We start from the raw sequence: 72,089 nt of genomic DNA, 5'->3' as shown, positions 1-72,089 counted from the left end.
TTTCACTCTTGGCGTAGTCCCAGAGAACTCCATATATCATAGGAATGTTTACACACCCATGTTTAGTTCTGCTTCAAAGAATTGGAATAAACCTAGTTATCCAACAACAGATGAATGAATAATGAAAAATTTGCATCTATAAGAAATAGAATACCACTGATCACTAAAGAAAATGAAGTAAAAAGTTCAAAGGAAAATGATGAACTTAGGAAGTAAATATTTAGCAAGATCACATGACATAATCTAACTATGTTGCCTAGCTTTATGTCAACTTGAAACAACAGAATCACTGGAAAGGAGGGAGCCTCAATTGAGATAATGCCTAAATAAGATCAGTCTATAGGCAAACCTGTAGGGTATTTTCTTAATTAATTATTGAGGTGAAAGGGCCAACTCACAGACATAGGCATATATATTTATATACATATGAGGATTTACAGAGCTGGAAAGAAGGATGGAATTTTATAAGCTCCAGGAAAATTAATGCAACGGGAAATTCTCATGCTAATTGAAGTAAGTCAGGTTAAGATACATATTGTATATTTTCTTTCATATGCAGAATCTGTATTAATGAAAGTTGATCAGGATCCAGTTGAGATGATGGAAAAGGAGTAAAAGGAGGGCAGGTGGAAGGAAGCAAAAGGAGTAGAGGGAGACAAAGATCACAGTTTTCTTTATGTGTAGATTGTAGTGAAAATAATTTAAGCTTATCCCCAACTAGCCTACAAATAAATGGGACTCAGACTATGGTTATTTTATTTGGCTGTGACAATTACTTGGGGTGACCCCTGATTTAACTTCTAACTGCAGGCCTGGCTACCTCCCTAGAGCTGTACCCCAGACACTTGCTGTTTCTTCTGGCCATGTGCTCATGGTTTCTCTCTCCTCAAGGCAACTTCCTCCTCCTCTTTCTTCTTCTTTCCTCCTTGTATCTCCTCCTCCAACCAGGTCACTGCTAACCCACCTACCTTTAATCCCTCCAGTAATTGGCTGTACACAATTGTATTTACCCAATAGTTTTAAATCAAGGAACAAGGCTTGCACAACAAAAGCTTATAAACAGGAGAAGTTCCTTGTAGGCCTAGACCTTCAGGTATAGAATTTAGCATTACAATGTATAGCAATAGACCAAACTTCAACAGCAGATTCTAGGTTTAATGAATATATTTTGCAGATCTGTGATATAAGCATGAAAGGAGAAGAGGGACTAGTTCAAAGGAGGAAGAAGACTGGCCAGAAGAGAGGGCCCAGGAAGGTGCTACAGGTGAGTGTGAACCACCTACACTGAGATACATGAATGAACATGCCAGTGTGTTGGGCAAATATTTGCAAGTCACACATCTCTTTATAGTGAATATTCAAAATGTGCAAAGAATTCATACAACTAAATAAAAAACAAATAGCCTGATTTTAAAAATGAGCAGGCGAATATAAGCAACATTTCTCCAAAGAAGGCATTAAAAAAATGGCCAATGGGAACAATGAGTGGTTTGAATAATTGCTCAACATTGTTAATAAATAAGAGAAGGAAAATCAATAACACCAGGCAAGGATGACCTTACATCTGCTGGGATGACTGTGTTCAAAAGTTCAAAAGAGCGCAAGGCAGACATAGTGGTACATCTCTATAATCTTACCACTAGAAAGGGCAAGAAAACAGGATCATGGGTTGAGTTCAGCCAGACTGCATTGTGAGTCACTGTCTCAAAACAAAAGCATCCACAGCAGAAAGAGCAACTATTGGCAAGGATATTTAGGAATGGGAACTCTTATATGTTAGTGAAAATTTAGATTGGTATAGCCATGTTTAAAGAGATTAAATATACAATTACAATTCAATATTCTCTCTCCTGAGTATATAACCAAAGACATGAAATTTCTGCATCATAAAGATATCTGCACATTTATTTCATTGTATCCTTGCCATAAGTCATGACCCAGAAACACCTAAGTGTCCACGTCAATGTATTTTTTAATAAAAATGGAGTGGAGGCAAAAACCTAGGAGAGGTAGTAGGAGAAGATGGAGAAGGAGGAAAGGAAGAGGAAGGGAGAACTGGGAGGGGAGAGACTTTGTGTATGGATGTTATTCAGTCCTGAAAAAGAGACCTTGCAATTTGTTACAACATAGACATTATGCTGGGACTGGACAAATGGCTCAGCAGTCAAGAGTACCAAGTGGGACTTGAATTTGGTCCTTCCCAACCACATCTCACAGCTACCATCTGCCTGTAACTCCAGCTCATCAGAAGGATCTGATGCCTCTAGGCTTCAGAGGCACCTTAATGCCCACATACCCACACACATGTGCATAATTAAAATTTAAAAAGACATTATGAACTGAAGAAAGCCACATGAAGAAAGAAAAACATTATATGATCTCACTGTATAACCCTGATTCAACTGCAGTATACTGTGTAATCCAAAGCTGGCTTCCAACAAGATGTCCTTCTGCTTCAAAATCATACACACGAGGATTATAGGCATGAGCCACCACTCCAGGATATGGCGTTTCTATGTATAGTTGGCTGCTGCCTTGCTTCACAGAAAGAAAAGTATCACTGCATTCTCTAGATGTCCTTTGCAACTAATGGGCACTCCAGGCATGACTAATCTCACCAGCCTCATGAGGCCGGGGTGAATTGTATTACTGGATCATTTATAAGCAAAGCTTACAGCATGTGTTCTGTTAGATTTACAATATGGAATAATCAATATGAAGCCAGATGGGTGAGGACATAGCACAGGTAAGAAATTTTGAAGCAGTTAATCCATCTTGAGATTTGTCAGAGATGTAGGAGCAACAACATGGCGCCTCATGACTGTTGAGCTTGCTGAGCCCCTAAGAGCATGGCTTCTGCTGCCCTTAAAGAGAGCAGATAAAATAATGACAACCTCTTTGTCCTTTGTCTCTGGATCCTTGATGCCTGAACCATTGCATAGCCTTTATGTGGAAATTTGGCATAACCTCCCCAGGGTGAGTAATGCCAGATGCAAGCATCAGTGACTTCGGTAGAATGGATGAGCCAGGAGGAGATGGTGAAGAAAGAGAGACTTAGGCCTAGAAAAAGAGTGCAAATGGAGGTATTTATGTTGAAGGAATAAACTATGATATTGACTATTTCTTCCTTGCTTGTTTTTTCCTTCCTCCTCCTTTCTCTTCTTCCATTTCTTCTTTCTCCCTTTCCTCCTTTCCTATTCTTCCCTGCCCCCTTTCTTCTTCATTGGATATTTCCTTACCTGTGGCAAGCACATTCAACAGAACTGCCTGGGGCCTGTGTTGTATAATATCTTTTCTACACTCACCATATATTTAGGAAATACATATACAACCAGGCAGACCTTAGTCTTAGCTCCCTACTACAATGCAACTATGATCTTCAAATAAAAAGCATGGGACAGGGGCTGGTGAGATGGCTCAGCGGGTAAGAGCAATGACTGCTCTTCCAAAGGTCCTGAGTTCAAATCCCAGCAACAACTACCCATAATGAGATCTGATGCCCTCTTCAGGTTCCTCTGAAGACCTCTAAGATGTACTTATTTATAATAATAAATAAATCTTTGGGACAGAGCGAGCAGGGTTGACCAGGGCGAGCAGAGGTCCTAAATTCAATTCCCAACAACCAGATGAAGGCTTAAAACTATCTGTACAGCTACAGTGTGTACTCATATACATTAAATAAATAAATAAATAAATAAATAAATAAATAAATAAATCTTTAAAAAAAGAAATCTTAGAAGAAGAAGAAGAAGAAGAAGAAGAAGAAGAAGAAGAAGAAGAAGAAGAAGAAGAAGAAGCAGCAGCAGCAGCAGCATGGGATGGGCTGCAGAGAAGGCCCAGTGCACAAGCAAAAGAACCTGAATTTGAGTCTCAGCATACAAATGAGAAGCTGACCATAGCTAGTTGTGTTTGTAACTCAAATGCTGTAGGATCAGAGACAAGAGGACCCATGGGCTTGCAGGCTAGTCTGCATAGCTCCAAGCTCAGGCAAGACCTTATCTCAAAAGTAAGGTGGAAGAGTGACACAGGAATGCACCCAAATTTAACTTCGGCAGACAGATTCCTGCCTTCCAGGAAAGCTGGGGCTACACAAAGAAACACTGTCTCAAACCCCACCCCCAAGTAAGAACAGCTTGAGAAAAAAGACCCATGAAAGTTAAATGCCTGCTCACTGGTGCAGAGCAGAAATCAATAGCCCAGGCTGGGATGAAAGTCTTAGATCCTTCAATAACGTAGGCCATTTCTGAGCTTCATGCCTCAAGATTCTCACTTCAGTAGATGAAATAATAGCGAGCTGAATATTGATAGTATCTGTATTGATACTCTAGTAGAGAAGAAACAGGTGATGAAGAATACATATTTAGCACAATGCCAGGCACAGCTGCTATTTGACTTACTCATTATGATGACTACTGTTGCTGCTATTCTTATTATAACCTAGCCTTTTCTTCTACTTCCTTTATTTAATCAGTTAAGAAAAAATAAATCCTTCAACACAAAAGCTGGTTCCCTATCCTGGGCCCAGACCGTCCCCATCTTGATTGATAATCTATGTGTCTTGGTTCACAGCGTCTTTCTCCTCTAGACTTTGAATGTATGTTGAAGGTAAGTATGTGAAAACACTCATCGTTCATATGATCCTGCAGCATGTCTGCTCCTAGAAACCAAATTTTGGAAACGTACTGAATTGCTAACAGCTTGACGCAGAAATGAGGACTCCACAGGGCTTCAACTAGGCAGTGCTTTCTAAATCTGCTGACAGAAAGGAAGAAAGTAGGTTGGAATGGAGATTGCATAATTTCTGGATCCCACTGACTTGAATTCATTTTGTGCTTGGATAAAACTGGTGTTTCCTCCCAGGAGGTTTTCAGTTTGGCAGGGAAAAAAAATACCTCTGTTTGGTGTGTTAGTCGACACTAGGAACGGCCTTGCAATCTTGGGGAGAAATAACAGAATGTCACTACACTTTCCAGAGGGAAAGAATGTCTGGCCCAAAGCCACAGCTAAGGGGTGTTCCTCAACTATAGGATCAATGACAGCATCTATGAAGGCAGCCTTGGTGCCACTGGAAGGCTAAAGCGATGATACCTCAGTGGTCAGTGTCCACTGCCTGATGTGGCCAACAGATGGAGAGCAGCAGAAAACAGGAAAGCCAGTCCTGAAGTTAGAGGTTGGCTGAAGTCAGAGGTTGGCTGGCCAGTGTTCAAGACACAAAGTTGTCCTCCACAACCTTCCCAGGAAGCCCGCACCTAGGAAGCCCCTCCTTGGAAAGGTCTTGAGGCAATGAAACTTTTATTCTTTTCTTATTCAAGAAAGAAAAATCCAGAAAAGAATTCTGTGCTCTTCAGAAACTTTCCTGATAAAATTTACTCTTTAGAGTAAAAAAAGAAAATAAAAGTTTTGGAATATTGATGTGGGACTTCGTTTGTTTCAGGCTCAGTCTTGTGGAGTACAGTGTTACAGAAGAGTATCCTGCCTACTCAGCCGACTTTGCACAGGAGCCACATCCATATCTATACTCCATTCCTGAGCAGGAGAGCATCCTGCACTTCAGAGGCCACTTCAGAAGCCTCAGCTCTGCTCGTAGCATCATGCTTGTTTTAACTTGCTGAGCATTGCACCAAGGCCAAACATATCACCCTCTTCGTGCTTGTTAAAGCCATCTGTATGAGGCTGTCACGGGCAGCTGGAGTAAAATAATAGTTTCCACATGTATTACTGTCCTCATTTTAGGTAAAAATATGGTTTCAAACTTTTTTTAATATAAAAATATCATAAAAAATTAGAATTAGAATGTAGATCTAATCTACTAATTTAAATTTATTTACCCAAGACTTTATGAGTACTAACATTATCTTAGGAAAAATTATTATAAAACTTAAGACAATTTAAAACTTATAAAATGCCTTTATGTAAAACTGTGAGTATATGTGTAAAAATTTTCAAAGGTTTGTATTATAAATAAGAAAATAATTTAGATGAATTTAATACTACTTATTATGGACCAGGCGGGGACAGATTATCAGCAGAACTTATTTTTAGTTTATATTCAGCTATATTTTCTATCTTGATAATTATAGAAAATATTACTTTATACACAGTAAAAATTGACTCAAATAATATTATATGTATACTTTTATTTTATTTGAGACAGAGTCTCTGGTTGTCAATGCTAGTGTAGCTTGTGTAGATAAGGATGACCTTGAACTGCTAGTTCTCCTGTCTCCACTTCCCAAATGCTTGGATTAATGATAGGCACCGCTATAGCAATAATTTTTAAGAAAACATTTTATGGGGGTTCTGATCTTCCAGAGGTCCTGAGTTCAATTTCCAGCAACCATATAGTGGCTCAAAATCACTGTAATGGGGTCTGATGCTCTCTTCTAGTGTGTCTTAAGATAGCTACAGTATACACACATACATAAAATAAATATCTTTTTTAAATTTTTTAACCCTTTTGTACATCCCACTCTTCATCTCCTTCCCGGTCTGCCCCCTGACTGCTCCCCATCCCATACCTCCTCCCCGACCATACGTGTCCAAAAGGATGTTGCTACCCTAACAGACCTCCTCACTCTCTGGGGCATCAAGTCTCTCAAGTGTAAGGTACATCTTCTCTCACTGAGGCCAGACCCAGAAGTCCTCTGCTGTATATATGTCAGGGGCCTCATATCAGCTGGTTTATGCTGCCTGGTTGGTGGCTCAGTGTCTGAGAGATCTTGGGGGTCCAGGCCAATTGAGACTGCTGGTCTTCCTATGGGGTCACCCACATTCTTAGCTTCTCCCAGCTTTTCCCTAATACAGCTACAGGGGTTCTCGGCTTCTTTCCATTGGATGGGTGCTAGTATCTACATCTGACTCTTTCAGCTGCTTGTTGGGCCTCTCTGAGAGCAGCCAAGCTGTCTGCAAGCATACCACAGCATCAACAGTGTCAGGGTCTGGAGCCACCCTTTGAGCTGGATTCCAATTTGAGCCTGTCCTTGGACCCCCTTTCTCTCATGCTTTTCTCCATTTTTGTCCCTGCAGTTCCTCAAACAGGAACAATTCTGGGTTAGAGTTCTTGACTGTGGGATGGTAACCTCATCTCTCCACTTGATGTTCTGTCCCTCCACTGGAGGTGGACTCTGCTTGTTAACCTTCTTAAGTTCTGTGGATTGTGTCCTGGGTATTCTGTACTTTTTCTGGGCTAATATCCACTTATTAATGAGTGCATACCATGCATGTCCTTTTGAGTCTGAGTTACCTCACTCAGGATGATATTTTCTAGTTCCATCCATTTGCCTTCAAAACTCATGATGTTCTTGTTCTTAACAGCTGAGTAGTATTAAATTCTGTAAATGAACCACATTTTCTGAATCCATTCTTCTGTCATCAGACATCTGGTTTGTTTCCAGCTTCTGGCTATCACAAACAAGGCTATTATGAACATAGTGGAGCATGTGCCCCTGTGGCATGGTGGGGCATCTTTTGGGTATATGCCCATGAGTAGTATAGCTGGGTCTTCAGGTAGGTCTATTTCCAATTTTCTGAGGAACCTCCAGATTGATTTCCAGAGTGGTTGTACCAGTTTGAAATCCCACCTGCAATGGAGGAGTGTTCCTCTTTCTCCACATCCTCATCAGCATGTGCTGTCACCTGAGTTTTTGATCTTCGCTATTCTGGTTGGTGTAAGATGGAATCTCAGGGTTGCTTTGATTTGCATTTTCTTTATCAGTAAGTACTTTGAACATTTCTTTAGGTGCTTCTCAGCCATTCAAGATTCCTCTGTTTAGTTCTATACCTCATATTTTGATTGGGATGTTTAGTTTTTTGGTGGTTAGCTTCTTGACTTCTTTACATATTTTGAATATTAGCCCTGTAGGGTTAGTGAAAAATTTTTTTTCTCAATCTGTAGGTTGCCGGTTTGCCCTATTGACTATGTCCTTTGCCTTACAGAAGCTTTTCAGTTGCATGAGATCCCATTTATCAGTTCTTGATCTTAGAGCCTGAGCCATTGGAGTTCTGTTTAGGAAATTTCCTCCTGTGCCAATGAGCTCAAGGCTCTTTCCTATTTTTTCTTCTATTAGATCCAGTGTATCTGGTTTTATTTTGAGGTCCTTGATCCACTTGGACTTAAGCTTTGTACAAGGTGACAAATATGGATCTATTTTCATTCTTCTACCTACAGACTGCCAGTTAGACCAGCACCATTTATTGAAGGTGCTTTCTTGTTTCCATTGTATATTTTTGGCTTCTTTGTCAAAGATGAAGTGCCCTTAAGTGTGTGGTTTTATTTCTGGGTCTTCAGTTCTATTTCATTGATAAATGTGTCTACCTCTGTACCAATACTATGCAGTTTTTTTTTTTAAATCACTATTGCTTTGTAGTATAGTATGAGGAAAGACAGCTAACAATGTACTCACATACATAAAATAAACAACTTTTTAAAAGAAAGAAAACATTTTAAAATTACTACATATCTCACTACCTAATAATTGTTGAAACATCTTAAAATTTTCATTTGATATATTTTGATCATATTCTTTACTCTCCCAAATCCTCACAGATACTTCCTCTCCTACTCAATCACCCAATTTTATGTTTTTTTTCTCTTTTTCTTAAAAAAAAAAAGTGCACAGAAAAATGTGCAAGGGTGCAGGGTATATACATCTGACTACCTGCGGAGGCCAGAGGAAGATATTGGATCCCTTCAGCTGGAGTGAGAGGTGGTTATCAGTTCCTCAGTGTGGGAGCTGAGAACTGAATTCAGGTCCTCTGTAAGAGATGCAGGTACTCTTAATCACTGAGTCATCTCTCCATCCTCAGACACACAAGTCTGTGCAACACCTTAATGTTTGACTGATCTGCATTGAGCTTAACTGGCTTGTGCTAAATTGTGACACACACCTTTGCCCAACCTTGAAATATGACTATATTTGGAAATGAGATCTTTAAGTTAAGTGAAGTTATTATGGTGGTCCTAATATAGCATTAGTCCTGGTAAGAAACAACATTTGGATATAGACATACATAAGGGGAGAGTCCTGTATGAACAGAAAGAGCCACCCACAGCCAAGAGAACAGGTCGCAGAAAAATCCTAATCTGCTTATATTTTGATCTGAGACTTCTGGCCTCCAGAAGCTCAACCAAGGGATTCCTGTTGGTTAACTCACTCTGTGTACACTTAGTGGTGGCATCCCTGATAAATCAATACAGCTAGGCTTAGCTAGGTTCAGGCTATTCACTAGATGGGATTTATTTAAGTACTTTATCTCAGGGGGAAACCCCTCCAAATGTTGAAATTTCTCCTTCTAATATCTATGGACTATCCATGACAAGGTCCTTCTAATGGCTTATGGAGATGGGGGGGGGGGCATGCTTACCTCTTAAAACCAGAGTATCAGTACTTCCGTCTTATTCTATTGATCATAACAATTCACATTACTGAGCCCAAGGTAGAAACTACTGTTGGAGAACATTCCAAAGCAGTGCATGTCTATAGAGATTGTGTAGTGGGGTAAAGGAACTGGGAATAACAATGTCTTGCATCATAATACTTTAGATAGTTGTGTGTGTGTGTGTGTACTTACATTGTATCCTTGACCCAAGCTATACACTATATCTGTACACTTCCAGTTTAGCACTTAATACTATTTACATTTTAAAATAGGATTCAGTTTTTCATTTTATTGGTTGTGTAACATACAGATTATATCAATCCTTATGAACTGGGATTACAGAGGTATGTTTTCAATTATATAGAATAGTCTTAGTTTCTTTTCTATTACTGTCATAGCCTGACAAAAGCAACTTATGAAGGAAAAGGTTATTGGCTAATGGTTCCAGGGCATAGTCCCTTATACTGAGGAAGTTATGGGAGCAGGAGTCTGAGGCCGCTGGTGACATTGCACCCAGAAACAGAAAGAAGATGAATGCATGTGCTCAGTTTCCTTTCTTCATTTTATTCAGAACAGGATCATAGCCCAGGGAGTGGTGCCACCTACAGTGGGCAGGTCTTTCCATCTCAATTCATTTAATGAAGATAACTTCCCAGGCATGCCCAGAGATGTGGCACCCGTATGATTCTAGATCTCATAGGGTTGACAATTAGAGCTCTCTATCCTAGAGAGTGAGGAACAGAATAAAGAACATCACATTGAAAATGTGATTCTGAATGTCAGTAAAATTAACATAAGTTAATAAGTAACAAAAGTTTAGTTCAAGTGACTATTTCATGGCATTTTCTACAATGCAATTGCTCAGTACATATTTGTTGGATAAAGTCTATGAGAATTTGTTTTGAATGTGAGAACTGTTGCTAAAACAACATGTTCAAGATGTGGGAAATCCCACTTGTTGAAACAAAACACAACATCAACAATAAAAACAATACATACAAAATACTGATGACAGCATTAGCTGTAAAATGTCACAATTTGGAACCCACCATCAGTGCTCTGGTTAAAAACATGTGGAAGTGTTTTTTGGAACTGATGGAAGTTTTTGATACACTTGGATAGAATATTGGCTAAAATGTAGCCAATCTGATGTCTTTTTTCTAAATTGTATAGTCCCAATTTTTCTTCAATGCATAATTATTGTGAAAAATTATCAAGGGACCTTCTTATTTTTTTCAAAATGCAGTATTCCTCATTTCCATAAGATAAGCAAAGCATGAAACCCTCTAGGAAGGGTCTTCTTAAAAACAAAGTAAATGTTGGTTCCAAAGTCATTTTCCAAACCAGGAAACAGAATATTTTTTAGGAAAGCACTGAAGTAGGGAAGTAGTTTTTCCTCACCTCTTGGTTAGTTATTTGAAAAATTCTGTACTAAAAACATTACCAGGCATATATATATTTAAGTTTCCTGTTTACGTGTCTTATGCAATCAGTAATTCACTCACTTAAAAAGCATGTGGAAATGTCAGGACTAAATAGCGGCCATATTTCTTGAATTTGGTGCATGTACATGCTCTAGGGATAACCAAATGTGTGCATAATACCCCTTTGTCTGTTCTAAAATACGTCTCCAACGCTCTGGTATGAATTATATTGTTTAAATGTGTCCTCACTCAATTTCAGGAGAGTTATTCCCAAGCCAGTTCTGAACTGAACACATGTCGCATCTGTTTTCTGTTTGGGAATTTTGAATGCTTGGCACTTTAATTGGGATAGTTTTCTTTGGGATGAAATCATTTCAAATATTCGCTGAATCAAAACATTAGTCTCCTTTTCCAGTTTCCATCATAGATTGTTGGTAGGTTTCCCAGACCTGCTTTCTTGTGTTTCAGGGAGGGGCCCTCCTCCCCGTGGTGTGTAGAAGGAAACAGATGGGAAACAGGCAGTATCTACTTGCTCAGTCTTTCCCCAGAATCTATTCCTTTGGAGATGTCACCTGACCTGAAGGGTCATTTGTTTGTGCTTGTCGATTTTAAACCTTTCGGTTTCATCCTTTTTGTTCATTTGAAATATCTTTTTTTTTTTTTTAATAGTCTTTATTTTTTGTGATAAAGTCTCATGTAGTCCAGGCTAGCTTCAAACTCATTGTCCTGGTCTCACATCATTTGCCATGATAAAATACCCTGGTAATAACTAATATGGGTTAGAAAAAAAATCTTAGTTTTAACTTATAGTTCCAGGTAGAGTCAATTATTTCAGGGGAGTCGAGGCAGCAGGAACCTGAAGCCTCTGGTCATACTATACCCACAGCATGGAGCAATGAATGTGAATGCTTGGAATTTAACAATGAATGTGTGCATGCTTGAAATTTAACACATGATCTCTATTCTTGAAAGAGTCTAGGACCCCAACTTAACCAATGATACTGCCCCTGGTAGATTAGGTCTTCTCACCTCAATGAACCCAAAAATCACAGGCATGTCCACAGGCCAGCCTAATCTGGGAAATCCACCATTAAGACTTCCCCAGATAATTCTATGCCCATCACACTTGCTATACACCCAAGAGTGACCTTTGATTCTGCATCCTGCCTTCACTTCTAGTGTGCCAGCATTATTGGGAAATACTGCACACATGGTTTTTTACAGTGCTGCAGATTATTGTACTAAGGGCTTTTGTGCATGCTAAGCAAGAACTCACTCAACTGAGCTTCACTTCCAACCTATTTTTAAAAAATCTGAATGAGAACAGAAAACAGTTTCCTCACCAGTGAAGGTCTATAAAGCCATTGGGAATCCACACCACCCTTCTCTGTCTGGTACAATTAGAAACTCTTGAAGGCCTAGATATTTGGGAGACATGGTTAAGCGAAACTAATATGTTAGCAAAGAAACATCAGGAAATACAATAGGCATGTTTTCTGGTGACAATCTGAGATTTTAGTTTAAAAATAAAAATCGAAAAGAGTCAGCATTCCCCACTTTGCTTCTCTGTGGGGATTTTTATGACCTTCAGTTTTTTGTCTATTACAGGAAGCTAGAAAATGTTAGTAATATTAATGTTAATAATATTTCTGTGGACATTAAATTAATCATGCTTTTCAGTCCCTGGGTTGTTTTGACATTTTAAACTATTTAGAAGACTGAGGCAAGAGAATCTAGGCAAACACGGACCACACAGGCTCAACAACATTCTGACTCAACAACAACAACAACAAAAATAAAAGCTACCAATTAAGATATGCATGTGCATCCGGAGAGATGCTTCAACAGTTAGGAGCACTTTTGCTCTTCCAGAGAATGCAGATTTAGTTCTCAGAATTAATAACCTGGTACCTTCTGGCCTGCAAGGGTACCAGGAATGCACTTAGTACATGCACGCACATTGGTAAACAAAACACTCATACACATAAAAAAGTCTAAAGAATATTTTGAAATATATTCCATAATGTAAAAATAGAAAATAAAAATGCACATAGAAAATAGATCATATTGATGCCTTCTTAAATATCCTATTTATGCCTCCAAATTGTTTATCTCTTTGTTTATTCCTCTGTATTCTCTAATGTGTGTTCTTATAGTGTGAACAAAACTGTAATTTCTAAAGGACTCCCTTCTACCAAATCCAAAAGACAGAAGGGACAAATGGATATCTGTAGTGCCTGTTGAAGTACTATAGCACATGCTGGCCTCCAGGCCTTCTCTGTGTCACAAGTACCTGATGCACATTTCAGAATCCATGCCTACTGCTGACTCACCTTCCCTGAAGCTTCTCATTCTCTTTATAACTGTGCTATTTCCCTCTGTCTCTGTCTCTGTCTCTCTCTGTCTCTGTCTCTCTGTTATCCCTTGATCTCTTTGTCTTCCACTCTCTGTCCCACTCCCCCACCTCTTCATGGCCAGGACTAGTCTTCTTGCCATGTTCTGTCTACTACTTTCTTTCCATGTTTTGTATTCTTTCAGATGTCTTTAGATGTATTCTCCCTTATATCTGCAACAAAAATCTTACCAATCTTATCTTTAAACATCCCATTGAGCGGAAATATCCAGGAAGGGCATAAATGAGCCACTTTCCAAAGGTTCAAGTCTCTCCTGCCTAAATCAATCAAGATGTTGATTTAAGTCTCCTGATGTATGGATCATTTGTTGCTGCTAGCTTCTGACACCCACCATATCCAACTCTAGAGTCTGACTTCTTCCCTCACAACTCACTAGTCTTGTTATATAACCTGCTTTACATATATATATATATATATATATATATATATATATCTGTGTCAAGAATACCAGACCTACATCATAATTATGAAAGAGTTAGTATTTTGCTGAATTAATAAAGTATAATTTCTTTAACTTTTATTGAGAGTGTATGTTTAGATTGTTATTTAAGGACTAAAGTGGGCATCTTAAAACTTATAGTATGTAGATGACAATGTTTAAAAATCATGCCTTAAAAGATTTATAAAATTGCCAATTCCATGCATCTATTTGTCCCTTTCTTTCCTTTCAAAGGGCACATAGCAATGAGAATCATTGACCAGCTTCACACTTGTGATTGAAGAGAGGAACAAGAAGGACATGTCCTTAGTTGTGTGTTTTCTAGATGCGTCTTTAGCATTTAGGGGAATCATATACACTGGTAGACTGTTACCATCACAATCTTGATCTTTAAAGTGGTTCAAATTCTTATCTACCAATGCTTTTCCTGCCAGAAAAAAAAAAAATCCACTTGGGCCTTTTGAAGCCACAAGTATTTGGAGACAAAGTTGCTTTGACTACATTGAATCTTTACATTGGTTCAAAATTCAAAACGTAGACTAAACTAAAAATCATTAATTAACACCAAACATCAGACTTTGCTCTGACTAACTTGTAAACCGCAAATTTTCAATATTGTCCTCAACAAACAGGAATGGAAGTTCTCCTAAGTTATAGCTGGCTCTGGGTCAAGGAAAGAAAAAAAAAATTCATTCTCTTGGGATATACACTGTAAGAAAGTGCTTGAAGCATGGTCAGTTATAAAAAAACGCATACAGAAGTCAATGAAGTTCTTATTGACCAAGTGTGGTATAGTTTAAACATTAGAATAATGACAGTAGTAGATAAAATAGAAACTTATGAGTCTATGCTAATACAGAGTACAAAGCTCAATGAGGAACTGGGTATCTAGGAATAGGATACATATTCTTCATAAGACACATAAAGAAGAATAGCTTCACACAAAGAAGCCTGCTCATACCACCATCAACAAGCTATCTAATAGAACACATCCAGACGGAGACAAATAAGACCATCTACGAGCTGGTGCCCTGGAAACTGGTACAACTCCTTGGAATACTCCTGTGAAAGACACAGCTGACTATGTCTTGAACTATGAAGAGACATCAGATGAGCTCACATTGAATGATGCTCTATGAGAGCAGAGTAGCAGATGACTTCTGCTTTAGTCACAGAAGTAAAATAGAATTATTATTCAGATTTGCACATCTGGCTTGTTGTGTTCCACAGATAGTAACTGAGGACATGTGTTCTTAGCTCTGGTCTAGATTCTGGAGATTCATCTTCAGCAGAGAGAGGAACAAAGCTTTGTCCTTATGGAACGAATTCCAGGGTAGGTAATCTGATATTCCACTAGTAGAAAAAGAAGGTGATGTTTAAAACTGAGCAATGTCATGAAGAAAATAAAACCAGAACAAGTAAAGACTTAGAAATCTGTTTTCACAGTATCCACACTCTACAGTGTTTTTTCCAATATAGGCTCAGAATTCTGCCACTCATTAAAATAAGAAATGGAATCTGCATATCCACCCTTAAATTTTGTCAGACTTTTGTGACTCATTTCTTCTGTCAGCACTCAGGTGAGTAAAAGTTGTAAGGCTTAAGATGTGTTGGCAAAGACTGCAGGTTCCTCCTAGGTCTCTCTGCTGGGATGATTGCTCTTTGTACAAGGTATGATAAAGTCAGACAATAGAGAGAGGTCATGCACAGCGAGTAGCCAGATGCTGACTGGAGACCAGGACTGATGCCCTGTTTCTGGGGAAGTTTCCAATAAACTCCAAATTCTGGCTGTTTAAGGCTGCAAATACTTAGGGAACCCAGAATCAGACCCAGTCAACATGCAGAGCTGTGAGAGATAATGATAAAACGAGTGTTGTCTTTTAAAGCCACAAAATTTTGGTATGATTAGTACAAGACAACACCATCATCTTCATCAATAGAATGCTCATTAAGAATGTAGATCACGCCGGGCGTGGTGGCGCACGCCTTTAATCCCAGCACTCGGGAGGCAGAGGCAGGCGAATTTCTGAGTTCGAGGCCAGCCTGGTCTACAAAGTGAGTTCCAGGACAGCCAGAGCTATACAGAGAAACCCTGTCTCGAAAAACAAAACAAAACAAAACAAACAAACAAAAAAAGAATGTAGATCACTGAAAAATGAGTGGAGTAGAAAGAGAAATACATGAGATAATGGGGAGCAAGGCCTACTGACCAGCCTCAGTCCAGAACCCATCCTGCCTTTCAGGAGAGGGTCTTCAACAAGTGACTAAGAAATGAATATGTGGTACATATCCAAAAAGGAATATGATTCTGCTATGAAGAAAAAGTACAGAAAATGGATGCACTTGGAAAGGAAATATTAAGCAAGGAGATCTGAAATCAAAATAAACAAAACCCACACATTTTCCCTCATGTGCAGAATCGAGCCAGCAATGCACACATGGATCCATGCAAACAGATGTAAATATGGGTATTCTGTTGTAGTGTTAAGAAAGGAGACCAGAAAAGAACAATGCAGGGTGATGAGCAGAAGCGGCATTCAGTCAAGAGACAATCAGAGAGAATTCGAAACTATTGTCACTGAGGTTTCAGCTCTGTCCAATTTTTTCTTCATGTGTATGGTGGGAACGTTCATTGAAATGTTGTAAATGATGAAAGTCTAGAATCCCAAGTGAAGCTCCTGGCTTCAGAATGGCCAACCCAATTGTGTAGATGCCTGAGTTTGTGACTGGGCAAGGGTTTTTGATTTTGTTTTTGAGTGGCTACTTTAATCTAGCTGTGTGATTTTTAAAAATTCATTAGTTCATTAAAGTAAAGTGGTTTTATTTAATTATTTTTTTTTAAGCAGGGGGCTGTATCATCTGTTGTTCTTACAGAGAATCCAATTTGATTTCCAGCACTTACTCATAATGACTTACATCTGTTTGGACTCCAGTTTCAGAGGACCTGATGCCCAGACCTCCATAGGTACCAAACACACATGTGGTGAACATATATACAGATAGGCAAAACACTCAGACACAAAGTACTAACATGAATAATCTAAAGAAAATCTTGCTACATCATTCCGGCTGGTTATACATTTTAGATTATAGATTATGTGATTTATAATCTCATCAGCCTCACCTTCCAAGTGCTAACACTATAGGTGACCATGCCTGTGTCCTGAAAATCAGACATTATAAAGTTATTAATGAGCACAGGGTGTAGAAAACCTATTTCTCAGTGCTTTTCTGCTCAACTTAAAAAAAAAAAAACTCAGCTTCTGACGTTCTCTCTGGCTCTCTCTCTCTCTCTCTCTCCTCTGCCCACCCCCTCTCTTTCTTCTGTCTCTCTATCTCTCATACACAAGCACACACACACACACTCACATTTTCCTTTCTTAGGAAAAAAGAATCTATATATTCCAAGAATCTTAGATGGTATAAAAACACGGCAACTGCCAGGCATAAATCTCTATTGAACACTCTATAAACAGATTTGTTGTGTCTAAATAGATTTTTATTTCTTAAAGCTGAGCTAAGTTGCTTTTAAGGTCATTTTCTTTGTTAGCACTATACATGCTAGTAAACCATGTTCGGTTTTGTTTTTTGTTTTAACCGAATGTTGCATTAAAATAAAATCAAAGTCAAATGAGGAAAAAAGAGATGACTTCCTCTGCATCCTAGACATACTGTCTCAGGACTAATAAACAGAAAGGGTTGTTTGTGCCTTTTCACCAGCATCCTCTCAGCAGGAACTTGCAAAACAAATGTCAGGGGAAAAGAAGAGATTCTGTTTTTCTATATGTAGAATGTGTGTTCATTATTGAAGCTTAGAACAATGTTTCCACCACATCAGGTTTGGGTGCTTTTACCCAATAAACCATCTTGCCAGTTCAAATAGGACATTTTAAAGAGTGGCTTTCAGGAATGTTAAATTCCTACTGTATAAGCATTGGTTTGAGGCAGGCTACAAATACCAGGAAATGATGGGGTCATGGGAAGTTAGAGGAGCCTCTCACCCATAGTCTGACTGAGCCTCCCACCAGCTGAGATGTAAGAATGCCCACAAAGTTAACAAATATTTGTTGTGAAAGTTGCTACCATAAAATATGATCCACTTGGGCTGGAGAGACGGCTCAGAGGTTGAAAGTAATAGTTGTTCTACCAGGTTCAATTTTTAGCACCCACATGGCAGCTCACAACTGTCTATATAGTTCCAGAGGATTCTCATACAAACATACATGCAGGAAAAACATGAATGAATATAAAAATGAATAAATCTTAAACATAAATAAAAAAGAAAGTCATTGTGTTAAGAAAAAGCAACCAAGAAGGTGGAAAAGTATTTTTTTTTTTAAGATTTACTTACTTATTTTATAAGTAGCTGCCCACAGGCACACCAAAAGAGGACATCAAATCCCATTACAGATGGTTGTGAACTATCAGGTGGTTGCAGAGAATTGAACTCAGGACCTCTGGAAGAGAGTCAGTGCTCTTAACCACTGAGCCATCTCTCCAGCCCTGAAAAATGTTGTTAATCATCAAAGCTGGATGTGTGTAGAGGCTTACCACTTTGTTATCCATATTAAAGATATTATCCACTCATATTATCCATCTATATCTCTAGGTGGGAATGGTGGCACACACTTTTAATTCCAGCATTTGGGAGGCAGAAGCAGGCCCATCTCTGAGTTCTAGACCAGCTTGGGCTACATAGTGAAACATTGTCTCAAAACCATAATTTAGAAAAACATTGGCAAAATCTAAAATATTTATAATCTCATCATTCACTTGAACAGTTAACTATGTCTTTTTCCACTCTGGCAGTATCTATATTGTGCATTGTTTTTCCATTCATAATTCACATATGACACATATTATCACATCCTGGATTTAACTTGTATTGCCTTAAGTGATGTTGAACACCCTTCCATATATTTGATGGCTATCAGGACCCTGAAAGATCCTTGTGTCCATTGATGTGATCTCAGTTCCAATCTTTGTCCAGATATGTTCTGGATACCAGGCCATTATAAGACACAAAGTTTACAGATATTTTTTATTTTTATGTTGTCCTCTAGTTTTTGGGGTTTTTTCTTTTTTTGCTAATGTCTTTTGATCCACAACATTTTAAACTGTGATTTTCATTTTATGTATTTTGTTTACTGCTTGTACTTTTAGTTTCAACCTCAGAAGACACTGTCAAATCCAAACTTATGATTTATTGCTTTGTTTTCAGAGTTTTATTATTTTAGCTCCTATATTTTGGTAGCTGGTTAGGTTTTTTTTTTTTTTTTAAGTTAAAAACTAGCTCTATTTTGTGTGTATGAGTGTTTTGCCTTCATGTATGTCTGTATACCACTGTGGACCTGGTGCCCCTGGAAGCCAGCAATGGGTGTCACATCCCCTAGAACTGAACTTGGGTGGCTCTTTGCCAGCAGGTCCAGGCGAAAGGAGAGAACCTGGTCCAGCCAGGTCTGTCCGGGGCTGAGCGGAATGGTGAGTGTCACAGATAAAAAGAAACACACCGGGCCTGGAGGCTTGTCAAAGCAGGAACTTACTTTATTAAACTAGGCACTTGCTTATATAGAGAAGGCAAGGAGGCGGGGATAGGGTTATGGGATGATGATGTATGGGGTGGTGTGAGATGACAGGGGTATGGGGTGATCTCACAGGGCCTATGAGAAATTGATACATCAGCAGCAGCTAGGCAGAGGTAATCTCATTCGAGTTGGTAGGTAGTGCTGAGTCATTGTCAAGTGAATGACAGGTCTCAAAAATCAAGCCAGGCTCAGGTTTGTCCTCAAGGCCCTAACCAAGGCCAAATAGGGCCCCAAAGACTTGCAGATGGTTGTGAGCACCATGTGGGCATTGATAACTGAACCTGGGTCCTCTGGAAAACCAACTAGGGCTCTTAGCTGCTGACCCATCTCTCTAGCCCTGGTAGCTCATATATGAGAGAGGGACTTAACTCCCATTCTTTTGAGTAGAGATTCCAATTGATCCTCATTATTCATTGAAGAAACTTCAGGGCCCCGATGACATGGTGGAACATGCCTTAAACTAACTTAGCACATGTTCAGGCAGATGTAAAAAGATCTCTGTGGGTTTCAGGACAACCTGGTGTACAGCGCAAGCTCCAGGACATCCAGGGCAATGCAGAGAGCAAAGGGCTCTCTAACATGCCCTGGTTGGTCCTTCTCTCTCCCCTTCCCTCTCCCTTGCTAAACCATTAGATTAGATTCCTAAAGCTAGCCCTCAAGGTCTAGTCCCTTAATTGGCCACTTCCTTAAGCTTGGCTAAAACTTCAAGGTCTAATTATCAAAACACCAAGGTCAAGCAATCAAAGTTCATTTGCCTACACTGGCTAACATGTCCAACCATGACTTACCAACTTTTTCTAACACAGACGTCCCTTTTTTTTCTCCTTAATCCCAGCACTTAGGAGGCAGAGACAGGTGGATTTCTGAGTTCTAGGCCAGCCTGGTCTACAAAGTGAATTCCAGGACAGCCAGAGCTACACAGAGAAACCCTGTCTTGGAAAAACAACAAACAAACAAACAAAAACCACTGCTGCAGAACCACTTGCTGCTGTCTTTTGCCTTATCCAGAGCCAGCACCTCTCCACTACTCATCCCCTGCCCAACTGAATGGCCTTGCCAGTCTTGTAAAAAAAAAAAAAAAAAAGAATCAACCCTAGCGTTCACCTTTAGTCCAAGCACTTAAGAAGCAGAGGCAAGCAGATCTCTGAGTTGGAGACTAGCATGGTCTACAGAGCAAGTTCCAGCACAGCCAGGGCTACACAAAAAAAGGTGTCTCAAAAACACCAATAAATAAATAAATAAATACAGATGCATGTCTTTTATTCATTTGATATAAACATATGAAAGTATCACATTGTGACTACTATAGCATATCTGTCAGGTTTGAAATCAGAACTCTTCCAATTTTAATTTTTTTTATTTTATTTTTTTTTAGCTACCCAAACCCCTGTGAAATTCCACATGAAGCTGAGGGTGACTTTTCTAATTTTATAGGGGTTGCCCTGGATCTATAGATTTCTTTGAGTAGTATTGGAATCTTAGGGTTAATATTTTCTAGTCCACAAAGATGGGACTTTTTTGGTTTGACCATTTATTTTGGTTTATCTGAATTTCTTTCAACATTTTTATAGTTCTCGTATACAAGTAAATTGACTTTTTTGGCTAAATCTACCTTTAATATTTTATTCTTTTGGATGTCATACATATGGAATAGTTTTGTTAACATATAGTTTAGTCTATAGCGACCACTTTATTTATCAGCTCTAGTAGAGTTTTCACGTATTTGTTTCTTTTGGAACCTTATACATGTGCATAATGTATTTTTATTGAAACCACTCTCTCTCCCCACTCCTACTATACTCCTTCCCTCACATCTCTGTCCCAACTTTGTGTTCCCTTTTTTAAAAATTTATTATTCCCTACTGAGTTCAATTTATACTCTACAGAGTGCATGGGTGTAGGGTCTTCCACTGGAGATAGGCAATAATATATCAGGGGCCATATCTCTGAAGAAAACCAACTCTCTACCTCCCAGCATCAACTCCCAGCCACTCCTCAGTTAAGGGTGGGGCTTTGTGAGACTCTCCCCATTCCTGTTGGAATGTTGACTGACCAGATCAACTACTGTTGATTCTTTCCTAGAGCCTATGAATTCCTAGCCATGGATTCTTTGTCAGATTTATAGCGCCAGATATGCATTTTTCTCCTGTGGTATAGGTCTTAAATACCTATCCAAGTGATTGGTAACTTTCATAACATTTATGCCGTTATTGAACCAAATGATTACATCTTTTGATATATCTTTCTGAGCCAATGACTATTGCAACTTGCAAGGTTCATATCTGGGTAAGATCACTGATGACCACCATCTAGGAACCTGTATGGCAACTTTTAAGACTATGGAGTTAACCAACAAAGAAAGAGCTTCCAGATCTCTATCAGTTTGATTTTTTTTTTGTCCTGTGACCAAGGTGTGGTTTGTCCTAAACAATAGGTCTTACTATCAAGTTCCGGTGGGCAACTTAGATCCATCACAATAGCTGTATTATATTGGAGGGCTTTGAAACTTTCATTTTCTTTCTTTCTTTTTTCTTTTTGTTTTGTTTGTTTGTTTGTTTGTTTTTTGTTTTTTTTCCAGACAGGGTTTCTCTGTATAGCCCTGGCTGTCCAGAAACTCACTTTGTAGACCAAGCTGGCCTCGAACTCAGAAATCCGCCTGCCTCTGCCTCCCAAGTGCTGGGATTAAAGGTGTGCACCACCACCACCGCCCGGCCGCTTTGAAACTTTCTAGTCAGCATCTTTGACCTTTTTTCTATAGGATCATTTCCTCTGCCAACTATTTTACTTATCTCTTCCCAGATGGATCGCCCTCTCTCCTTGCCTAATTGTCTTGTTGGAATTTCCAATACACCTGGAAACAATGATAACAGAAGCAGACGTTCTATGTTTCCTAGCTAAAGAAAAGGTGTTCTGCCTCATGTTAAGTCATTCTGGAGGCACAGGGACAGATTCCTCGAGGTTTCTCCCTTGCCCGTGCTTTCTGTTACCACCCATTAGGTTCCTAGAATGCTCACTTCCCCTTTATTGTGAAGTTTGTTTTTTTTTTTTTGTTTTTTTTTTCAAGACAGGGTTTCTCTGTGTAGCCCTGGATGTCCTGAAACTCATGTACTTTTTGTGTATTAGTGGAACTTTACAGATAAATTCGTCTATTGTTTAATCTTGCTCTGTATGAAATTGGTATTGTTTCTACTTTTGGACAAGGAAACTAAGCTTAGGAAATATGCCTAATGTCATCACAGAAGTAGTAGGCAATTGAGCACAGGTTTAGTGGTCCTCAGGCTGCTAAGGACTAGTATTAGTCTTGTTAAACTAGTATTACACAGTTCTTTTTTTCCCAATGCCATTTGCCTTCAAGCAGATGTTCTGAAAAAAGTCTTTTATTCTATTACATTTTGTTTGTCTTTTTTTGTATGTGTGTAGGGGGGGCACATGTCACAGTGCATATGTGCAGGTAAGAGGACAATCTGTGGGAATCGGATCTCTCCTTCCACCAGGAGGATCCTGGGAACTGAACTCAGGTCATCAGGCTTTACGGCAGATGCCTTTACCCACTGAGTCGTCCATCTCACCAGCCCTGAAACAAGCCTGATCTTAAAGTTCCTTCAATTCTACGGTAAAACCCAGCAAGCTCATTTTCCTAGTAATTGTACCTCAAGAGCATGCAACTTTGTTATTTTAATTAATTGCTGTCCTACATAAACAAAAATCTCCGCTGGAAGATTGCTAGCAAACGTTCAAAAAGACAGTCAAAGAGGAAGGTGGAAACAGTGGCTGAGGATAGTGAAAGGCATTCAAAGAGTGAAGAAAGCCAAAGGTGACGTGGATCTATCCAACCTTACATCCACAGCTGTTAGCTAATTCTATGGCCTCCCAAAGTCATTCTTCGGAAACCTCATCCCCAACGCAGTGATTCTGTGCAGTAGGGGCTAAAGGGAGGGGGTGGTTTAGACCATAAGAACTCTACCCTGTACACAATAGCTACAATGTACAAAGAACCTTTTGGAAAACGAAACATTCCAGCAGTCCACTTACTGCTTTCTACTTGAAATACATCTTTCATTGCCTCTGCTGCAATGTTAAAACTTGACCCTTTAAAATGGTTCCCCTTTTCTGGCTGTCACAATGTAAAGCTTCATCAATAGAAGATGAGGGAAGAATGGAGAGTTTTTCCTGACTTCTCCAGCCAGAGCTCTGGCATCACCCTCTGTCAACTGCCATGACCCTGCAGTGCACAGAGGTCAGCAGCATGGCTTCTCTTTATACTCTGAGCAGCTCAGCCAGTCTCTGCTAGTTTCTCCCAGGGGATGTCTTTTCTGAATTGCTTTCCTTGAAACTCCAGTGGACAGCACATTTCAAGCAAGTTCCTCTGTAGTAATCTAGTGAGTCCTCTGCATTCTACAGAGATGCAGGGTGCCCTTCACAGTCTAGATCTCAGTTCTCAGTCCTGGAGTAGGAGGTGGGCGGTCCCCAGACACTGTCTCAACTGGGGATGCTGACTGCTTCCTAAATAGATGGCTCCATGAGGGACTTAGGTTTTGCTTAAGACCTCTCTCTCTCTCTCTCTCTCTCTCTCTCTCTCTCTCTCTCTCTCTCTCTCTCTCTCTCTCTCTCTCTCTCCTCTCTCTTTCTCACTTTTGCTCTCCCCCTCTCCCCCTCCTCCCCTTTCCCTCTCCCTTCTTCCCTCCCTCTCCCCCAATCTCTTTCAATCCATAATTACCCCAATCCTCTTACAAACTTCTGTCTCTTGCCTGGATCCTGAATGCAGGTAAATTTTGCTTTCTGGTCTTTGTATTTTCTCAATAGCAACACTCAGTATAGTACACTAATCACAACTTTTAGAAAGATAAATGTCTATTGAGTAAATGTTTAGATATAAGGAAGAGTATGCCATACTTAACTGCCAATACACATAGTGGACATAGTGGCACATGCCTGAAATCAGAACATTCAGTAGATTGAGGCAGGGGATCACACGTTCAAGGGCAGCATGGTGAGGCTGGGGTAGGGGTGGGGGATAGGAGGAAAAGATTGAAAGACATACTATTGATTTAGGCCATAACGATCTTACAGCATAGGAAAGGCAAAAGCATTTCATCGTTAAATCCAACTGTGACAAACCAGATTGGCTCTCTGGATTAATGAGGACTTAAAGTCCAGAAAGGAATCTGGTTTGTCAGGCTCTGTATAAGGCAGGGAGTGGTGGGAACACATTCCTAGTTATCAGCTAAACGTCGTGCCTTGGACACTTCACCCCCAGTGCAACAATGTTAGGCAGTAGGTGCTAAAATAGGAGGGGAAGACAGATGTAAGAACTTTGTCCCCTTAAGTGGTTTTAGAGAGTTATTTTAATTATAAATGTCTGTGTGGGTCTTGAATGAGTCTGTGCACATGTGTTTAAAGGTGCATGCAGGGTTCAGGAGAGAGCATCAACTCTCAGAGCTGGAGTTACAGGTGGTTATAAGCTACCTGAAATCCAGCCTATTGTATATCATGTTTATTACATTACATTATATTGTATTATATTATATTATCTGTTTGTTTAGTTTGAGATGGAGTCTCTCTACATATCTCTGGCTGACCTGGAACTGGCTTTGTAAAGCAGGCTAGCCTTGCCTTGAACTCATAGAGATCCACACGTGTCTGTCTCCCAGGTGCTAGGACTCAAGGCATGTGCCTGCCACCACACCCAGCTCCAGCCTTTTAAATAAGAAAAAGACTTCTGAAATACTAGTGAGGTGTGTGCCCCTGGCCTTTACCCAGGGTGGGTTGCTTGAGTAGTTGGTATGACGTGACTTTCTCACACAGCCTGTAGCATTAAGTTAAAAAAAAAAAAAAGTCGAGCTGGTGCAGGAGGCTGAGGCAGAAGGACTGTAAGTGTGAGGTTGGGCTTCTCATTTTTTCAAATCCGTGGTTGGTTTTGCTGCTTCCTGGTGGCTTCCTCTCGGGGAGAAAGAGGCTTTTGTCAAGTAGAAGCAGGTTTTGTTTGTTTGCTTATTGTTTTGGGTCAGGGTCCTACTGTGTCCTAGGCTGTCCTGGAACTTGATTTTTCTGTCCACCCTCCTGATCGCCAACTAGCACAGGAGGCATCTCACCCAGCATGGTTTTGATGACATTCACTGCCTCTCCGCACCTGCACTGAGCAGGCAGGCTCAGTGAACAGCTAGTGTTTTGAGTGCTCTGAGTTTTGAGTGCCACCTGGCTGAGAAGTGACCCTTGAAATATTGAATTTTCAAGAGATAAAAAGGTGATGTGTTAGATAATACACAACTGATGCTAGAGACGTATCAATAAACCCAACACATCACAATGTTAAAAATGTAGACTTAGGTTAGGTCATAGTTTGTACCTAAACACAAACCACTGGACACAAGGCAGAACATCCTTGTTATCTGTTCATAACTTTGTATGTGTGTGTGTGTGTGGGGGGGGGGTTCTTTGTTATTTTTAAAAGGAAATATAACATCATATAAGTCATATACCCATTTTTCATTTAGAATAAAATACTCTTAAATTATTATGAACAAATAGACTATCATCCAAGACTGCGCCCTCATTTATTCAGTCCAGACTTTATGCAGCTCGGGAGCCTAAACCAGGCCTTGTGCTTGGTTGGTGGCAGGCACCCTCCCACCCCTCACTCATAGCTCTATTCAAAGATTCAGAAACAGCAGCCGTGGGACAGTGTTCCAGGTCCCTTGAAATCTCCATTTCACCTATTACCTGACTTCCTGGAGGACAGCTCTCCACTCTCCGTTATGTCTATTAACATGCTCTACATCTGGCCAAAATAAAAATTCCTTCAACTCTAATATGCGGTTCTACTCTACTTCCAACTACAAAATTCTCAAATAACGATTTGCTATCAGACACAGTGCTTTAGGGATATAAACTTGGAAATTAGTGTAAAAATTATTTCATTTACAGAAAAACCTCCATCAGTACCCCAAATTAAACTATCCATTCAAAAGAATCTTGGGTTGGGGATTCAGTTGCGTGGTAGGGCACTTTCCTTGCAAGCTCTGGGTTATGTCCTCAGAGCTAGAAAAGAAAGAAGCTCCTTAGCAAGGTGCTTCTGTTTGTTTAAACGACTGACTACTGAAAAACATACACTATTTAGCCCTTTTTCTATAGGGAGACACTGCCATCTTGCGGCAGCATAGTAGACAAGCAACAGAGCAGCTTAGAAGGCTGTGAATTTCCCACTCTCATGACCATAAACAGTAATCATTTTCCTTGACCCACTTGACCATCTTCTCCTTGAGATTATAATTAGTCAATTACGAGGAAATTAGTATTTCTATAAACTTGCCAAAATTTATTCATTTCCTCCAGGAAACAAAGCCTTGGAAAACTGCTTCTGTATGTACCATTATCTGTTGATATGAAATCAGAAAGCATCAAATTGCAGCAAAAGCTTGAAATCATCCCATCTGGTATTGATAAAAACACCTGAAGTGGACAACATTTTTCTCACACCATTCCACAACCCTTTGCCTTGTTACCTTGTTAGCTGCGTTACATAGACATTTACTTGAATATCACAATGAACCCAACAGGAAACATCTCGTTCTCATTTTTTTTTTTTTTTTTTTTTTTTTTTTTTTTGGTTTTTCGAGACAGGGTTTCTCTGTGTAGCCCTGGCTGTCCTGGAACTCACTTTGTAGACCAGGCTGGCCTCTAACTCAGAAATCCGCCTGCCTCTGCCTCCCGAGTGCTGGGATTAAAGGCGTGCGCCACCACGCCCGGCTTGTGCTCATTTTAAATAACAATCAGGATGACATTTTCTAGGTCCATCCATTGGCCTGCAAATTTCACAGTGTCTTTGTTTGTTTGTTTTTATATGATTTTTTTTATTAGATATTTTCTTCATTTACATTTCAAATGCTATCCCGAAAGTCCCCTATACTACCCGCACCCCTCCCCAATCTAAACACTCCTGCCTCCTGGCCCTAGAATTCCCCAGTACTGGAGCATATAATCTCCACAAGACCAAGGGCCTCTCCTCCCATATGGTGGCCTACTAGGCCTTCTTCTGCTACATATGCAGCTAGCTACATGAGCTCTGGGGGGTAATGGTTAGTTCATATTGTTGTTCTTCCTAGAGGGCTGCAGACCCCTTCTCCTTGGGTACTTTCTCTAGCTCCTCCATTGTGGGCCCTGTGTTCCATCCAATAGATGACTGTGAGCATCCACTTCTGTATTTGCCAGGGACAGGCATAGTCTCACAAGAGACAGTTATATCAGGCTCCTGTCAGCAAAATACTGCTGGCATATGCAATAGTGTCTGTGTTTAGTGGTTGATTATGGGATGGATCCCCAGGTGAAGCAGTCTCTTCATGGTCCTACCTTCCGTCTCAGCTCCAAACTTTGTCTCTGTAACTCCTTCCATGGATATTTTGTTCCCCATTCTAAGAAGGAATGAAGTATCTACACATTGGTCTTCCTTCTTCTTGTGTTTCCTGTGTTTTTCAAATTGTATCTTGGGTTTCTGGGCTAATATCACTTATCAGTGAGTGAATATCATGTGTGTGTTCTTTTGTGATTGGGTTGCCTCACTCAGGATGATATCCTCCAGATCCATCCATTTGCCTGAGAATTTCATAAATTCATTGTTTTTAATAGCTGAGTGTAAATGTACCCCATTTTCGGTATCCATTCCTCTGTTGAGGGACATATGGGTTCTTTCCAGCTTCTGGCTATTTTAATTAAGGCTGCTATGAACATAGTGGACAAGTTGGAACATCTTCTGGGTATATGCCCAGGAGAGGTATTGCTGGATTTTCTAGTAGTACTATGTCCAATTTTCAGAGGAAACACCAGACTGATTTCCAGAGTGGTTGTACCAGCTTGCAATCCCACCAGCAATGGAGGAGTGTTCCTCTTTCACCACATCCTCACCAGCATCTGCTGTCACCTGAATTTTTGATTTTAGCCATTCTGACTGGTGTGAGGTGCAATCTCAGGGTTGTTTTGATTTGCATTTCCCTGATGATTAAGGATGTTGAACATTTTTTTCAGGTGCTTCTCTGCCATTTGGTATTCCTCAGGTGAGAGTTCTTTGTTTAGCTTTGTATCCCATTTTTAAATGGGGTTACTTGATTTTCTGGAGTCCACCTTCTTGAGTTCTTTATATATATTAGTACCCTATCAGATTTAGATGGTAAAGATCCTTTCCCAATCTGTTGGTGGCCTTTTTGTCGTATTGACAGTGTCTTTTGTCTTACAGAAGCTTTGCATTTTTATGAGGTCCCATTTGTTGATTCTCCATCTTACAGCACAATCCATTGCTGCTCTGTTCAGGAATTTTTCCCTTGTGCCCGTATCTTTGAGGCTTTCCCACTTTCTCCTCTATAAGTTTCAGTGTCTCTGGTTTTATGTGGAGTTCCTTGATCCACTTAGACTTGAGTTTTCTACAAGGAGATAAGAATGGATCAATTCGCATTCTTCTACATGATAACCGCCAGTTGAGCCAGCATCACTTGTTGAAAATGCTGTCTTTTTTCTACTGGATTGTTTTCACTCCTTTGTCAAAGATCAAGTAACCATAGGTGTGTGGGTTTATTTCTGGGTCTTCAATTCTATTCCATTGATCTACCTGTCTGTCGCTGTACCAGTACCATGCAGTTTTTATCACAATTGCTCTGTAGTACAACTTGAGGTTAGGCATGGTGATTCCACCAGAGGTTCTTTTATTGTTGAGAAGAGTTTTTGCTATCCTAGGTTTTTTGTTAATCCAGATGAATTTGCAAATTGCCCTTTCTAATGCTGTGAAGAATAGAGTTGGAATTTGATGGCGATTGCATTGAATCTGTAGATTGTTTTCAGCAAGACAGCCATTGTTAAAATATTAATCCTACCAATCTATGAGGAATCCTTCCATCTTCTGAGATCTTCTTTGATTTCTTTCTTCATAGACTTGAAGTTCTTATCATACAGATCTTTCACTTCCTTAGTTAGAGTCACACCAAGGTATTTTATATTATTTGTGACTATTATGAAGGGTGTTGCTTTCCTAATTTCTTTCTCAGCCTGTTTATGCTTTGTGTAGAGAAAGGCCACTGATTTGTTTGAGTTAATTTTATACCCAGGTATTGCACTGAAGCTGTTTATTAGGTTTAGGAGTTACCTGGTGGAATTTTTAGGAATATATATATATATATATATGTATATATATGGGTCACTTATATCATATCATCTGCAAATAATGATATTTTGACTTCTTTCTTTCCAATTTGTATCTAATTGCTCTGGCTAGGATTTCAAGAACTATCTTGAGTACATAGGGAGAAAGTGGGCAGCCTTGTCTAGTCCCTGATTTTAGTGGGATTGCTTCAAGTTTCTCTCCATTTAATTTGATGTTGGCTACCGGTTTGTTGTATATTGCTTTTATTTTGTTTAGGTATTGATCTTGAATTCCTGATCTTTCCAAGATATGAATAGAAGTTGGATTTTGTCAAATGCTTTCTCAGCATCTAATGAGATGATCATGTCTTTTTTGACTTTGAGTTTGTTTATATAGTGGATTACATTGATGGATTTCTGTATATTGAACCATTCCTGCATCCCTGGGATGAAGCCTACTTGGTCATGATGGATGATGGTTTTGATGAGTTCTTGGATTCGGTTTGCAAGAACTTTATTGAGTATTTTTGTTTCGATATTCATAAGGGAAATTGGTCTGAAGTTCTCTTTCTTTGTTGTATGTTTATGTGGTTTAAGTATCAGGGTAATTATGGCTTCATAAAATGAATTGGATAGAGTACCTTCTGTTTCTATTTTGTGGAATAGTTTAGGGGAATTGGAATTAGGTCTCCTTTAAGGTCTGATAGAACTCTGCACTAAACCCATCTGGTCCTGGGCTTTTTTTTTTTTTTTTTTTTGGTTGGGACACTATTAATGCCTGCTTCTATTTCTTTAGGGGAAATGGGACTGTTTAGATCGTTAATCTGATCCTGATTTAACTTTGGTACCTGGTATCTGTCTAGAAACTTGTCCATTTCATCCAGGTTCTCCAGTTTTGTTGAGTATAGCCTTTTGTAGAAGGATCTGATGGTGTTTGGATTTCTTCAGGGTCTGTTGTTATGTCTCCCTTTTCATTTCTGATTTTGTTAATTAGGATGCTTTCCCTGTGCCCTCTAGTGAGTCTGGCTAAGGGTTTATCTATCTTGTTGATTTTCTCAAAGAACCAGCTCCTCGTTTGGTTGGTTCGTTGTATAATTCTTTTTGTTTCTGCTTGGTTGATTTCAGCCCTATGTTTGATTATTTCCTGCCATCTACTCCTCTTGGGTGAATTTGCTTCCTTTTTTCTAGAACTTTTAGGTATCAAGCTGCTAGTGTATGTTCTCTATTTTCTTTTTGGCAGCACTCAGAGCTATGTGTTTTCCTGTTAGGAATGCTTTCATTGTGTCCCATAATTTTAGGTATGTTGTGGCTTCATTTTCATGAAACTCTTAAAAAGTCTTTAATGTCTTTCTTTATTTCTTCTTTGAACAAGTTATTATTGAGTAGAGTGTTGTTTAGCTTCCAGGTGAATGTTGACTTTCTATTATTCATGTTGTTATTGACTTTGGGACTGTCCACAGAGTTTGCACCCAAGATAGCACAGGGCTGGCATTGAACAGAAGGAAATCCAGCTGCTGGTCGGGCAGGTTTCCTTTGTCCCTGTTCCTGCTGGCATAAGCCCCTCTGGGTTGTTTTGGAACAGATGTTGCATTCCCCTCACCAGTAATCCCAAGATCCTGGGTGTGCTAGGGCACCTGCGATGTGGAGAGTTCTCTGGGGACCTGGGGACCGTCTGCTGAGTTCAGTGTCTTTGGTTTTTAATAGCTGAGTTGTATTCCACTCTGTAAATGAACCACATTTTCCTTATCCATCCTTCAGTTGAGAGACACCTAGCTTGTTTCCAGTTTCTGGTTATTCTGAATAAAGATGCTATGAATGCAGTTTAACAAAGGTCCTTGTGGTATGGTGGAGTGTCTTTTCAGTTTAGGCACACAGAAGATAATTTGCATGAGATGATAGTGAAGGGATCCAGGGCTAAAGAGATGATGGCTCAGTGGGTAAAGCAATTGCCATGCAAGTACCAGGATTCCAGAGTAGATCCTCAACAGCCATGTATATACTAGACAGATATGATAGTTAACCTGTAATTCCACCACTTGGGAAGAAAGAATGCCTCTGTAACCTGGCTACAGTGAGCTCTGGGTTAGAGTTAGAGCTAGGTTTCTTATCTAAGGTGGAGAGTGATCATAGAAGATAAGAAATTCAGTGTCAGACTTCTGGTCTGACATGTCTCTATATGTGGATATACACCTATATGGGTGTGTGCCCACACATGCAAGTATATACACAAACACACACACAAATAAATATTTGAATATATTAACTGATGGGAGACTTCTGGAAGCTTTCTAGGACAAGTTAGTTACAATCTTATCTTATAGAGCACCAATGCTGGTTTAGAACAGGTTGTCCTGAAAAAGGAGAAGCTCTTAAGGGCAAAGCAATAACGTCTTCATAAATGATTGGATTTTCAAGCTAAAGTCTTGTCTTTACATGTAATTTTTAAGTAGGCAAGGATGTAGCTGATTGTGACTTTCTCTTTCCACATGACTCTTGCAGAGGACCCTTGGTCTTGGCAGTGGAGCTGTTACCCATGTAAAAGGAAGGTAACTAGTCCACAACCATTTCAGCACTCCTGAACTATATGACCGGGTTCTAAAGAACAGGAGTACAGAGCATTATTATCTTGGAATCTCCTGTTTCTAGTTAAAGAAAACTATCCACAAGGCTCATTGTTCATCTCCCCTTGAAGGCAGTCATTGCTTTGATGCACTGATTTCATGAACCTCTTCCCCAGGATGGAATTTAAATAGCTGAACATTCTATTTTATAGAAAAGCACATGCCATAGGCCTCACATCTTCCTTTTGTTGTTGTTGTTTTTGAGACAGGGTCTCTCTAAGTAGCTGGCTGTCCTGGAGCTTGCTATGTAGTAGATCAGGCTGGCCTCAGACTCAGAGATCTATCTGTGTCTGCCTCCTGTGTGACCTGACCTGGACGATATCCCACAACCTCAGTTAAGGCTGCATTTACAGCATTCATTCACAAGTGCCATTTAATTGCCCCTTACAAAAAACTTAAACTGTTTTAGCATTACATGACAGAATCTTCTGAATCATATGTATATAAAATGTCCATTTTCCCCCAATGAAGTGCTGAATCCTTTTAGTAATCTTAACAATGTAAAATTAAGCACAAGAGATTATTTTAATCTATCTGCAGTGGTTTGTGTAGGTAATGACTCTGTGTAAGACATGTGTGTTTGAATGCTTAGCCCATGAAGAGCTGCACTATTAAGAGGTCTGGCCTTGATGGAGTAAGTATATAGCCTTGTTGGAGGAAGTGTGTCACTGTGGGGGCAGGTTTTGAGGTCTCCTAAACTCAAGATATGCTAGTGTGAAACAGTCTCGTTCTGCTGCCTATAGATCAAGATGTAGAACTCTCAGGTCCTCCAGTACCATGTCTGCCTACACATAATGATGATAATGGACTGAACCTCTGACACTGTAAGCCAGCCCCAATTAAATGTTTTCCTTTATAAGAGTTGCTTTGGTCATGGTGTCTGTTCATAGCAATGATACCTACCCTAACTAAGACAGAAGTTGGTACCAGGGACTTGGTACTGCTGTGATAAGACTGACCCTTTGGAGGGATGTGGATTTGGGGATTCTGTATTAGGAAAGCAGTAGAATGCTTTAAAAGAGGCTTAATGGGCCACAGTCGTAAGAACATGGTTCTGAGCATTCTTTGAACTGTGGAGGCCTGGCTCAAAATTGAGGTTTCAGAGAATTTTAGTATGCTGCCTAGAGATTGTACTCGTGATATTTTGGTGATGAATGTGGGTGTTTTTTTGCCCTCTTTCCAAAGAGTCTGCCTGAGGCTAAATTGAAGAGATTTAGATTACTTTCCTTGCACTGGCAAAAGAAATCTCAGAAAAGCCTAATTTAGACTTTGTGCTGTGATTCACTCTTATAAGGAGCAAACATTTTCATCAAGCTTAGAAAGGAAAAATATAAATCGTATGGTTCAAGGGTTAAAGGGGAACCAGTAAGTGGAACAAAGCCCAACTCTTAGTTCAAGGAGATAAACAGATTAAAGATATTAAGTGGAATTAAGTGAGTGGTGATCTTGCGGCAAGATCCCACCCAGCTAAGCTTCCACCATGTAAAAAGGAATTAAAGAAAAGCTTAGGTCAAGGCATGTACACACCCTTTAATCCCAGCACTTAGGAGACAGAGGCATGTGATCTCTGAGTTCAAGGCCAGCTGGTCTATAAACAAAGTTCCATTTCAGCCAAGCTTAGGCAGTGAAAGAAACCATGGAAAACAGAAAGCTGTTGAACATGTAATTGAACAAGGGGGGCGGGGGGGAGGCATATTCCAGCTCAAACAAGCAGCAGCAGAACTTGATAGATTTGACCATTGGGTTCTGGCATAAGAATCAAGGATAGAAGAAAAGGATATTGGAATTTCCCTCTATAATTAAGGAAAGCTGCTGAGACTGGGAATGTGTTAGGGGTATCTCTTCATGGAGGCCCAGAGAGGCCACTCTGTGAAGCTGTGAAGGTGAAGCCTGGATTGCCTTGTAGACCCCAAAAATCTAGAGATATCTGAGCCATAGGATACCTGTCAAGGAAAGCTGCTAACAGGGAACGGAACTATACCAGGAAAAGAAGCACCTTGCAGTTAATAAAGCTGAAAGGAGTTGGAGATCTGTAGAGCACTTTGACGTCAGACATGGAGATACAGAGTTTGGAGTTTACCCAGCTGGTTTTCAGTCTTGCTTTGGTCTATATTTCCGCACCATGTTTCCCTCCCTATGTTTTGCAATGGTAATTTATCTCCTGGGCCATTGTACGTTGGCAGCATGTGGTTTGGTTTTGATTTTATAAGGAATTAAAGTTAAGAGAGTGCATGAATGTGTAGCAGAGGATGGCCTAGTAGGCCATCAATGGGAGGAGAGGCCCTGGGTCTTGCAAAGATTATATGCTCCAGTACAGGGCAATGCCAGGGCCAGGAAGCAGGAGTGAGTGGGTTGGGGAGCAGGGCGGGGGTGGGGTGGGGTGGGGTGGGTGGGAGGGTATTGGGGACTTTCAGGATAGCATTTGAAGTGTAAATGAAGAAAATATCTAATAAAAAAAAGTGCAGGAATCTCAGAAGAGACTTTGGACTTAAACACTGCTGAGGTTGTGCTAAACTATGTGGACTTTTGAAATTAGATTAAATTCATTTTGCATTATGCGAAAGGTACAAGACTATGGGGCCCAGAAAGTGGAATGTAGTGGTTTGAATAGGTATTAACCCCCACCCCTAGACATGTGTTTAAATGTTTGGCCCATAGGTAGTGGCACTATTCGTGGTCTTGTTGTAGGTATGGCTTTGTTAGAGGAAGTGTGTCACTGTGGGGGCAGGCTTTGAGGTCTCCTATGCTCAAGTTCAGCCGAGTGTGGAAGAGTCTCCCCTGTTCCCTGCTTATCAAGACCATGTCTATCTGCAAGCCATGCTTCCCATCGCGAACCTATGCAATGGAAAGCCAGCCTCAATGAAATGTTTTCCTTTATAAGAATTACCTTGGACATTGTGTCTTCCTAACAAGATACTACATTCGTAGGTTTCATTGAACTCTTGTCAAATTTTTAAGCTATTTTTAGTTAACATGTATGGGTGTTTTACACGTATACACCTGGTACTCAAAGAAAGGGGTCTCAGATCCTCAGATGGCTGTGAGCAGCTATGTGGGTGGTTGGAATCAAACCTGGACCCTGTGTAAGAGCAGCAAATACTCCTAACCACTGAATTTTCTCTCTACCCCCGGCCAAAAACAAAGACCCTTTATTTTAAAAATAAAGTTCTTTGAGGTGGAACAAGTCCATTATGGTTCCCATATCTTTTTTTTGTTGTTGTTTTTTCGAGACAGGGTTTCTCTGTGCAGCCCAGGTTGTCCTGGAACTTACTCTGTAGACTCAGGAATCCACCTGCCTCTGCCTCCCAAGTGCTGGGATTAAAGGAGTGTGCCACCATTGCCGGGTTCCTTATCTTATTTTACTTGTTTTTGCTGGTCTAGAGAACTTCTGTTAAGTATGTAACTTATGTGGGGTTCGGTGTCAAGCTTTGGCCTTCACTTTTGAAAAATTCCCATGGCTTTTACCAGGTTCTGTTTTGTTGTCTATTCTATTTATAAATCTCACTCTTGTGACAGAAAAATGAACTTAGCCTCCCTCCACCTGGTTCTCGTTATTTCCTCATTGTTTTGATTTTCAACCCTTGTCCCGACAGGCTATTATTAACACTCATCTTATTCATTATGCATAGAATCAGTTTTACACATTTGTAGAAATTGTGATTACTGCTATGCAAAAGGAGCCGTTGTTCTTCCAAACAATGTGGGCTGTGGTCTGACTTTACAAATTACTGGTATCTGTGTATTTTTACCGTCCCAAATCACCTGTTCAGTAACTACTTAGTTTCACAGGCTTAAACTATGAAACCAGAACCTCCCAGATCCAGCCAAAGAGAATCACTGTGGCATCTGGGACATCATTCTAGTAGATTCATAGACCAGAACTCAACACACAGTAATTATTATGCTACATGTGCCAGAAGGCAGATCACGATACCAGATGAAGTATCCAAGTGATACACTTTGTTTCATGAACATTACACACTAAATAGTCTCTGCAGTGAAGGGATCCTGCTTCCTTAGTCATAAAGGATATGGACTCCTGGCAAATACATAGCAAAAGGGGAAAAACCATGAACATGAAACCTTGGAACCTCAGGACAATGTAAGAACGTTCTTCACGACTGCCTTCTTTCTACCACTCTGTTCTCCTCATCTCAAAATAAGCAACCTGGTTCTAGCAAGTAGGATGGTTTCACCAACTCTGGCGAATTCCTAAAAACATTTTTCTGTTGTACACATTGGGAGCAGAAACGCCATTTGTGTGTTTTCTACCATAACAAAGTAAGTTTAGGTGAAAGCACTTAAAATTCTATTCAGCTGCAGTTATTACCAAAAGGTGAGTAGACACTCAATGAATAGCTAGCTGTGGAATGCCAAAGCATATTAAGTTTTACTTCTTGAGTAGAAACCCTGGTTGTGATCAAACTACAGGTCAAGAACCAGATTTTGCTAGCTGGTTAATTTTAGACTGATATCACAAAAGGGTATGTTTCTACAGCCTACAATCTTTTGTATACATGCCCTGACACATCTAGTCTGAGGCTAGGCACATCCTTTCCCATTGAGGCCAGACAAGGTAGCCCAGCTGGAAGATCCAGACAGGCAACTGCTTTTGGCATAGCCTTCTCTCCAGTTGTCTGGGACTCACACAAATACCAAGCTGAATATCTGCTACATGTATGTGGGAAGAGCTAGGTCCACCCTGTGTATGTTCTTTGGTTAGTGGTTCAGGCTCTGGGAGCCACAAAGGTCCAGGCTAGCTGACTCAGTTGGTCTTCCTGTGGAGTTCCTATCTCCTTGGAGGCCTGAAATCCTTCCTGCTATTCCATAAAAAGTCCCCAAGCTCCATCCACTGTTTGGCTGTGGGTATCTGCATCTGTCCTAGTCAGCTGCTGGGTGGAGCCTCTCAGAGGACAGCCACACTAGGCTCCTGTCTGCAAGTATAACAGAGTATCATTAAGTGTAAGGGACTGGTGCTTGCCCACGGGATGGGTCTTAACTTGGGCCAGTTATTGGTTGGACGGGTTTCTTTTTCAATTCACAATTTCCAATTTCTGAGTATGTGATTCAGTTCAAAAATAATTGCTTCATCACAACTGCATAGATTATGAATTTGGAAATAATTTATGAAATCCCAGTCTTCCTGATACAAAGTGATACAGTGTTATTTTTATTGAAGTAAGAAATACCTGTTAGAGCCAGTAAGCATTGTGTAGATCTAGTGATGGTCTCTGACACTGAAATTCCTTTTGGTATGTTCCAGTCTTACAGACCATCAAGTCATTCACTTGGAAGCAAGCTTTCATAATAAACAGACAGAAAACGATCCAAGTACAATTTTTTAATAAAGATAATTACAAAAGATGGAAAAATCAGCTCAGAAAGGCCAATTGTTTCTTTAATAGATCTGGCTTTTGACATAATAACACATCAATTTAAATACAATCACATAAAGCATGGTGGGAAAAAAAATTTGCTTCATAATTAGAAAAACTCACAATAAAACTTGCCAAGAAAAACAAAAACAAGCCATTTTGAAAATAAATACAGTCCATGCCAAAACAGTATAAAATGAAGCCAATGTCCTCAAACAGGGAAGGTTTCTTATCCCAGAATCGTCTCACTTTTTGAGGTTCCTAAAGTTGGAGAGTCAAACTCAAGGGTTGCTGAGTTGTTCTGACTTGGCTCTGTTGAAAGAGGATCATGAAATATTAAAACAGTCTTGGTTTAAGAGCACTGACCTGGCTACTTGCAAAGTCTTATAGATTCACACCAAGTAATTCACTGTTTTTTTTTTTTTTTTTCTGAGCAATAAAAGCCTTAATCTTTCCAGTTGTTTTACAACTGAGCATTCAAAGTTATCCTTCAAAATTAGCACACAACTGTGTGTGACCAAGCACACGTGCTTGCTTCTAACACAGAATCTCATTCTTCAGCCCAGAGTGACAATTTAAAATTCACTATGTAGCTTAGTGTGGATTTAAATTCATGGCACTCCTCTGACCTCAGCCTCCCCAGTGGACTGAGATTATAGACTCAAGCCTCTTCACTGGTGTGGATAGCCCTGGGGCTAATTATATTTGATGTTACTTCTTTCTCTAGTGACGGGCTGCAAAGGAGGAGTGAGTCAGCACTCAGGTAAACCTGCTTCCCACCTTAATTTGTAAAATAAAGGAGAGCTGATGATTGGGCAGATAAAGGGAAGGTGGAAGTAAAGGTGGGGAGAGAGAGGAGAAAATAGGGGAAGTCGAGGATGCAGAGGAGGAGGAAGAAGAAAAGTGGAGCAGAAGCACATGGCCTGGAGAAACTGCAAGTTCTAAGGGCTCTCATAGTTGTTGAAGATGGTAGTGTAGTGGTAGATCTGCCCATTCTAGGTGCACAGCATGTATTCTCATTAATTGAGTTGTGTTTTCATTGCCAGGGCATATTTGGGTTGGAGATTTACCGCCAACACTTCACCTACCCAGCCATACATGCATTCCGATAACAAAATTCTCAAATAGGCTTTCACTTAACCTAATGTTTTTTCCTTAAACTACCCTGTCTCCTAATACCAAAGTATTCTAAGCACAGGAATATGAGTGTACTGGCTAGTTTTGTGTCATCTTGACACAGCTGGAGTTATCAGAGAAAAAGGAGCTTCAGTTGGGGAAATGCCTCCATGAGATCCAACTGTAAGGCATTTTCTCAATTAGTGATCAAGGGGGAAAGGCCGCCTTTGGGTGGGACCATTTCTGGGCTGGTAATCTTGGTTCTATAAGAGAACAGGCTGAGCAAGCCAGGGGAGGCAAGCCAGTAAAGAACATCCCTCCATGGCCTCTGCATCAGCTCCTGCTCCCTGACCTGTTTGAGTTCCAGTCCTGACTTCTTTCAGTGATGAACAGCAATGTGGAAATGTAAGCTGAATAAACCCTTTCCTCCCTAACTGCTTCATGGTCATGATGTTTGTGCAGGAATGGAAACCCTGACTAAGACAATGAGCATCATGAAAAACACGATTGCATACATAAAAGTTACCGGTCAAATAGCCTAGGACACATTACCCACACGCAGACCTGCACTCATTGTATGTTCTCAGGCTGTGCCAGTATTTCTCAAGTATGCATGCCCCCGCCCAATCCTCAAGACATGCATGATCTCTACACAGAGACACAAGCATCACTCACCCTTTGGTGTCTGCTTTCTCACCACTATTGTCCTTGGATTTGTCTTCTTCCTTAACATCTAAAGACAGAAGAAAAATATTACTATCTATTTTGAAATATAAGACACATACAATATATACACACACATATATGTATATATATATATATATATAGTGTATATAATAAATGTTAAAAACAAAACCATAATTGAGCTTCTTGCCTTTAGGATCACATCCTTCTTACAGTGCAGGCACAGTTCTCTAGAATGTGGGTCCCAAAGAATGAACAAACTCTCAGGTATCTTCCAGAGAAAACTGTAAAAGGACTGAGGCAAGGAAGCAGGGGTAAGACAGGAGGAGCTGAAGAGAACTGTCTGCACTGTGAGAAGGACGTGATCCTAAAGGCAAGAAGCTCAATTATGGTTTTTGGTTTTAACATTTATTTACTCAGAGTGTGTGTGTATGTTTGGACACGCACACCATGACTTCCATAGGGAGGTCAAAAGACAGCTTGTAGAAGTCAGTTGTCTTCCTCCAACATCCAGATCATATGTAATCAGACTTGGCAGCAAGCACCTTTACCTTGCTGGCCCACAATAAATAAATCCCATTGTTCTGACCTTAAATTTTTAATCACTACTAAACTGAACTTAACTTAAATACAGTAATTAAAGTAACTGTCCCAGATTAGCCAGAGTGTTTTCTCTGTGTAAATTCGTTCTGAAGCAATGGCCTAATGGAGAAGTGCAGCGACACCAGCACGCTTGGGCAGTGCAGACACAGCAGGGCACTGCTGCCACCTCTCATACAAATCTACATGCCGACAATGGAGAGTTCACATTTTAGTGTCTTGGATAATTCTGGCTAAATTTTTACTCAGTGCCAAAGAGGGGGTGGTGGTGGGCCTTATTTTAGGTTTTGACCCCTAGATTATTGTGGTATTTTGTCTAAAATAGTAAGAGTCAATTTACTTTATCACTTTCTATTTGGAAAAAAAGAAAAAAGAAAATGCAGAAGATATTTTAAAATAAAAAGAAACTGAGTTAGATGTGGTGGCACATTTCTATAATCCCAGCACCCAGGCATCTGAGAAAGGACAATGGTGTGAATCCAAAGCCAACCCAGTAAGTAGCCGGAGCAGCCATGTCTATATAGTGAGACCTAGTGAAGCCAGGCAGCCTCACTTGACTAGTAGGTCAACTAAAACTTGCAGCATTATCATGTTTAAAGAGGCTAGTACCCATTCCTTACCCCTGCATAGTTCAGCATAGCAATGAGAAACATAAGAGTTCTAATGAGGTGCTGTAATGGCATGCTAAACAAACACTCTGAATAAAATACAGTAAGACACCAGAAACTGACCCTTCCTATCTTTCCTCAGTTTTATTTTCTTCAGTTCCTAAAGAGTCTTCACGCTTAAAGTAACTTTTCAAAGGACTATGTAGCTTAACTTTTGCTACATGAAGTCAGCTTTAACCAGTTATAAATTATTTAGAATTTTAGCCAGGTGTACTGGCATGCCTTCAATCCCAGTATATAAGAGGACAAGGCAGAAGACCACTAGTCTAAGTCCATCTAAGCTACAGTAAATGTTCTGAGGCCCAACATCTGTAACTACTGTCATCCCCTTAACCCCATTCCATGACATGTAACATTTACTACTATGTTATTAAAAGGAGAGATTTCTATACCACAAAGGAAATTTGAGCACACACTGTAAAACCTTTAAGTCAGCTCTGAAGCACTAAGCAGTGAGTGTGAGAGGTAACTACCACTTACACCAGGAAAAGTTACCTGCCCAAAGCACCCACCTGACCCTGTGTCACTGCAGGATCTCTAAGAGACACAGTGCAACTCTTAAGTAGGGAAAGTGAAATGGTCACCAAAACATACACTGACCTGTCTTCTTGTCCTCTGTCTCCTTCTTGTCTTCTTCAATTCTAGCCTTCTTTGCTCCCTTCTTATGATCAGCAACATTCCTACGACCTCCTTCACCTTCATCCTCAGAATCTGAAAACTCTTCATCGCAAGCTATCCGTTTGTCTGATGCTCGAACTGATACACAAAAGATTTATAAATTTGATAATAGCCACAGGTTCTACAATCATTGCATAGATAGACAGATAGATAGATATATCAAGTGCCTACTTTCTGGACACAGCCATGTCTGTGTAGTCACACAAAATGAAACTGGTGATATTAATTCAGGCTTTGAGACATCAGGAAGCTAAATCTATATGTAATTAAAATGGAGAGAAGGAAAATCACAATATGTGCTGTGAACCACGCCCTGTGTACCTTCAATTTTAAGTCTTATTTTGATACATAAGAAAAATGCAAAAAGACAATGCAAGGGATTTCTTACTGGAAATTCTTTTGTCCGGGTCTTCTCCATCCTCATCTCCACTGTCTTCATGAACAGCATCCTCTGGAATAGCTTGCATTTGAACACCAGGTGCATGTGGTAACATACGTAGATTTTCAAATAAACGCTGTCTAAATGACACAATTTATTAGATAAAATCCACTGTATGTAAAGTTCCTGTTATACACAGGAGGAACTAAACAAGAACCAGATTTCATTTACCTAACCACTGAATGGAACACTATCTATGCATCAGATCACAGCATATATTAACTGACTGAACCCACAGCACACAAGTATGTACCATTTCACCTCTATTTGACAATGAGGTAACAACTGTACTTATCAATATCATACTAGTCTATGGGAGAGAGGATACAGCCTGTTCCGATCAATGTTTCTACATTCTGTAGACATAAAGCATTTGATCTAATAAAAATGTTTCTATTTACAAAGGTTACATATTTGTATTAATATAAGAGATTAAAAAACAGGAATAGCCTTAAGGTTAGGAAGTATCTGATTTATATGCTAAAACAACTTCCTTTAGTTGACCTTCTATAGCCTCCTGAAATTTCATTAAGCCGAAGTGATTTCTTACTTTATCTTTTCCATATATTCTGGAGTGTTCTGGTTTGTCATGTTTGAAGGACTAATATGCAGTTTGAAGTCTGGTCCAAAATACTCAAAGTAATCATTATATGGCAACTCTATTAAAAACAATGAAAAAACAAGTTACACATTAAAAGCTTAGCTTCCGTATAAACTCAGAAACATAATCCAGATCCAGATAAAAGAACTACTCCCAAAGGAAAGCTTGAAAGTGCACAATGCTCTCACAGATTTGCAATCTAACCATTCATCCATCAGAAGAGATCACACATTTCAGGGGTGTGGCAGTAGACTCTCCCATTCATCCATTTGTACATAGCAGATGTTTTTCTAGATACTGCAACCTGAACACCTACCATTGGGAATTTCACAATCAAGGGCAACTGCAGTCTCATATGTCCAACATCGAGCAACATTCCGGATTGTGTAGCCTCCTCCACCGAGCATCAGCAATGGCAAGTTAAAAGTTTTCACAACTTCTACACATTTAGCATGACCTTAGACAAAGAAGATTTGGGTAACAATGAAATGTATTCTCTAGCAATTTAAAATAGGACCTTAAAAAGGATAAATACAAACAATTTTACTCAACCAAAAAAATGTCTAGACAGCCAGGCAGAGTGGCACATACCAGTAATCCCATATCTTGGGGAGGCTAAGGTAGAGAATTGGGAGGCCAGTCTAGACTATCCAGCATGACTACATGGCAGGCCACCTCAACACAAGGTGAGGCGAGGGGCAGGGAGGAACAATGACAGGGGATAATGACGGGGTGGGGGTGGGGCCATGTATCCAACAAATAACTTGTACTAAGTGTTAAAATACGCACACATGTAGTTTACTCCCATAGAAGATGTTCATGAGAGATCACATAAGGGAGAGAAACAATATACAAATGCTAAATTTTTTTTCTCCCACACAAGACATGTGTGGCTTAATTACGGAAAGCAATACCAAAAAGTTTGACCACAGAGTATCTTTATTGCTGGTATTACGGATAATTTTCTTTTTTTTTTTTTTTTTTTTTAAAGATTTATTTATTTATTATATGTAAGTACACTGTAGCTGTCTTCAGACACACCAGAAGAGGGCGCCAGGTCTTGTTGTGGATGGTTGTGAGCCACCATGTGGTTGCTGGGATTTGAACTCTGGACCTTTGGAGGAGCAGTCGGGTGCTCTTACACACTGAGCCATCTCACCAGCCCGGATAATTTTCTTAATTTACTTAAGATTATAAACCTCCGCCTTTAATCCCAGCACTCGGGAGGCAGGCAGGTGGATTTCTGAGTTCGAGGCCAACCTGGTCTACAAAGTGAGTTCCAGGACAGCCAGAGCTACAGAGAAATCCTGTCTTAAAAAACCAAAAAAAAAAAGGATTACAAACCTCACATAGGAACAAGTTACAAGTTTCCAGTAACTTCTGGTGCCATTCAGGCACATAATTCAACCATTAAAGAAAGAAAGTCCTTCAATGATGACAGCAGAGATTCATGGATTTTAGCCTTATTCAAAAAAAAAAATTTTTTTTTTAAAACAAAATCATTTCCTTTTGCTTTCACCTGGTATTGAGATGCTGGCTGCTCTAAGCATAAAAGTCATTGAATCTTTGGGTCTGGTTAATTTCAGTGTGTGATTTTATTTTTGTTGTTTGTTTTTGTAACTTTTTCTGTAACAAAGCTTAAAATATTTGGAAAAAAATTAAATGGCACAAAAGAAAAAAAATCCTCAATTACCTAATGAGAGTTTATAGTGTCTTCTCTGTTTTCTTCATGTACATTATCAACCAGGCATCTTCTACCACAACAGTGTCTCTTGGACATTTTTAAGGACAGAAGTTAACTTTAGAGTGCAAGGAGAGAGCCCAGACAAGACAGGCACTCGACCACCCAACAGCAGGCAAAATTACTACAACGGGGCTTTATACAACGAAGGCTACAGCCCGTAAGAGGAAGCATGGAAAAGAGCACCACAAGAAGAAATAATTAAGGAGGCAAGGTGGACAGCAGCTGACTTCTTGGCTTCACTAGGCCTGAGACAATGTAGTTGAAGCCAGTCTCAGAAGTGTATTCTAAGTCTGAAAATGGAATTGAAAATTCACAAATGAACTTGTACCTGTTGAAACACAATGCAGATGTACTATAAAGAGTCAAATGCAGTTTATAATGAAAGCTACTACTTTTAAATACAAGCATTATAAACTTTCAGTTACAAAAGCGAACACTATCAGTATATAGCTCCTAGAAAGAAAGGAACTAACTGGTGGCTGATGACTTCCGGGTAAGTCTTATCTGCTCTGAAACACTAGGTATCTACGAACATTTTATGGTCCTCATGAAGTGCAGTTAACTGAATGCTGACGTACAGGAGAGTGAGCAACTAACTTTGTATGACCCAACTCGATACGAAGGAGAGTACCAGAGCATGCCACAGTGCTGAGGCTGGTCTGCAGAGTCCAATCATGAGAAGTTCTTAACATCTATATTTAATTATCTTAAAAGTTCTGTAAGAGAACTCAAAGCAAGATGTTATTTACTACCTCAAAGTTCACACAGAAAGTCTAAAGTAAAACATGCAATGTGCATGCTAAGTCATTTCTAATCCAAACATTAACTTTATTAAAAAGATTTATTTTATTTATCTTTTTCTTTATGAGACAAGGTTTTACTATAAAGCCTTAGCTGGCCTGGCCCTGGCCAGGCTCCATCTGTCTCTGCTGTTCTAATGCTGGATCTAAAAGCATGTGCTGCCACATGCAACTTTGATTCATTCTTAAACCCTCGAAGTTCATCCCATAACAGCAATGGACTTTGGCTCTTCGTAAGGACTTGAGAATTACAGCACCACCTTACACATTTACACTTGGACTTCTTTCCTCATGAAGACACTTATGTGCTCCAGCACCAAGTTAGGTACTGACTAAGCGACACGGTGCACACTGATCAGGAGACATAATAAAGCAGAGGCAGAGAGCTCTCTGTCCCATTAGACGCACGCACGGGCTCACGAAGTCCAACACGAGGAGCTCAGTGACAGCACCTGAGATAGCTGAGCAGAATTCATTACAAATTCATAGTTTGGTAATAAGGAATATGGAAACTAAGCAAACAAAAAATCCAGAAAAAAAAGTGAGTCTTGTCAGTAGAGAAGACTGCTAAGCTAAAAACTACCGCTCCTGAGCACTAACCACAGCGAGCGAAGTTCTTAAGAGTTGAGTAAGGAAGAGAGTAACCATGATAGAATAAAGTGTGCCAAGCTAAATCCTCATTCTCTGTAACAGCACTGAATCGGACAACAAGGTACAGGTCTTCTGAAAAAAAACTGATCAAAAACTGCTGCCACTGGCATGGCAACAAACTACTCATAAATAAATGTATAAATATAAATATGATAACATGTAAGACTTGTTAATTAACTAGTCAGCCACATAACAAAAACAAACAAACAACAACAACAACAACAACAAATAAACAAAAAAATTAAAAATCCACTAAAAATTCAAGTATAGAGTTTGGCATCAAGTTGGCAAGCAAAAGGTAACATTGAGAAATTAAAAATATGTTTTTAAACATGTATGGTGCATACCACATGCATGCAAATCAGAAGAGAGTGCTAGATTTTGAGCCAACATGTAGGAGCTGGGATCCAACCCAAGTCTTCTACAAAAGGAACACCTGTTCTTACCCATCTCTCCAGCCCTCAGCAATGAAAGCTTTTATGGGAAGTTCTTGGGGAGGAGAAACACCACGCCAGCGGGAACATGAACTGCTTACCTTTGACAGTTAGATTGAAACAACCGAGTCTGTCCCCAGACAGGGAGTCTGCGCCACACTGCAGCACCACAGCGCTAGGCTGGTACATCTCCATCACTTTTGAGATGATCTAGCCACAGAATAAGACACATTAGTATCTAAGGATATTTACAACTCCCATTTTATTTCTGAAAGCAGTACTTACAGGCTTAAAAATTTGTCCATATGATTCATCATCTATACCATCTCTCATGGGAAAATTGACAGCATAGTATTTTCCCTTTCCAGCACCAATATCCTAAAACACAAAAGTAGATCTTAGGAGACTATTTCCTAACAAAAAGACTGACATATTTTAAAATTATTAAAAGACCAAGTAACACACAATTCTGAAAAAATTAAATGTTTTCTTCATTTACATTTCAAATGCTATCCCCTTTCCGAGTTTCCTTTCCAAAAATTCCCTATATCCTCCCCTCTACCCCTCTGCTTCCCAACCCACCCACTCCCACTTCCTGCTTCCTGTCACTGGCGTTCCCCTGTACTGGGGCATATAATCTTTGCAAGACCAAGGGCCTCTCCTCCCAGTGATGTCCGCCTAAGCCTTCTTCTGCTACATATGCAGCTAGAGACACGAGCTCTGGGGATACTGGTTAGTTCATATTGTTGTTCCACCTATAGGGTTGCAGACCCCTTCAGCTCCTTGGGTGCTTTCTCTAGCTCCTCCATTGGGGGCCCTGTGTTCCATCCTATAGATGACTATGAGCATCCACTTCTGTATTTGCCAGGCACTGGCATAGCCTCACAGGAGACAGCTATATCAGGGTCCTGTAAGCAAAATCTTGTTGGTATATGTAATAATGTCTGGGTTTGGTGGTTGTTTATGGAATGGATCCCCAGGTGGGGCAGTCTCTGGATGGTCATGCCTTCAGTCTTTGCTCTGAATTTTGTCTCTTAAACTCTTTCCGTGGGTATTTTGTTCCCCCTTCTAAGAAGGAACGAAGTGTCCACACTTTGGTCTTCCTTCTTCTTTCATGAGTTTTGTAAATTGTGTCTTGGGTATTCTAAGTTGTAGAAGTACTTTTTAAGCTCTGAGGTAGTTTTAGATAACACACAAGCACTGTAGTTTGGGCTGGTGAAGTAACTGGGCAGATAAAGCCCAACAAGTAAGATCCCCTCTGTTTGATCCCCAGGATCCACCCATGGCAGGAGGACTCCTGAACATGTAACATGGCACACATGTGCTCCTTCCCACCACACAAAATAAACTAAAAAGTTCTTACAAACTTCAGTCTGATGAGGCATGAAACAATTTTACAAGATGTAAAAGTAGAGCCCACTTATTCCACCATTCTCAAAGTGAGGAGCCCTGTGACCCAGACCCATAGGTAGGGAGGGATCTTCAGAGCTTCTACATCTACTACACCACTCTGGGGCAACATGGAGTCCTGTGAACACAACCCCAGGTAGGGACCCCAAAATCAGTCTTCAACACCACCTAATAAGACACCCTGGGACTCTATGCTTGTGATCTCAGATAAAGACCCTGCCTGACCTCTCCCAACCTACCACAAGACAGTGTGATAATCTGTACCCCACACCTATAGAACACTGTCCATTCCCATTGTGACCCCACCCCTGCTACCCAAGACAACCTATGCAACCTGGAGAGGACAGCAAACTTTTAAGGATCAGCACGTATATCTAACTGAGTTGAGACCACTTCTGATCCCTCGTTTCTACATATTCAAAGTAACACAACTGAACAACAAGCAGCATTCAGTGGGTCCACATGTGACAAATCCTAACAGTAAGCAATGATCCCAACAACTGCTCAACTAAGGTGAGGCCACATCTCCGGAAACAAACAAAATAACCGTACACACCAGATGCCTAGGTCCCATCAGAAATATACAAACAAAATGAATAAGACACCATGGCTCCTCCAGAAATTAGCAACCTCCTATGCTCATCTTATATTTATTCTGACAGAATTCGGTCTTACCCTCAAGTCTCCTGTTCCAGGAAAGTATTCTCCATATTTATGGAATGAGACGGTCATCACTCGATCTGTTGTATAAAAAGCTTCCTCAACACCATCACCATGGTGGATGTCTATGTCAATATATAAGACTCTCTGATGATACCTGAAAGGAAAGCACAAGCCAGAATTTGGAAGCAGGTTCTTCATCTTACAGCGAATGCTCACCCTTCTTACCCCAGTCTCAGCATCTAGACCCAGAACGTCACGTCTCCTCTGGCTACCAAGACAATCTGGTGCTCTCTGAGATCTACCCTTGCCTTTACACTTTAAAAATGGGTATACGTTATCTCTGTATTCACAACTAAAGATTATGCCAATTGCTACATTACAGAATTTCAGAATCGTTGGGCTTAGTGACATACACCTTTAATCACAGTCATCAGGAGGTACAGGCAGGTGGATCTCTTGAGTTTGAGGTCAGCCTGGTCTACAGAGAAAATTCTAGGAGACCCATGGCTACATAGAGAAACCCTATCTCAAACAAACAAACAAAACACAACTCAACATGGGAGGAAGGGAGGGCCTGGAGATGGCTCAACAGTTGGCAGTACTGGCTGCTCTTCCAGAGGTCCCAGGTTCAGTCCCCAGCAACCACATAGCAGGCTCATAATTATCTGTAACTCCAGTTCCAGGTTATCCAACACCTTACACAGACATATGTGTAAACAAAACACAAATGACATAAAATGAAAATAAATCAATTCAAAAATTTCAGCATTATAAAACAATCTACAGGCAACTGTAACCAACATAGTGTTGTTATTATTTTTATTCTTCCAACAGCTTTGAAGTGAGCATAACTATAGGTTGTTTCCTTTTCCCTGTGGTTATTTTGATAGCTGCTCATCCAGGCTAATCTCAAACCTACCTGCCTCTGGCATCATACAGGTGTGTGCCACCCCCCACTCCCCAGTTTCCAATGGTCCAAGAATAAAACAAAACTCAGAGTATTTTATAACATGACAGCTCTGAGACAGTCCAATGTCCATATCCATAAACACCTTTTATAGCAAGATGAGCACATTTATTTATTTACACATCATCTACAGCATACGTAAGACCTCATGACTGTGACAGATCACAAGTGCCTTCTTCATTCTCTGATGCTTTGTACACTACCAGTCACAGCAACAACTCAAATGAACTTCTGTAGTCACTCACCATAGAATGACATCAGTTCCATACCTATGTCACAGTGCAAATAGAAAAAAACCTGTATTTAAAAAAAGCTACTGGTGTTGGAAAGTTGGACTAGTAGTTAGGAGCACTGTCTGCCTTCTAGAGAATAAAGGTTAAATTCCCAGCACCCACATGGTGACTCACAACCGTCTCTTACACCAGTTCCTGGGGATCTACTGGCCTCTTCTGTCTTCCATGGGCACTGCACACATGTGGTGTATAGACACACATGCAGGCAAAACACCAATACATACAAAATGAAATTTAAATTCACCATTTAAGGTAGTAAATGATTATCTTGTCACTGTGGCTGACTTACAACATTTTGTTTATTATTTAAAGATGCTGTAACTGTGCTCATACAACGTAGGCTGGCATGATCAAACGCAGGCATTTATATTCTCAAGGCACAGAAAAGCAACACTAAGAAAATCTAAAATAGTGCAAACAGCGAGCAGGCTTCATCATAGCAGAACTTCTTCACAAAGTTAAAAATCAAACATGATCAAATGCCCAATGTGTTTAGATGATCAAAGAGAGCTGCTTACCAAACCAATCAAATCATGTTCAGATTTACCAGGTGAAGAAATGTACAGAACTGAGCTTACTCAAGACTAAGCTATGAAAGAAAAAGCAACAGATCTCTAGAACTGAAGCCAGTGGAATAAGCTTCAAGTCAATGAAGGTGATTTCAGGTCTCTGTCAGTTTGGGGGAGTCAGATATGTTACCCTGACAGCACTTAGCTACTGTTTATTTAAGGTCAGTAAGTTAACTCTTGGGATGTATGTGTGGAGCAAGAGCATCACTCTCAAAGCCTACAGAACACAACTGCAGTCAAAGCTGAAATACAACTCACTACAGCATTACAGCTAACAGTGGAAAATAAGCTAGTTTCACAAGTGTCCACATTCCTAAGGACCTTCACACTTCTGAAGGATAACTTCTAAAACCCCTTCAGCAGTTGGGCATCACTGTGTGTCTATTATCTATGTGTTCTGTGTGTCTGTGTAGAGGACAGAACCTGACTGGATGAGAGAAATGGGGTCAGCCACGCTACTAAATGGCTAGACAAACTTCTTATAACACAAGTTTCAAAGTCTTGTCTTCAAGTTACTTTAGTGTTCACATTTCTGGAGCTCTAGCAGCCATTTTATCAGCTTAGACGACTGCAAACCTAAAAGAGCAGAGACCATTTACCGGCAGTCTCAGGCACGGCACTGTCTGCCTTCTCGCTCTCCCACTGTAGTGGTCTATTTCTCACACTTCTGCAGGGGCTCACAAGAAGCCCTGGAAGACTCAGCATTAATCTATTGTCATTTATTTGATAGTCTTTAAAATCATTTTTTTCTTTCAATTAAGAGATCTGATCACAGGGAAAATTCAGTTTGAATTAACTTACTTTAGTAATTCGAGGATGGCAAGCACAATATCATTAACGTAGCAGAACCCTGATGCTTCTGACTTCTTGGCATGATGTAGTCCTCCAGCCCAATTGACAGCCATATCAGTTTGTTGCCGGTTTAATTTCACAGCCCCAGCTAAGGAGGAGATACACGTTATGTTATTTATAAGATACTTCGAATTTAAAAAAATCAGATTACACAAAATACATATAAGGGAAGCCCTATTAAATATGCCATGTGTAAGCAGAAAAGGTTTTGACATTCAAAAGCAAAGGACTATAATTTCAGAGCCTAAGCTTTCCTCAGATAACCATTTCCCTACAGTTTACCCGACTAAATCACAGTGCACATGCAAAGTCTTAGTAAAAATGGCCGAAGAAAAAAAAGAGAAAAAGGTCTCTGAGTAAAAAGACACAAACTTAAAAACTGTGTTCAAGTAATAATTGTTAAACACTGGCATTTTAAAGACAATTATACTTGCTACTTTGAACCTGAAATGCCTTCTAAGAACCCCAGGGAACATTTAGTCACCAGTATGGCACCACCGGAAGGGGAGGGGCTGTCTAAGAGCCAAGATCTGATTTTAGTTTACTGGAGATCTGGTCTTGCTTGAAAGGGATACTGGAATCCTCTTTTCTCCATTCAGCAGCCATGAGGTAAGCTGGCCTTCTCCCAAATGCACATACCATAATGTGCTATCACAGTCCCCAAGGACAGGGCCAGTTAAGCTCCCAAACTGTGAACCAAGATAAACGATTCTTTTAAAAGTCACCGCAGGTTTTGTTACATTAACAGAAGAGTGAATAGCAGTATCATGATCATCCAAGCCTCTAATCCCAATGAGTGAGAGGCTACGGGGGAGGAGTTCCACAATATCAAGGTCAGCCTGGGCTCCACAGTGAACAGCAAGACAGCCTAGGTACTCATTAAGTTGGAATGATAGCACATGTCTGTAAGCAAGCATTTGGGAGGTAGCCACAGAGGTGGCTGAGACGGAGGCCCACCTGGGTGATACAGCAAAGTCAAGCCAACACAACCTTACTACCATTACAACTTCTGCTTTAGACAAAACCTACAGACACTCTAACCCCTTCAGATCCTCTTGAGGCTGACTGACTCAGGATACTCACCAACTGAACCACCAGTGGAGAGCTGACAAAACTCAAAGAGTCCATCAAACACCGGACAATCTTCTCCGACGTTAACTGTGGAAGGTGAACTTCATTAAAGTCAACCTATTATCAAGTCATTGACGGCTTTTTCTTACAAACTATTAAAAATATTTGTTTCAGGCAATCATAGGTAATAATATATATTTCATGGTAGCAATGTGAAATTTGTAATTTTAAAATATTACCTATGAATTTTAAAATTCACTGGGAGCAGTACTTTAAGGTAGGTAGTATTATAAAAGTTATAATTTTATAATATGATGCTTATTTTATACAAGATAATTAATTGTTATCTATGGAATACCATTACCTAATCTTATTAGGAAATTTGTGAAGTAACTCTACCCAACCACCACCATCACCAACAAAATAAATCAAAAGCCTATATGAAAGGAAAATAGGCACAGATCTAGTTTTCTCTTTAAATATGAGAGTGAGTTAAAGATTAAGTGGCTGCAACTCCTTTCTACCTCATCTTACTGACCCTCACACAGTGTCCCTGACAGTGCCGAAACGTATTTTAGTGAGCATCAAAATATTAAGTTACTTTGTTTTTTTCTGTGGCTAAAACTGACTTCAGAAGCTGCCATGAATGAATCAGTTTCATGGAACATAAGACAGATGACATGTCACTTGGTCATGACATGGTTGGCTCCCTGTGTTGAGAGGAATAAACACAACAGAAGTGTGTGTGGCCCATCCCTAGTCATTCTTCACATCTCAAATCACATGTTAGCAAGAGGGCAGGGGTTTTATAGATCTATAAATTACAGATACTATAAAAAAAAGTTTTAGTTTTTTGTGCTCAAATAGAATTTAATATAAACCAGCATTATAATGGTTTAAACAAATCCTGTCATTTACCCAAGGGCTACCCATTACTGTGTAAATCCCAAATAAAAAAACCAAAAAACAATAGATATAATGGCATCCGTCCTATTACAGTCTTGAGTCAACCAAATGGGATAACATACGGTAGGGAAATATGATGTTCAGTGAACTTGAGAACTCCTTATCATCATTACTGAATTAAATCCACCTCTCACTGAGGAAATGGGCTCCAGTATTAAGCTTCAAAAGACAGCACCCCACATGTTTCGGGATACTTGGCAATATTTCTTTAATACAATTGACTACCAGTGTCTAATAACAATACACTTTCACCTATAATCGAAAACATGTAGAAGCATAAAAAAAAACACTAAGAAGCCAACAAAAGGCAACGTCTTTACATTACAGAACAAGGTGACTGGAGTATACAGAAGGTGAAATGGAGGATTGTTAATGCGAGAGAGAACTCTGTGAGTTTGAGGCCAGCCTGATCTGCATGAGCAAAGCTCCAGGACAGCTGGTTACAAAGTCAGACCCTGTCTCCAAAAAATTATTAAAAAAAAAAAAAAAAAGAAAGAAATATATTTTTCTCTTGTAACTCTGTGATCTCCCTACCAATCCCAAACTTATCATGGGTGCAAAATAAAAAGTAAAAGAACAAACTTAAATAGGTTTGTTTTCTAAAGTAACATTAATATTGGTTCAATGACCTTCTGAATTAATAATTATATTAATATTTTAAATTATGAGGAAAAAAAATACCTATTGAGGCAACTCTGACCAGAAACTTTAAAAAGATTCATTTACATTCACCACTAGTAAAATAATTATTTATAACGTACATCTCTGCATCTGCTTACTGTACTCAGACATGTTATCTGGTCTTATTGATCGTAGAAACTTGATATACTCATCGCTGTGGTATTTAGTCATTTCTTCAGCAGTGGCTTTATGAGGCCTCTGAAAAGAAAAACACCAGGATGTTGGAAGTATCAGTTGTTAAATGAGAATTATCAAATGATATGTGTAAGTTTCCACGATTAGTCTCTCTAAATGAACCAGATCCACCTGAGTAGCAAGTTACAATGCTAATCCAAAGGCGTACATTTGTCTCCCAGGCAGCAGGCAGCCGGCAGTCCCTCTCCAAGTGATGCTGCTCCTGTTTGTTCAGACTCTTTCCCATCACAGCCTCGCTGCTCTCTACCCACTGACTTTCATCAAAGGTTTCTAAGAACATCAGCTTGAGAACTTCCTTAGCCTTCATTTATTCTAATTTTTGTTCTGAAGAGCTCAGTTTCATTTACCACAGACTTCTTCCACGAGTCTTCCCATTTCTCTAAAAATCTGTATCTTAAAGAAATGCTTCCTATAACACTGTCTAGCCCTCTTCTCCTGGAGTAGTTAGTTAAGCCTTATCCTACCTTGCACTTTTTATGTATGCTCCTGCCCATGTTTTGAAGACTTTTTAGGTGGCTGTGTATCTTACACCATTTTTTACTTACCTTGCTATCATTGGCAACATTTCATATGTTAACCAAATAAATATTTATGATTAATTTTCTACCAAACTCTTGCAATAATTCAGGTCAATTCTCTTTTATTTCTTTTAAAAATTACACTGTGGTTACTTATTATTAGAGGTGTGTCCTTTTGCCCATGGGGAATTAGAAAACAACTTGGGGGAATTAGGTCTCTCCTTCTACTGCGAGAATTCTGGGGAAGGTAAACAGGCCATCCAGTTGGTGGCAAGCACCTCTACCTATTAAGTCATCTCACCAACCCCAGGACAATTGTTTCTAGCAGCACAGGCAACATAACAGTATTGTCACAAAAATATTTGGTGTTTGAAATGATCAGAGGGAAGAGACGACCACTCCAATTCCTTAAGCTTTCTCTGAGGAACACAACAACAAGACCGTCTGTATTCGTTCAGATCTTTTCATCTACTACATGCATCTCCTACAGCAGCCTAAGAAGAGCTTTCAAATACCAGTTTAAAAACACAGTGCCAACTAGTACTTACATATATTTCCATTTTTCGGTATAAACCATAATTTAGCAGCAAGTTATGAGTCATCCGGATTCTATGAGGCTTCATGGGATGACCCTGGCCATAATAATAATTTCCAATATCACCTAAAAGAGAAAAGATGCTTATTAAATACTACCACTGGCATGTGTCCAACATCAAAGACATTTATATTTAAACAAGAGTTGTTTTTGTAACATTCAAATTACATTAGAAATCTAATATATTATGCAGATTTTATACACACCTAGGGTTCACATTCTTTGTGGAGAGAGAAAGTTTTTCTGACTTTTGGTTTTCCAATTTCCCTGGTTTGGTTCCTTAAGGTGAAATCTATTTTTAGTGGATTGTTGTTGTTGTTGTTCATTTTGTAAATTTAGATACATAAGATGTATTCTTGAAGTATGGAGTAGGATCTAATTTGTCAGCTAGTAGTGCTTCTTGGATAACTTATTGGAATCCTGAAGAAATTCCTTACAGTCGAGCTGGTATTATGGAAGGGCTTAAATGTTCAGTGTCGACAAGTGGGAGATTCACAGCATTTTTCAGGGTAATAAGGACACTCTTGTTCTCATTTCTCAGGACTACACAGTAGTAGCCTGTGCATTAAAACATCTTAGATGCTGTGGTGGTTTGAATATGCTTGGCCCATGGGAAGTGGCACTATTAGGAGGTGGGGCCTTGTTAAAGAAAGTGTGTCACTATGGAGGTGGGCTTTGAGGCCTCCTATGCTCAGGCTCTACCTGGTGTGGAAAAGGCCTTCCTCCTGGCTGCCTGTGAAGGAGTCTCCTGCTGCTGCCTTTGAATAAGGAAGTAGAACCCTCTTTCAGCACTATGTACTCCTGCATGCTGCCATGCTTCCCACCATGATAATGAGCTAAACCTCTGAAACTAAGCTAGCCCCAAGTAAATGTTTGCATTTGTAAGAGTTGCCTAGGTCATGGTGTCTGTTCACAGCAGTAAAACCCAAACTAAGACAGATGCCAATGTGTTAAAACAACACACAGTATAATGTCAAAATCTGATTTTCAACCACAAAATACTTTTAGACAATAAAAAAGCTTGTCAACAAGCTTAGAAAACTTATGTATTACTTTTTCTAAGGCGAGGGACACTATCTACTTTTATGTGCCTGCCAGCTTGCCTATATGTACATAGGCAGCCTGCATAGACACCTGGTGCCTGTGGTGGTCACGATGCCCTGGAAATGGAGTTACAGATGGCTACATGCTAGGAACACAACCCTGGGTCCTTAGTAGGAGCTGCCAGTGCTTTTAACTGCTGAGTAATTTCTCCTGTCCTATAAGGAATAATTTTACAATGGCCTTATCAAGCAAGAAATGAGAAATTACTATTAATATTATAGTTTAAAATCAAATATTCATAATTTGTTAGGACAGCTGACCTGACTTTAACAGCCTGCAGATCTGACTGTTTCAGCACAGGTTTATACAACAAAAGACAGCCCCCAAACCTCATATATCTGCCCTTATAAGGACAAAGCTTAAACAGGGTATGGTAGTGCACACCTTTAATCTAACACCGAGGGAAACAGAAGCAGAGGAGTCTCTGTGAGATCAAGGCAAGCCTTATCTACCTGCAAACAGGACTCCAGGCTGGCCAGACAACACAGCAAGACCAGCTCTCAAAAACAAACATCCCCATTTCAAACTCTCCTCTCATAACACCTTTTCACTTGTACAGGAGCAATCAAAAATCCAGAAAGTTTCATACTATCTATCTATTTGACAATAATCCAGAAAACATTTGCTTTTTTTTCCCCCTTGAGACAAAATTCTAGCTATGTATTCCAGGCAGGCATTGAATTCATGATCCTACTGAGAGACCACTGGCTTTTGCCACCAGACCCAGCTGAACATTCAGGTTTATAAAACCTGTCTTCAAATAGTACGAATCTGTTGGTATAGTACCTCTGATTTATTTAGTTCAATTTTTTTAATGATTTACAAATTCAAGAGCACTCAGAATGCTAACTAGTTTTCAAAGGTAAATGAAAACTTCAGAACCAGAAAACAATACATCTTGTTGACCTAAGTAGAAATTTTCTTTATTATATTATTATTTAACTTTAAATTTAAATATATTTTGATCCTATTTTCCCCTCTCCAATCCTTCCAGATGTTCTCCCTATGCAGCCAACTTTAAGTTGTAGTGTTTGAGAAGTAACAGCAAGAACATTTACCTAGTAGTCAGCACCAGCTTTTTTTTCTCAACTCTACGATGTGCCACAACTTTATAACTGCCGAGAGACATGTTAAATAATGTAGCCAAAATTATACAACTAGCAGATAGGAGCTACATTCAGATTTAGGAAGAAGAGACCACAGGCAGTAAATATTCTTTTGCATTGTCACTGGCAGAACAATGGCAGGGTCACAACAAAGTAACAGCAGGACAATGGCTAATGAGGAAAGAATATAGTATAAATGCTTTTGCTCAGCATCGTCTTTGCTCATTTAACAAATATGAACAAAATTAATTCCTTATCTAATTTATGAAGGGAGTTACCTTGTAACTATGAGACTCCTAACTTTATATTAATATATACAGCTTTCAACAAACTTGTGTCATAATTTTGAGGCCTTATTCTCAGTAAGAATATTCATTTAGCCTAAAAGACACATATTCACGAGGGCAGCTGAGCCACAATATGATGAATTTTTCAGAATCCCTCCAAAGGCTTGAGATATACAGTGGTGGAACATTTCTCTAGCATGTACAGGCTTTTGGTTTAATTCCTCTGCACAAAAGGGGAGCGATGGGAATGCAAAGGGGAAGAAGGAAGGGGAAGGAAAGGAATTGTAAGGGGAATGAAGTGGGGCTTCTAACTAGGGAGGAAGACAAATACAGGACAAGGAACGAGGAAGGTAGAGTAACAGTGAGGATGTCTCAAGGATCAAGCGCAATCATGCCATTGCCCTACTGTACCAATAATACACATAAGTCTATGTATAAATAGAATAGACACATGCTCCCTCCAGGAGCCATTATCCACAAAAACAAAATAAAACAAAACAAAACTAGGCAGCTGTCTTTGGAGTTGCTGGTCAGGACTGTCCAAGAGACTCCCAAAATCTTATACGCTATTGCCCTTGGTTGCCCCCTAGAGGTAACTACATATCGCTGAAAACATCATGCACTTGAGATGCAGGGCCCACGAGGCCCCTGAGCTGGACAGAACTGAGAGCCTGATCCTTCCAGAGGAGGAAAGCAACCAATAGTCCCACCCAGTTATGACACCTGTGAACCACAGTAGGAACCACCATGGCAGCGTAAATGTGGAGTAGCGGCACATAGACCTTTACAGTAACCAACAGCTTTCTAATTAGATTTAAGATCCATTCAGCAAGAGGGAAATCATGCCTAGTACTGGAGACCTAGCCAACTCAAAACTACTGAAGTCATCAATCTTTGAATAAAATATGCAATTGCTACTTTACAAAACCAGCACCATCCCGATCTATATTCTACATATTTGTCCTTGTAAACACCGGAGAGTGTAGTCCTCACCCCTATAAAGGAAAAGTTCTCCTTGTAGCAGAGACCATTACAGAAAAGCACAATTGAAGCCCAGCACCAAGTGACACATCTACAATACAACCCGTGCACCTTAGGGTCAGAGGGCATTGGGGAAGAGGGAGAAGGGTTTAAAGAGCTTGAAGAACAAGGAGTTTACTGTAAGACTGTCGGTGAGACATGTCAGAAGCAACATCCACAAAGTCTCACCAACATGACTGGCTAAACATGACCTGAACAAAGTCATCAACAGACACATTAGTGAAGGTCAGAAGGCCTCAAGCCTAGGCAAAGAACTACAGACAACTAAGGAATGAAGATAGGACAGAGAATCTTCTCCAGGTAATGACCAACCCATTGGTTATCCAATAACAAATAGCCAGCTCTAAAAACATACAGTAACACTATATACACTGAACAGGTTGTATTTATGTACTTAGGAGTATTTATATGTATCAACAGTTAAAGAAATCCGAGGGTGTGGATTTGAAAGAGCAGGTGGAAGGCTACACAGGAGGGGTTGGAGGGAGTAAAGGAAGAAAATGGTGTGATCATATTATAATTTCAAAACAAACAAGAACCATTTTTGTGGGCAAGGCACCTTTAAAACCATCACTCTAGCAGCAGAGGGTAGGTGATTCTGGGAGGAGGAGAGGGAAGAATAATAATTTCTAATGTTTCCTGTTCACTATTAGTTTTATATATGGCTATTTTGAAGTCATCTATTTCTTACTAAAAACCTTCTGCCTTTTTCTTTTTTAAGAAAATGTTTTCCGAACTGATCCTTTTTAAATTTTATTTAATGCACATGGTTATTTTGCCATACAGACGACTGTGTCTGGTGGCCATGGAGGGCAGGAGACAGCATCAGATCCCCTGTGGCTGTAGGGAATGACCCCTGTGAAGAGCCCTGTGGGTGCTGGGAATCCAACCGAGGTCCTCTGAAAGAGCAGCCAGGGTTTTAAACTACTAAGCCATCCAGCCCTGTTGTTAAAACGCTTAATCGCAATCTGGAGTTTCTACCCTGGCTTTGACCATTGAGTTCCCAGATAGAAGACACACACAACCTTTATATTTACAATAGGCTTTAAACAGCATAGGAGCTGGGCAGATATCTACCCTGTATGCTATTAGAATCTATCTTCCTATTGATACCCCTGAGTTACTACTGATTATATTTCATCTGAGCTCCTCCTAACACCAATTGGCCAGCCCTCAGAGTCATGTTTTCACGGCTCAAATCCATGGCAGTTTCTCCTTCATCCTTCATCTTTTTCCCTTTTGGTTCTATTCTGAACCCAAGCCCAGGAATCCTAAGCCCCACATACATCTCTTCTGCTCAGCTATTGGCTGTAGGCATCTTTATTTACCAGTCAGAAATAACTTGAAGGCAAGGTCACATACTGTTACTCAGGTCCGTGTGCAGACCCCAGATCTTGGGGCCTGCACTTAGTACTGCAATACACAGCCAAGATCAAACCTCAGCACTGCTCCTCTTCTTTTCTTAATTTCATGTACCTATAGTCTCTGTCAGTTACATAATTTGGGCATTTAAAATGTGATCCCATTTTTTGTTCAAATACGTAAATATAGTTTTACCAATTAAGATTATCCAGAAAAGTTTGACTCAAGATAAAAATGTATAATGTACTAAAACTGGGTCAACATTCTATAATCAAAGGTATTTCTGAAGCAAAAATGTGTAATTATCACAGTTAGTGGAATAAAGACAATAAATTGTAATTGCATTAATTTCAGGATAAGCTTTTGAATCTGAGTGAACAAAATTTCAGATCATTGTAAATTTCAGGACTGTGAAATGTACTTTCACACTGTACATAGAGAAGCTGCCAAAAGTAGGGGAGAGGGGTTGAGGGAGGGAAAAAAAATTAAGAATAAAAAGACTACTGTGCAATTTCTGTCTGCCACACAACATTAGTTCTGTAAAGGTTTTAACACCATTAGACCCTCCTCCTTGAAACATTGTGGAGTCTGGATCTCCACGACTCTGTTCTCCTGCATTGTGTTCCTTCTCTAAGCCGACTTCCTCCAAACCTTTTAATTCTTAGCTTTTCTTCACTTTCCTCAAAAGTCAAGAGCTTGTCACTGGTCAAGCAGTACACCAAGAGTGACGGCTTCATCCTATGCCTTCTCAGGAACAATTCCCGGAGTCTGTGCCTCTCCATACCATCACCTTCAACAAACACCTCAGTATTTACCACTTACCAGTTAAGAAATACTACTCCCTGGGTTCCAGGTAATTTTTGGAAGTATTTTCATTTGATCTAAATAAAGATCTCAAATACATAATAGCCAACATAGAGCCCTTGATTCCATGCCATCTCAATGGACAGTATGTTGTCCATCTCATGCCCAGTCCAGAAATCACCACTCCCAGCCCTAACCCCTCGTCCAAGCCACCAACAAGTAGTTTTGATGTATCTTTCTTGGTTTATAAACCACTCTCAAATGCACCCAATTCTATCTAAAGACAACCATTTCCTTTCACCTTTGCACTTTCCTCTAGCCTACATTCTACTCCTCACCAATTCTCTTAGACACCAGCCTCCACTTTAAAAGCTCCAAGACACTCCCTCTAAGAGTCAAAATCTCTTTCAACCAAGCTTGCTGTGCCTGGCCCCTTGGGGCTCAGCCCAGCATCCCTATCTCTGGGTTGCCCTTCTTTTGGGTATGACACCTTCCAAGGACTTGGCCTTCGTTGTTTCACAGGGAGCACTGTTTTAAGACTGATGCATATGCTTCCTAGGATGCTTGTTTTATTACTCCATTAAAAAGAGGGTTTCCTCTTTTACTGTTACAAACACCCACTTCCTTCTTAAGTAACCTTTGTCTATATGGGACACAGCAGGGACTTAAACAATCTTATGTTTCTGAACCCCAGACTGACTTCATGTACAAGCATAAACCATGAAACCAGAGTGAGACCGACTAACCAACATGGTGAGAGTAGAACTTCCATGTAATGGTGTTAGGGTGATGTTTCTGTACACTGTGTGAAGATGTGTCTCTATCCTTCCCCAACTGCCTAAGGCACCTCCTGACAGATTAAAATAAAAAGCCTATGGCTTACAGCAAAAGGCAGGATAGTAAGGTGGGACATCTGGAAGAGAGAGGAACTCAAGAGAGAATTAGGCGTGGGGTATTCCCTATTCAGAGGAAGTTGGTTGTAGGAAACTGAGAAGTATAAATGAGATAATTGAGTGATGAGCTGGTTGGGAGCAGGCCTAGTTTAAGGCCTAGGCGTTCATTACTAAACAGAAATAAATCTCGGTGTCATTATCCAGAGCAATGGCGGCCTTAGAAAAGCCCAAACCGTTAATGACTTCACATTTCATTTTGCTAATGTAAGAAATTTTGCTTTTGTTCACCAACTCCACGTGTTCTAAGAATTTGCTAACATTTAATTTTGCTAAGAAAAAAACCCAATTATTAATACATTTTTTTAGGGACTGAAGAACAAAACTCTGCAAAAGAAAAATAAAATCTTTGTATTCTAGGTACGAATCTTTCTTAGACATTAAAACAGAAACCTATGTGGGGAAAGAAAACCCATGTGGAGAATACGAAGTGTTCACCTGTTTTCATCTATAAGCGGCAGAAGCCTAACCATCCTCCTGCCTGTAACTATATAACACTTAGTGGGAACAGACAGGCTGGAGTAGGCTAAGAGCATTTATTGCTCTTCCAGAAGACCCAAATTTGGTTTCCAGCATCTACGTGGTAGCTCACAACCACTCCTAAACATCAAGGGCACCAGGCTTACACAAGAAACACATACATTTTAAATAAAAGAAAAATAAACCTGACAACCGATGGCCACTCTGTAGTAGTACTCTTGTATCTGTTAAAGTTAGGAGTACACTGGGAAATATGATTACGGTACTTGTTATAGTCTATATTTGTGTTGCCACGTGCTTTTCTCTGGACTATGTTTCCAAACATTTTGATTCCGATTATCTCTATCAGAGAAAATAAACAAAGCATAAAGCAATTGGTGTTTAATTATATAAATTATGCATACATTCAATTCTGTTATACACTATACACTAGACGGCACTACATGATTGGCCCCAAGCTTCACTCTAAACCAGGCAAAGTTTATATTTCTAGATAAAGTATTAAAAGCCTGAGCCTTGCAATTAGAGCTAAATATGGCCCCATCTGCTCAATTACACTTAGAGAAAAAAGGGAAAAAAGTCAGAAAGGAACTCAGTGTAGACACATAAACAGCTTTATATCATTTGCCGATCTTTGTCTTTTAGTATAATAAGAGATTAGCCAACATTCTGAAATGTGTTTCTGGGAGCTGTGATGACCAGTCAGTACTCACAGTCCACTAAGAACTCTGATTTCCCTTCTGAGGTTCAGGGATAGTTCATACGCTCCTATCTGAAAGTCACAGATCAGTGGCGCACACACGGAGAAAACCACATTCAATCTTCAGAAGTATTCTTCACTAAGCACAGAGTTAGCAGGAAAGCACTCACAGGAGTTGTCAAGAGGCTCTCTGGGGGCCTATTGCCCCGTTAACCTCCTCCTTTCCTGATCTCTTCCCCTACCAACCAAGTTAAAAGCACTAACTTAAGACTAGTATACTATTCGAACCCTAATCCTACTGGCCCGGTTCTCCACCAACCCAACCCTGCATGCGTCTGAAAGTCATGCGCTTTCTTGGTACGGAAGTCATTTTACTTGCTCCTCTTGTTTAGAATTTAATAAAGACAATTAAAGATTGCTGCTACCTTTATAAACTAACAAGAAGAGGGTTTCTGTAATCAAATCAGACGTGTAGGGAATTCTCTATAGAGAATTCTCTGTAGTCTAGCATGCTATGACATGTTAATTAGCTTAACCATGACACCAATTTATGTATCTTCAATTTTTGTTAGCTTCCCCCAAATGCAAATATTCAGATTGAAAATAAGTTAAGTACATTCTAAAAACAAGTCAAGTAAGAACCACCGATAGATAACCCAGCAGATTTCCACCATCAATTATACAGTTGGTCACTCACAACTAGGTAAAGCAGCTGCATGGGCATAAGTCTAAAATCACATGACTTAAAAATACCTCCCTCCACACCTCATTTCCATGACCAATGTCCATCCCACTCCTCAGCAAAGGCTCATCCCTACGCATGAAGCCAGGAAGGAGCTGTTCAAGACAGAGAGTCCTCTCTGGTTCTCCATCAGGCCTGGTGAAAGTTAATGTGACTTAGAGTTCATCACTGATGACAGAAGCTGACAGCTGAAGAGACTGAGCTGTTCCCCAACAGTTCAACCTTTCCCCTGACTCTAACAAGAGCAAGCCTTTACTTTAGAAAGGCTGTAATTTCCAATGGATCAGAGAATGCAGGTCAGGGCTTTGCTATGACCCCAATGTCATAATGTAACTCATGTTTAAACCGACATGCTCTCCCATCTCTGCTCTCCTTGATGGTGTAACTTCAAATAAACATGCAATACAGTTTGAGTCCTCTCAAACTTTCAATTAAGCCAGGCCATAGTGGCACATATCTTTAATCCCAGGATTTGGGAGGCAGAGGCAGGTGGATCTCTATGAGTTAGAGCCAGCCTGGTCTACACAGTGAGTTTCAGGACAGCCAGGTCAACTTAGAGCCTGTCTCAAAAAACAAAACAGCCTTTTCCATTTTGGCCTAGCTTTCTGTAAGGTTTTTTGATTTTCCAGCCAATGACAGGTGGCTATTTTATTTAAAGCTTGTATTAAAAGATTCTGTCAAACCAAGAAAATGCACGACTATTTTAACAAGTTTAAGTGAGTTTCATTCAGCCTAGTTCTCTAATCTACCTCTGCAAACACTATGACTTCAATACAACTACAGAAAACGCTCCCAATTTCATATTGCTTTGTAGAGATCAAGCGTTCAGTCAATGAGCTTCGCTAGTTCTGTCAAATTTCCTTATTACTTCTCTCAATAGTTATCTATTAATAATGTCTTGGGTGAAATCTGTATAGGCAGGGCACCATTCCATTTGGTGTAACTGAACCCAGAGACTATTACTGCTCATACTCCAAATTAGAAAATCCTTACAGTCACCTTGTACCGTTCACTGCATTGTGAATATTTAGTCCACTTCTCAAAGTTTCCTGCAGCAAGGTCTCCACCACAGTAGAACAGAGTTCCTAAGCAAGATGCCGGTGTTCTTTCCTAGCCCCCCCCCAGCCCCCCCAGAGCAGGGTATTATAGCAGATCGAACAAAGAGCAACAAAGAAGGGGGAGGTAATAACCTCCCATTGAGACATGCCAGGACCCATCAAACAAGAACAACTGCACGCTTCCTCTCTCCTACCACTTCCCAACAGACCTACCTACTTCCAACTCAAAACCCCTTAATTGCCACCGAGGAAGTGCAGCCCTTCCATTTGAACCCTGAGAAAGTGGAGCTCGAAGAACACGACGAACAAAGGCGAGGGATGTAGTCCACGCAAAACACCAGCGAGACAGCGCCGCTCTGCGAACTTGGCCGCCGGCCAGCAGTAACTCCTCCGCAGCCCCACCCGGGTGCCGGGGTCCCGGGTGAGGCTGGAAGCGCAGCGCGGACAGATCGGGGGCGAGAAGGGGGGACCGGGAGAGCGGGGGAGGGGACAGGGACGTGGGGCGGAGCTCCAGGCCGCCAGCTTTGTGCAGTCAGGCCCAGGGTGCCGACTGGGGTTCCTCGGGAGACCGGTCCGAGGCAGTGCACCCCAAACCTGAGTGTGCCCGAGAGGAGGACCCGAGAGGAGCGAAGGCGGGCGTCCCCGAGACGCCACCGCTGGGTTGGCCGTGTTGGTGTCCCCGCGGGCTGCCACCCCCGACACCCCGCTGCGCCCTCCCCGCATCCCGGCTGCAGGCTCCTTGGCCGCTCACCATCATAGTAGTAGCACACTTTCTTCTTGCCGCCTCCTTGACTGTACGCCATGGGCTCAGGCCGCCGCCTCCCGGCTGCGGCTCCTCCTCCGGCTGCTCCCGCCCGCCGCGGCCCGGCGGCCAGACAAGAAGGCTGACAGGGACGGGCGGTGCGGCAGCCCTCGGAGCAAGGGCAGCCCGGAGCGGGACGGCGGCGGGTGCCGGGAGGGCCGTAGCGCGCAGAGCGGGATAGGCAGCGGCGCCGACGCGCGACACTCGGCAGGGGTAGGCCTCCGGGCGGCGGGGCTGCGAGGCGGGAGCGACCACTGCGGCTGCGCGGAGGGGGGCAGAACAACTACGGTCGGGAGGAGCGACAGGGCTGGAGTGGACGCCACCGGCCAGGGCGACAGCAGTGCTTCCAATAAGTAGTTACTCACAGTCCGGAGGTGCGCACAAGCGGACTTTAGCCCCTTGCTCAGAGACCCGGACGCGCAGCAGGGAGGTTCACCCCTCGGTTCTACGCGCACTGGTTGCGCCTGGGCCGAGCCTGCGCACTCGGCACCTGCTCAAACGAATCCCGGGCAGTCTAGACCCCTCCGCCAGGGCTCATGCCGCTCCCCTCCCCCACCGCCGCGACGCTCCCGCCCGAGCCCGCCACGTGTCGCGGGGACCCCGAGGGGCCTCGGCTTGAGAGCTCCCCAGGGCTGCCCCCGGGCTACCTGGTGGTCCAGTATTCCCACGTGTTTCAATTCTCCTGTTCTTTCTCATTGGCTCCTGATAACTACTCTTGAGTTACAGAGAGGTTAATGGCAGACTCCTTGTATCTCCTGGGTTTAATAAGCATTTCCTGGACCCGGTATAAGCACTGTTCCCAGCATCCATACCTGCTCGTAATAAACACCATTTAAAGTTGTCAAAAGTGCTGGGATGTACGGGCCATGTCCATCTCCTTATAGGTGTGGGTAAAAGAAGGAGTGTAGTGGTCTCAAGTGCTAAATAATAGTCATCTGAGGACCGAAGGGGTGTCGAACTTTTCAAGACTCCACGTGCTTTGTCTACTTTATCAGACTGGATATGCTACTAGCCAGACAAATCAAAAGAATTGGTTTAAATATTGGAGTCCCTGTGTTTAATAGTCTGGCGTTTATTGTGCACCTGTCTAAACCAACCTGCTTAAAGGATGCATAAAGGATGGAAGCTGACTGTTTAATGAAATACTCACATACCTTAACTGTTATTATTTACAATTCTAGCTACATGCACATACTACTTCCTCCCTTAAGAGGAGGTATTGAAGTAAGAGCCATACTGAGTCACTAACAAAAATAATTATTTTTCTACTTTCTGATCCCCAGGACTCTTCATACATAAAGCACCAATCTTCCAGACTTAACCCCAAGAGACTTAGAATCACTCCAAGGTACCCCTCACCACAACCACTTCTCTCCCAAGCCTACATTTTTAACAAGACCCTGGGAGATTAATGTGGTTGGGTCAGGGACCACAGTGGAGAGAGCTAGCTTTGATGTTAATGTTGACTACAGAGTATTGTTTGCTGCATTTTCTCTATCAGTTTCCAAGTCAACCATGCAAGGTTTTGAAAACAGAATGAGATGCTTAAGCAAACACTATTGTTCTTCCCCAGACCAAACACGGGGGAAGTAGGAAATAAGACTTGATTTTTTCAGGGAGACTTCTAGCCTCTGTTCCCCCACCACATCTGTTTTCTGTGGTTTTTAATATATTTAGCTCAACTTTTAACATGTTATCATTGCCCATAACTCCTCAGATTGTCTCCGTTGGACACAGTTTCACAAGAGGACAAACCGACTTTACCCTGAACATAATTATTTCTCTAATGTCTGTGGCTTTCAGCAAGCCATTTGAATTTTTTTAAAGTGGTCTTCACCCATAAAATGAGAGCCTTTCTTATGTGACTATTGAAACCCTCTTAAGATAATCCACGTGGGGAGCTAGAGAAAATACCCAAGGAGCTAAAGGGGTCTGCAACCCTATAGGTGAAACAACAATATGAATTAACCAGTACCCCCGGAGCTCCTGTCTCTAGCTGCATATGTAGCAGAAGATGCCCTAGTCGGCCATCATTGGGAAGAGAGACCCCTTGGTCTTGCAAACTTTATATGCCTCAGTACAGGGGAACACCAGGGCCAAGAAGTGGGAGTGGGTGGGTAGGGGAGTGGGGCAAAGGGTATGGGGGACTTTTGGGATAGCATTTGAAATGTAAATGAAGAAAATACCTAATTTTAAAAAAAAGTATAAAGTAAAATGAAAATTTACCACCTTGACAATTAAAAAACAAACAAACAAAAAAAAGCAAAAAAAAACAAAACAAAACAAAAAACAAAACACAAAAAACCAACGAATTTAATAAAAAGACAGTTCTCAGCAATAAAAAAAAAAGATAATCCATGTGGAATAATATTTAAACCATATGAGCAGATGCTATTTGAGCTGTAATATCCATTTTGATAAGAGTGATTATAGCCACTATTATTCCTTGCATCAGTAGAACCCAACTTTAAATGTCAGGGAAGAGGCTGGAGTAGGTGTGTCACTGTGGGCATGGGTTTAGTACCCTCATCCTAGCTGCCTGGAAGTCAGTCTTCTCCTAGCAGCCTTCAGATGAACATGTAGAACTCTCAGCTCTTCCTAGATCACACCTGCCTGGACGTTGCCATGATCCTGCCTTGACAATAATGGACTGAACCTCCGAACCTGTAAGCCAGTCCCAATTAAATGTTGTCCTTATAAGAGTTGCCTTGGTCATGGTGTTTGCTCACAGCAGTAAAACCCTAACTAAGACAGTATTCAAATGCCCAACTAAAAAATCTGCAAAAAGTCTGTACAAATCAGAAAATAAATGGTTCCCCATCTAGTTGCCTATTTGTTTTAACATTGATATGTATTCTTAATTACTGTATTGGGTTTGATAACAATTTCTTTCACATATAGCATGTATCTTAGCCACAGCTCTCTCTGTGCTCTCTCTTTCCTTCTCTCCCTTTCCCTTGCCCACTCATGCTAGTCTTCTTCCCCCATCTCTCCCTGTCTCTATGTAATACAATTCAGTCTGTGTCCCAAACCAAACTTGAACCTCATGGATCCCTGCATTCGTCTAAGCTCTTCCCTCTACCTAGAGGAATTCTGCAGGCCACGTCAGAGTCTGTTCTCATAATAGTTTCTCTGAGTTTCTGCAGAAGGGAGGATCCTTTGTCTTTAGAGCCATAGAGACTCCACTTCAGCAGGGACCTTTTAAAAGTTGCTTCTCACCACTGTGTGAGTTCAGAGAAGAGGGGATCTTCTGAGCTGTGCCTCTTTCTGTCTCTGCCTCTCTTTTGCTCCCTTCGCTTTAGATTACTTGTTACTGAAAGCACAGTGCCCATTTTCTGCAGCTTTCTATCTTAAAGCAATGTTCTGACCCTCTGCAGTTACAGTTGGTTTTCTGGGGGCACAGCCCTTCACAGTTTGGACTGAGCCCACTGGGACAGACTCTAGACTGACTCTTCTGTTTTACAAAGTCTCCTTCTTGTTTGTTTGTTCCTAAAACTAATATTTCTGAATTATTATTCATATCATAAAATCTGCTATTCTCAGAAATTTTGGGTAACTGCAAATTGGACACTGTATGTTACTTGGGAAATTAGGGCTTCCTCTCGGCAGTTTTAGTCTTGATAATATAAGAATTCAAAAGCTGACATAAGTTTCAGGGTAGCCAGAGTTATATAGTGAAACCGTGTTTCAAAGAAAAGAAGAGGAAGAAGAGGAGGAAAGAGAGGAGGAAGAGGAGGATAAGGAAGAGGAGGAGAAAAGGGAGGAAGAGGAAGAGGAGGAAGAGGAAGAGGAGGAAGAGGAAGAGGAGGAGTAAACGAGAAGCAGTAGTTGCCTGTGCTGGGACTTGGCATTCATAATAACTGGCTCTTCATATATACTGAATTAAATCATGTAATATAAAATTTCCCACCACACCTAAAAGATTATAAAAATCGAGCTTTCCTCTTAATTCTGATGATTGGTTCAAGGCTCATGACTAAAACTGCTGGAGAGATTGCCCTAAAGGGTGTTATCTCTGGAGGCTCCTCTGGCCTCCCCACCCCTACCCTCCCCCTCATGATGTGTCCCCTTCCCTATCTATTTCTCACCATCACTTTCTCTTAAATTACTTATTTTATGCATATGTGCTGCCTGCATCTAAGTATGTGTGCCATGTGTGTTCCTAGTTATAGGCTTTATGGGAGAAACTACTATTATTATTCTGCTAAATGAACATAGTATTCAACAGACTTCTAATGATGTATGTCTAGACCTTTAGTGTAATGCTTTTTCTCAAGCTTCATTCAAGAAGCTCCCTTTTTTGCAGTAGATGGTAATTAACAGAGAAACCCAGAACTGGTCAAGGTGGAGAGAATGAGAGATTGTAGAGTGTTCAGTTCTAAATGGGACATCACACCCTCCTCCCAGAGTTTAGAGATGATTGACCAAGAGCAGGACAGATAGTAAGAGCCATAGGAAGTTTATGACTACAGGGAATCAGTGCTTTCTGGACACAACAGGACAGATGCACATATGAACTCACAGTGCTTGGGATAGCAATCAGTAGACCTAGGCAATGCAAGCCAGACAAAACCCCAACAAGGAAAAGAGGATCATAAGATCCCATCCCTAGCCAAGGAGGAGCTCTTGACAGTTAATACCTGCTGGAAAGGGAGAGTCAGTTTTCTTTAAGAGTATGGCATCTGAGGGATAGGCTTGTGCTCTGGTTGATGGCTGCACATCTCCGGGTATAAAGGCAGCACAAATTGGACTTGATGGGTTAACGAAAAAGATCATAGCTGTCTTCAGATACACCAGAAGAGGGTTCAGATCTCATTATGGATGGTTGTGAGCCACCATGTGGTTGCTGGAATTTGAACTCAGGAACTTCGGAAGAGCAGTCAGTATTCTTAACCACTGAGCCATCTCTCCAGCCAGTTATTGGCTTTTCAAAGCAGAACCTGATGGCTTATAGGATTTTCGAAATCGGAGGTCATAATTGAGGTCAATACTGTTTATCAACCTCACTCCCCTGCCTTTATATTGTTGATCATGCCCTAACTAAGTGCTATATGAAGTAGGTGGAATGAAGTTGTGCTGGCCAACTTTATCGAAGTGATCAATAGCCAGGTATTCATGTGAAAATTTGAGTTCTATAAAAATAGAAGTGGATTATCATAAGACAGAGATCTCTATCAATCTTGAGTCTTGCATAGTTTTGCTTTGTGCACCAGATTGCAAGTCTTATCTATTTCCTGAGACTGATCAGTGTTTGCAGGTAGACATGTACAACTAAATGGGTCAAGGGCGCACCATGTTTATCATGTAACCTTTCATTGTGAAAGAGACTTGTTTCTTTGCTCCTTTTTCCAGAAGCTTTGGCCCGTGGCACTGAACTTCTCTTTTGCAATACAATCCATTATGCCTGAAGATACCATCTGGGCTTATTACATATTTCCAATGGGACTAGGACCAAGGAAACTGTCACAAATATGCTGATGCTCATGCTGCTTGCTGTACTGTGAGCAGAAAATACTGTCCCTCCCACCCCAAATCTCCTGACTTCTGCCAGCATCCATGAATCTCTAGCAGGTTAGCTCACTGACATGCAAGAAGACTAAAAGAATCTCAGATGTTTTAAAGCTCATGACAGCATAAAACCAAAAGATTGCTACCCTGTGGAATTCTTTTGTTATTTTCTGATCCCCAAGATAGGATGAGAAATCCTTGAATCTTCCTTCTACATGTCGAAATTGCCAACAGAGTAGAAATGTCTAGATTATTTTAACCACACATTTTTTTAAAGTAGGCTCTGGAAATTTGAATTTAGATGCTCATGTTTACCCAACAAGCTTTTTTGCCTTTTTTTTTTTTACTCCTTCCATTGTATATTTAGGTGAATATATTCATTGTTGAGGTCAGCGCCCTGCCACCCCCAGCATAGCTGTAGCCATTTTGTTCCATGCCTGCCAGCTATTTCATATGTTGTGTACTATACCTGCCAGTCATGTACATAAAAAAATAACTTGACTCAGAGCAGGATCATCTTACCAACATATTATGTTATGCTCTGTATGTTAGTCATAAGAAATTTGACAACTGTAAACTCCACTTAGGACCAATCACATGAAAGTTCAGTTAGAACTTTTCTGTCTAGCCAGTCAAGTTAGTTTGGAGTCAGGGCTGACCAACGGGCAGCACTTTCTGCACCTACCTGCACATGAGTTTATTGTGTTTTTTTTTTCCTTTATAAGCCAGCTCTGAGACATGTTTAGAGTCATAGCCTCAGCCCCTGAATTCTGAGCTATGGCCCTGATAATCAGTCTTGCAGTGTGTGTTCAATAAACCATCCTTGGACCATCTAGAGACTGCCATATCCAGGGATCCATCCCATAATCAGCTTCCAAACACTGACACCATTGCATACACTAGCAAGATTTTGCTGAAAGGACCCAGATATACCTGTCTCTTGTGAGACTATGCCGGGGCCTAGCAAACACAGAAGTCGATGCTCACAGTCAGCTATTGGATGGGTCACAGGGCTCCCAATGGAGAAGCTAGTGAAAGTACCCAAGGATCTAAAGGGATCTGCAACCCTATAGTTGGAACAACAATATGAACTAAACGGTACCCCGGAGCTCTTGTCTCTAGCTGCATATGTATCGAAAGATGGCCTAGTCGGCCATCACTGGAAAGAGAGGCCCATTGGACTTGCAAACTTTATATGCCCCAATACAGGGGAATGTCAGGGCCAAAAGAATGGGAATGGGTGGGTAGGGAAGTGGGGGGGGTATGGGGGACTTTTGGGATAGCATTGGAAATGTAATTGAGGAAAATACGTAATAAAAAAATAAATAAAATAAAAAAAATTCAGAAAGTCAGTTGAATTTGAGGCTATTATAAATAAGAAACAAATGCTATCATATAAGTATGTTCCATGGGATAAATAAAATATGATTCTGTCAGAAAAAAAAATAAACCATCCTTGTCTGAGATCATTGTTTGTGTGGTTTGTGGGGTAGGCAACTCCTGGATGTTATGCTGTCTGGGGATTTGTTCTATTACTTTTAGATTTCACTCAAAATTTTAGGACGCAAACAAAACACAGATGATTCTTCATA

The 72,089-nt window shown here is 40.6% G+C and overlaps 1 protein-coding gene across 1 annotated transcript; it reads right to left on the bottom strand.

Moving 5' to 3' along the window:
- Nucleotides 1-37,309: 37,309 nt before the first annotated feature.
- Hdac2 (histone deacetylase 2) lies at nucleotides 37,310-65,250 on the bottom strand. The gene is made up of 14 exons (XM_021173594.3): nucleotides 64,939-65,250; nucleotides 54,507-54,619; nucleotides 53,326-53,443; nucleotides 51,611-51,685; nucleotides 50,477-50,615; nucleotides 47,859-48,000; nucleotides 46,059-46,151; nucleotides 45,875-45,983; nucleotides 42,461-42,601; nucleotides 42,094-42,202; nucleotides 41,493-41,623; nucleotides 41,027-41,182; nucleotides 39,150-39,207; nucleotides 37,310-37,670 (listed from the first exon to the last, which is right to left on the bottom strand). Exons 1-14 carry the CDS (start codon nucleotides 64,988-64,990, stop codon nucleotides 37,640-37,642), a joined length of 1,467 nt encoding a protein of 488 aa, XP_021029253.1. The 5' UTR covers nucleotides 64,991-65,250; the 3' UTR covers nucleotides 37,310-37,639.
- Between the last annotated feature and the right edge of the window lie 6,839 nt (nucleotides 65,251-72,089).

This window comes from Mus caroli, unplaced genomic scaffold (assembly GCF_978045245.1).
Source record: "Mus caroli unplaced genomic scaffold, Mus_caroli_1 scaffold_9, whole genome shotgun sequence".
In the NCBI taxonomy this organism is placed as follows: Eukaryota; Metazoa; Chordata; class Mammalia; order Rodentia; family Muridae; genus Mus; species Mus caroli.
Note: the sequence above shows the minus strand (reverse complement) of the source record. Positions and strands in the feature narration are given on the sequence as shown.

Excerpts from the sequence above, each read along its gene's own strand:
- Hdac2 (XM_021173594.3), bottom strand. The coding sequence starts at position 64,990 with ATGGCGTACAGTCAAGGAGGCGGCAAGAAGAAAGTGTGCTACTACTAT. Across the intron at positions 45,984-46,058 it reads ATGGACAAATTTTTAAGCCT|ATCATCTCAAAAGTGATGGA; the intron begins GTAAGTACTGCT and ends TTCTGTGGCTAG. Across the intron at positions 41,624-42,093 it reads GAATATATGGAAAAGATAAA|ACAGCGTTTATTTGAAAATC; the intron begins GTAAGAAATCAC and ends TGTGTCATTTAG.